This window comes from Podarcis pityusensis (assembly GCF_964106645.2).
Source record: "Podarcis pityusensis genome assembly, chromosome: 4".
NCBI classification, from domain to species: Eukaryota; Metazoa; Chordata; class Lepidosauria; order Squamata; family Lacertidae; genus Podarcis; species Podarcis pityusensis.
Genome location: NC_138027.1, coordinates 63029504 through 63101592, shown reverse-complemented (window position 1 = coordinate 63101592; position 72089 = coordinate 63029504).

Below are 72089 nucleotides of genomic sequence, written 5' to 3'. Positions count from 1 at the left end.
AAAAACAATATGAACACTATTAATCCATAAGCAATTATCACCAATCCATTTGCACCAACTGACCTTGGAGCAAAATATTATCTCCACCTAAAAAGGTAAAAGTAAAGGACCCCTGGAGGGTTAAAGTCCAGTCAAAGGTGACTATGGAATGCAGTGCTCATCTTGCTTTCAGACCGAGCCAGCGTTTGTCCACAGACAACTTTCCGGGTCATGCAGCCAGCATGACTAAGCCGTTTCTGGCACAACGGGACACCGTGACGGAAGCCAGAGTGTTTGGAAATGCTTTTTACCATCCTGCCACAACGGTACCTATTTAACTATTTAACTCACACTGGCATGCTTTCAAACTGCTAGGTTGGCAGAACCTGGGACAGAACAATGAGAGCTCATCCCATCTTGCGGATTCAAACCACTGACCTTCTGATTGACAAGCCCAAGAGGCTCAGTGGTTTAGACCACAGCACTAGCCACGCAACTTGGATCACCATTGATTCAATCACTGATTCTATTTCAGTTTCACTCCCTCTTCTATAGAGACAGTTAATAAATTTTTATTAGTTGGAGTGAAATGGGTTTATATAAGCTGTGGGATCTGTGTGATAGCCAACAACCATTAACAGGTAAAAAATTGGCAGTCAAACTGGACAATAGGTGTATGAACTGGCTTCAACTCCATCAAGTGGAACTTTTTATAAATAGCTCACTGGGACCAAGCAACACATAATCTGACACCTTTGGACAGCCACCTCTACAAATACGTTTTCAATAATGTGCAGAATACTTTCTGATTCTTGGACTTGGAGCAATGTGGACTAAAAAGCCACTTCAATCTGTATCTGATTGAGTTGGGGGGGGGGGAAACACATTGAAAATGGTACGCAGGTGGTATTTGACACCCGCCCCCAAGAATGTATTCAGATCATTGCTCAAGCATCTTCACTGTGCTGGAGGGGTTATGAATGTATTGGGACGGAGTACCATAAATGGTGGATACGTACCACTGTTAATACATTTTGGACTGCAGTCTTACACGAAACAAGCTTGATCACAAAACACTCTGCTCAATGTATGCAACAATTGGCTTTATTTTAAAAAATTAATGGTAGCCAGAAGGACCTTCCACACAAAGAACTGATCACATTATCTGTGGTTGGTTGTGCTCATCTACCAGTTGCTCAGAATTGGATAATTTGCAGTTGTCTGCTTGGAAACAAAAGGTTTGGACTCTGGCTCTCATGGAAAAAACGACTAAACAGTTAAGAGCATTGAAGGAAAGGGGGTTGTTTTTATTGCATGGGGGAGTTGTGTTGTTATATTGAAAAAATATAGAAAAACATTTTTTAAATGGATTGGTTCTATTTCTGTCTGAAGCATGAGGCTAAATTTCAAGCATCAGCAAGAGATGAATAATGAACACAATCTCATTTATAGGAGCAGTTACATGACTTTTGCAAGACCAACAAGCCTCAGAGTGTAATAATATCTGCAGACATAATGTATTAGTGAACACAGTTTGAGATATCATCACAATTAAGTTGAAAATATGATATTCACTCAATGAATTCCAGGGAGAACTAATCAGAGTATATCACTGAGCATAGTATAAGCTCAGTATGATTCACAGAAATAAAAACAAAACCTGGTCCCAAATTATAAGTAGTTTTGGACAACACTGTCCATCCAGGCTTTCTAAATCAGAAATTTAATCTTATATCTGTTGAAACTGAAAGGTATTATTTTAAATATCTGTACTGGTATTTAAGATATGGAGTTATAGATCTATAGTTAAGTATTTAACCTATATTCGTTATTTCACAGCAGTAATACTGATACAGGGTTGCCATATGTCTGGAATTTCCTGGACATATCTGGAATGCGGCAGCTGGAAATTGGCAAAACATCTGGGAAGTTCCCATGTCAGCAGTGTCGACACGTTTGTGTCCGGATTTTCACTTTTTGAAATATAGCAAACCTATACTAATATATAACATATTTATGTTTACATCCTTTAACTGAATATATATTTAAAACAATTGAGTTTGGAAAAGTAAAGTGATTTTTTCAGATCTAGTAGAAAGCAAACAGTCTATGGAGGATCAATGGTCCATTGCAAAGAAATGGTTACTTCTTCAGGAAAGCATAAGTCTCCATTGTGCACCTGATCTTACTATTCTAAAACTTCCTTATTCATCCCTTTTAAACTCTTTAATTATTGGAAGGTGGGTGTTGAAAGAGGATATTCCTCACTACTTTTGAAAGAAGGATGGGGGGAAAGGATAGGAAATAGGGCTCCCCCTTATTTTGCCCCAAAGGATAGTCTATCAGCTGCCCCCTGATGCAGCAGTATCAATGTACCTAAAAGTTGGGCCTTGACCAAATGACCTGATTTGATTCCATGTGCATCTCAACTTTCTTTATGGCCTAAAATAAATGATGTATTTCTCTTTTTTAGAGTAAGTGAATGGTTTCTTGAGCAATAATAATGCCTCTTTTGTCCTAAAGGTGAACAAAATGAGACCCAAGACCAACCATTACAAGGCCTTTCTTTTGTCAGTTATCTAAAATTATATTTCAGTATACCTTGAGCTGTCTAGCAGTGAAAAGTCTCCCAGCCAGAAAAAGTGTTCAAATCATTCTGTTGCAGTTCGGAAGAAGGGAAAAAGCCAAAATCTACGAAATGACAAAGTGCAACTGTTTCATATTGCAAAATGAAAAGAGAGGGCAGCTATTGAGTTTTTATTTTTCATAAATATAGCCTCCAAATAAAAGAAAACTGTCTATATCCATCAATGAAAGTGCTTTTAACATTTGCCCAATAAATAACCTTCATTGTAGGCATCACTGTTAAGGATTTCTGAGATCATTGCACTACTCCATAAATCCCCTAACTTGCTTAGCTGAAACAGTACATCAGAAATCAGTACAGGTGTATTATGTTTCTCTACTTACAATGATTTTTTTTTTCTCTTAGATTGTCAGGAACAAAATAGTATGGCCAGAAAAAATAGTGCTTTCCGATGTAGTATATGTGAAAAAGAACATTTATCAAGCCTATAAACAGATGCGTAGATTCTCCTGAAGTCCTTGGGATCATTTCAGACCTTAATGCACCTGTTTATAGCTTGCTAAGATAGCAGTAACTTCAGAGTATTGTTAGAGCTTTATATAAATCATCTCAGTAAATAACACAATAATCCAGTAAGACCAAGAAAGGGTACAGATGAAACTACATTGAGAATTTAGAATTCAAATATTGCAACAGTTGCAACAACATTGAATATTTTATTATGTGAACTGCTTTGAACCTATTGAAAAGCTGCGTGCGTGTATTAGGTTTGGAGGTGCTTCAATAGTCAGCTTTTCCACTTGCTCAAGTGTATTATCCTATTTGTGAAACATTCCTCACAAATAGCTAATGATTTTCATCACCATTCAAACATTATATTTCTAAAATTCCCTAAGCTGCTTTTTTAATTTCTGAACTAGTGCCATAGTCTATAAAGTTTAACTAATGAGTACTCAGTTTGCACTCATTTGTAAGCTGAACCAGGTCACTGCAAACACCAGCACCATAATTAATGTGAGCATCTTTCCACATAGTTCTGATGATTTTCACCACTTGATCAGAAAATAAAAGAAGTTACTTGGTAAATGTCTGCTTAACTTTATGGACGCAGACAACTATTCTCCATTTGGCTATTAAAGTCTAGGTAGACAGCTAACTGACTAGCTGTGGTGAACAAACATTGTCTCCAGGTGAATAGTTATGTTTTCAAAATCCTGGTTTATTTTTATTTGCTTCAAATGACTGGTATAGGTATGTATGGGAAGACAGGCCTATTGCAAACACCAGATATGAAATGTTTTTCTCATCATTAGAAGCCACAAATATTTATCCTGGCTTTCCAAAACCTTCATCCTTGCAAATTTACTTTGTTGTTGTTGCTGTTTAGTCGTTTAGTCGTGTCCGACTCTTCGTGACCCCATGGACCAGAGCACGCCAGGCACTCCTGTCTTCCACTGCCTCCTGAAGTTTGGTCAAACTCATGTGCAAACATACTTAGCGGGATGTTTTTACTGATGCCTGCAAGTTTTTCTTCTTGAGTTTTTATCATGTGAACTGCTCAGTTTTTCATATGTAAATGAAAGTATAGAACCCCCCACTACATACATATGTACAATTGTGTTCTATTGACTTTTTTGCATGGCTGGGCTATAGAGCATCCTGCATTTAAATTGGCTTGAATGTGCTTCATGCCTATATGAATCTCTCCAAAGAATGGGGTTAGGAAGGAATATTTTCCATTACATCAATGCTAAGAAAAAGTTTTGCCCCCTTTTTCTTTTATTCTGCTGGGATTAATAAGTAATGGGGGGAAATATTTTAATGAATATTTAACTGCAACTCTGTAAAGATAAGAATAACAAGAGAACTAATACTGATAGTTGTCTCCAGATTACTATGTGGATATAAATATGCGGATCTATATATATCATATGGATAAAAATATAAAAAGGGTAAGGCTTATAGTAATATAAGTAATATAAATCTATGAAAAGGATAACTCTTGTAGTAAGCCTCAACACAAATCCCAACTAAAAAATCTCCAGTAAATCTAAAGAGGTCACTGGAGATCTTAATGAGCTGTAGATGAGCATCTCCTTTTCTCTAGACCAAACTGAATTGCACAGATTAATTCAGGTGGGACTTACCTTGTGCCTGCATATTTCATTACTTACAAAAGAATAGCTAAGAGAGCAAACCTACATTCCTGGTTACCCTAATTGACCTTTACATTAGTAGAAAGATGACAGGCTCAAACAATGCGCTGAATTACTAAAGCAGCAGCTGAGGTTCACCTGCTCGCTTCTGTGGTTGTCTGATTTGAGCAAGCTTTCAACTATCAACCTTTCCCTCTTAATGATAAATTAACCATCATTCAGACTGTTTTATATGCATTCATGTGCTATAATCAAATCTAACACAATAATGGTGATGAACTTTGATTAGTTTATAAATTAGTTTCCCTCCTTAACCTCACATATTAGAATGGACTTCCTAAGAAACTAATTTTAATTCTTATAATAGTCATAATAGATGCTTCTTTTTTTTCCTAAATAACCTACCTTTCCTGGGTCTCTGCTGCATTATCTCTTTAGCTGTCCTGATACTGCAACACCATCTATTCTGATAGTTGCAGGAAGTGTAATTAATATGTTTGTCCTTCATTTTCTTTATTGTTAAGAATGTTAAACTTGACGTTTCTAAACAAAGGTCTGTACAGTGACAGCCTGATGCACACCACCCAATTACTTAAAGTATGCTGTATATCATTACGCTTTTCTCAGCCCATCAATCAATTCTATTCATTTCAACAGGCCTTATATTCTTTGAAATCGTAAGAAACTGGGGGGACTACAAAGAAATATGGAAGAATCTGCTTTATTAAGAGTTTGATGTTGTCCAGGAAACATATCCTCTGCTTATTTTAAAAATAACAATGATCACGCATCTTAAATTATTTCCCACATTTTGAGCTCTTTTCATTCATGCGTGTCTATTGCAGGCCAGATTGCTCAGTGCTTGATTAGAAAGCAGCACAAAATCATATACAGCTCTCCCTCAATTCAAGCGAGTGCTTTTTGAAGATTCAAGGATCGAGCCCTTTGTGAGAGCACAGCTCTCATCCAAATGGGGTCCAGTTCTCTCAGGAATATTCCAGGGTCCATGTTTTACTGTTCAGCTTTTCTTTTCTTTTTTTTAATAGTATCTACCTCTATGTAAAGGTGAAAAAATATGCTCTTTTCTTTTTCCTTTTCCTTTTTTAAAGAACAAACTCCAATCATTAATGAGAAAAGAAATGGCATTCAAAATGTACAAAGAGTAGTGCAGGGTTTTGTCATGCATACCTTAGTTATGAGGTACTTTCCTTCCACAAATCATCTCACCTGTGATCTACACTTTGCAGTACTCCTGGGCACCAGTATTTCAATTAAAAACAGGAGAAAATATCATGAGTTGACTTCTGCCTTGGGGCATTTTCAGATCCAAGAGCTCCAGGGACGATTGCAGAACATTAGATGAATATTTTCTGGAAACGAAACAAACAAACCCCTCACCCTAGGCCACCTCAAAATAACAAGCTCCCACACCTATAGAACTTTTTAAAAAACACTGAAGTGCCCTGAGAATAAAACAGAAAACTGGAATCCTCTAGAGGAATCTGTCAATTTTAGTTTCTCTTAATCATTTTTCTATTTTTAAATTCAGTGCACATTTCCAAAGAAATCTGTGATTTTGAAATAAAAATAAACATCCTCATGAAAATTCAACAGCAGTGTGAATTTCTCCCTTTTTGGAGATTTGTAAGCCATTTCCCATAAGATAATGTATTTGTACATATTATTTTCAGTAATGCATGCATTTGTTGCTTGGAGAACTGCCTCACAAAATTCAGAGAAGTGTGAACTTTGAATGATAACTTGAACACATTGGTTCAAGAATTGCATTTGGAAATTGTTCATTAAAATACAAAATAACAACAAGCAAATTTCCTATCCCAAAGGAAAATAACCTTTTAAGAAATTAATGAACGAATACTTCAATTTAGACATTTTGGACTACTAGTGCTTAGATTGTGTTGCTTCTGATTGAATTTTGATTCCCCCCACCCACACTCACAATAAAATGCGTGGCTATGGGTTTTCTTGTCACAAATGTATTTGGATTCCCCGTATCATGAACTATTGCCATCATTTTCCGATGCCTTCTATTTTTTGCCTCCATCTCCATCAATAAATAATATAAAAATCTGCAGTTGGACCTGTGAGCATTCCCCCTGAAATGAGATAGGAATTAGACAGAATTTCCATCACACCCTTGTAAAAATAAAATAAAATAGCACAGTATATGTTTTTGTGAATTGAAATATCCAAGGAACTCAATGCTTGTACCAACCTACTCAGATAAATGGGGTTTTTACTCAGGGGTTTTTTTTTATTAAAAAATGATAATGTCACAGTGTATTATTATGTAAATCATTTATTTTATTATTATTCAATTAAAAGTGAAATAAATGCACTGAACAACTAAATCCATTGTAAAATGCCTGATGCAAAGATCCGTTTTTGTAATGGCACTGTTACTGAATCTTCAAGGACAGTATTTTACTTTTCTCAGTTCTTTTCCTGATAATCCTAGTAACAGTAGCCAGTCACAATCATCTGGAAATACATCTTTTAAAAAGATTTTTAAAATCCCAGACCCATAAGCACATAGCTACATATGTTTTTATTTGTTGTAACCTTGAGCAATAACAGTTCACAAGCTTTTTGTTAACAGGAGCCTGAGAGGCCCAGTGAACAAAAATTTATTTGTTGAGCTTTATTTATAACCAGCCCTTCACCAAACAGTCTCTGGGGTGAGACTATTTAGAACTATTTATGAACAGTATCAATAAGGCTAAATCATCCACAGAATAAGTATTGCAGCAGATTAAAAAAGAAGATGATGACATTTCAGGACATCAAAAGGCCCAAGTGAAAAGATATTCATTCACCTGTTGGCAAAATGCCAACCGGGTTGCTGCACAATTCAGCTCAGAAGGAAGGCAATTCCACAGGCAGAGGGCCATCACAGAAAAGACCCTCTCATAGATTCCCATCCCATGGACTTCACTCCATGGCAGGACCACATGCAGGTCTTGCTAACCTTAATCCACGGGCCCTAAGTTATTCATGGTTTTATATGTTATCCTAAGCTAAGCAGGCTAACCTATAGCTTTCCAGATGCTGTTAGATTCCAACTCCAATGGTTGGGAGTTGAACAATCTGGAGGGCCACAGATTAGCCATCACTGGCAAGTTGACTTTCTCAGGGCAATATTCTAAATCAGTGGTTCCCAATTAGGTGTCCGGGGACCCCTGGGGGTTTGTGGCCCCATCCCTTGCCTCCCCCCCAACTATTTCTTTTGTAATTTTTGCATGGTGATATCACAAATTTTATGGTCTGTTTTAGTGCTGTGTGATTTTGCAATATATTTGACAAAATCTTTTCGGAAATCATATTGCAATAGCGATTTTGACCTGGCAATACGCAGGAATATATCGCTCCTCGCGCAAGGGAAAGCAGGGCAGCTGATTTTAAGGCACCACCAGTATTGCACAATGATCTCAGCTGTTCGTGCTGCTTATGTAAAAAATAGGGGATCCTCAGTGATTAGCTAATTGGGAACCACTCTTCTAAATGATCAAATCCACACTTATTTCTAGGGCACATAGGCTTTGTGAGGAGAATAGGGTGGTCTCTTACACTTCACACAAAAAGAGGGAACATGGTACCAAAAAGGGGAATAAAGCAGGACATCAATTTGCATAAAATATTCACATGTTAATTTATGTGTATAGATGCAAATTTTAAAATTAGCATAGTTTGAACAGAAATACATCTCACTATAGAGGGGTAGACTGTGACTAAATGACCTGTCAGACAATTCAGCCTGATGTCCAATGATGACAATGGGCATCTTCAAGGCCTCTGATCTCCCTTCTTATGCTTCATTCTTTTTAAACCAGTTAAGCTGCACACTGTCCTCTGTAAAGTAGGACATTTGGCAAGCCAAAAGAGTGGTGGTGTTGATTATAGATATGATACATTGCATTTTTAATTTATTATTGAATACCTACTTGTGTATTACTGAGCACAATGAAGTCAATGGAGGCCTCAGATATTGGCAGCTTGTAGCTGATATGGGCTGACACAAGTCATTTTACTCCTTGTGAGCTTTAAAACCACCCAACACAGATGTCTTCCTTGGCAAATGAGCTTTTCTATTAGATCTTGTTTTTACACACACACAGGTTTTCCCACTAAAAAATAATAATGACTTGGTTGTGTAGCACATATGAGATGAAGCAGAACACACACATCATTATACAATAGGAATCTTATGTCGTCTTCCGTTTATGATGAAACAGCGCAATTGAAACAAAATGGATTCTTTGCTTCTTCTGCAGCTCCTGTTTATTATTCCCCCAAAGTAACATCATAGCTGATCTTTATTGCAGAACCTACTCACATGTAGACAATCTCTCTCTTTTTTTAAAAATGATATTTATTGAAAAATTTAGAATTACAAAAGAAAACAAAAAAGAAAGAGAGAAAACAAAGAAAAAACAAACCACAATCAAACAATACAAATTAATAGAAATCAAAATCAAAAAATAGCACAACACGGTCAAAAAACAAAAATATACCACAAACATTTAAAAACAAATCCAACATTCTTAAATCCTTAACTGTCATTACCTTCTTTCTTTGACCTCCTCCTCCCTTTTTTTTGTATCCTAGTTGTTAACTGTCACAGCAAATCCTTTCCATATTTCATAATATTCTGTCATTACATTACCTTAATCTATTTTAATCTTATCTTACTATAAAAAACCTTAAAGCTTAAAACTTAGATCTTATTTTTACCAATTTCTCATAACCATAATAATCTTACATAATTCTTTAAACATTTTTGCTAAAGCCAAATAATATCGTTCCAACATTTTTCTAACATTCATCAATTTTATAAAACAGTCCTAATAAAAAAATAAAAAACAATCCAATCTTCATCCAGCGTCTCTTCCTCCTGGTCTCGGGTTTTGTCAGTCCTTTCTATCCCATCAATCTAGCGCATTAACCTGGTAATCTTATGTCCGAGGCCCTTAAGTCCCTTCCGCGGCTCTTCTTCATATTTATAGCTGTATTTTCCTTTGTCTCCTGCTCCTTTCACTCGTGGGAACTCCAGCTTGACAATGTTTTTGACCCTTCTCGACAAATCAGCCCCTTTTCCATAGTCCACACTAAACTCCATGTGGTATTTAAGAACATGTTTCAAAGTCCCTCCAAAATTAAGAGCCCCCACAACCCCAAGCATCTCACGGCCCATTGCCAGACTTGAAAAGTCCAAACATCCCTGCATAGGGGGGTCTATCCAACCCCCCATTTCCAAACCAAACCAAACTTTATCTTTCCAAATCTGGCTTTTTCCAAGTTCATTTGTCAAATCCAAGAACTCATGTTCCTGCTGGGCCACAGCTCCCTCCATCTCTGGCGCCCAAGATTCAGCAACATCCTCTTCCCTCATCTGTTCTGTCAGGGCACACTCCTGATTTGATTCCTGGGTGGGCTCTATATAATTTCCCACTGCCTGTCCAAAATTTCTGATCGCATCAGTCATCGAGTCAGTCTTCTCATGTAGCTGTTCCAGTAGGGCACTTGTTTTACAGAAAGCACACAGCAGAGCTTCTGAATACATTGTCCTGCAAGGTCAGAGGTCTATTCCCACGATCGTAATCTGTAGCAGCTGCAAGCTCCCCGATTCAGAATTGGTTACAGTTTCACAGGCTCCCTCTAGGGGAAAAACTTCTATTTGTTCTTTTCTTTTAAAGACAAATCTAACAACAAAGTTTCCTTTTTCAGATATTTTGTCAATATTTGTTCCTTTAAAGTGCGAAAGGGAACAATGGAATCACTATGTTTCTCTTCTTTTAGCTATCTGTCAAAAACGTTTGTCTCTGGTCAACGAGCTTCAAAAAATGTCAGTCCTGACACCCCGCTCCAGGATCAAGACGGTGGAAAATTACTTTGCTTTACTCTCACTTCTGCAGGTTTAAACAGTCCAGAAAAAAAAAACCCTCTTCTCCTGCTTCCGAAGGGGGTTCAACAATTTTAAACGATGAAATTTAATCCTTTACAAGCGATTTTCTGAACTCTAGTTTGCCATGTCTTTGCTTTAATCTATCTACAAAGAAACGGAAGGCTGACTTCCTGTTTAGACCTTCCCGTTTCAGTGCCAAATTGAAGTAAACTTTTAAGTCCAATTTTCCTTTCTACTCGCAAATCCTTATTTAGAGTCCAATTGTCCGAAATTTAAGTACTCACGGGTGATTGTTTTAAAAGCCAAATTGTCCCAGGAAAAAGGCAGCGCTCTCCGGCAACGGCTGTGCGGCTTTGCTCCACGGAAGAAGCAATTGACTCTCAGCACCGCGCCACTTCCCCCTCTTCGCTCCGGAGCCCGTTAGTGGGTTCCTTTGCGGGTTGGGGGGGGCGCTAAAGGTGCCCACCGAGTCCCATGGTCACAGGCTTCATCCGCCTGTGATTTTTGAAAGGGTCCCCGCTTCGCCGTAGCGGAAAAGACCCGTTTCCCATGGAGCTGGTCCCTCCAGATCAGAGGAAGTCCGCCATTACCGATGGCGCCACCCCGGAAGTCCCACACGTAGACAATATCTCTATGGTGTTAGGACTTGGAAGGAAGGAACCTGTTTTCCTGGCTTCTCCAACATCATTCCTTCTCCAGGAATGCAATGGAATGGAAAAGAATGCCAGGACTAGCTGCTGTGTCGAGGTTTAAAGCACAGTTTATGCATGCCTCCAGGAACTGGAAGATGTATCTACGAACAAGAATGAGCCAAAAAGCTTCTTCCCAGAGGCTCTTGTATATATGAGTGTTTTGCCACAGCAATGTGCAGCACATATTGTGTTCAAAAGACTATGTCAACGATTCATTTTCCTTATCTTTAAAAGAAAAAGGTAATGTGCAGTAAATCTTTCCTAAATGACACCAGAAATCCTGAAAATATCCCTTACTACTCTGTATAAAAATAGAACAATCTCCTACAGCATATAAAAGGAAGCCAAGGAATCTAAAGTCAAGTAATGGAACCTTTGGGGTTTCATTCCGCTCTGTAAGTACAATTCTGTTTTAACAATGAGCAACCCTTTCTACTCAACAGGAGTAGAAAAACATGATTTGGCTGACTGTTTCTTTCTATAACTTTATCTGAAGCAGCCAATACTGACCACTATCAAAGTCAGGATACTGCGCTAGATGGATTAACGGCCTGACCAAATGTGACAGTTTGCTCTATTCTTATAAGCAGGAGGATTAGTATGTAACTCATGTGCAAAATAATTTGTCAGACTGTCATAGGGGGTTTACATTGCCCCAAAGACGCACGTTGCATGAGTGACTGATATGAATTTTCTACTTACATATGAAGGTTAATGCTTAGGGCAGTCAGTATTTTCGGACACATACAAACACACAATTCCTTCCTGAAATATCAGGATATTGTGTCTTTCCATACTACAATGCACAGACTACCAGTGTCATTTTTCCCCCCAGTGTGGGAAGAAGCATAGGAAAAAAGTGGTTTTGTATAGAAAACTTCCACCATGCATATTGAAGGAATAAATGTTAAGTACCAATAACATATGCAATCTGTCCATTCTTTAGAAAGTGATGTTTTATTAGAGTAAAAAATGAACTCTATAGTGTCTTTTCAGGATGCCTTAATTGTTTCCCATTTTATGTGTTGCATTCATATTTTCAAATCTGCTGTTAAATATTCAGGTTCTGACACAATCCTGTAATTTAATGTTCCACAGTAAATGTACCATTCTTTGAATGACATGAAGTTCCATTCAAGTATTTTGTTGTGAGACAAGGTCACTATGTATTTCACTTGATACATGTGGCTACATTTAGAAATTAGGCAAAAACATGGTCTAGGGGAGAGTCTCAAGGGCCAGATAGAGAAGACTGGAAGACCCCATTCAGTCTTCAGTCCTGAGATTCCCATGCCAGTACCAGTGCCTTAAACTTAGCCTGGTAGCTAAGTGGTAGCCAATGCTGTTATTTCAGCACAGACGTAACATGGTGCTGATATTTTGCCCAAGTGAGCAGTCAAGATGCTGCATTGGGCAGTAGCTGCAGCTTCTGAGCCAACTTCAGGGGCAGCACTGTATGGAGTGCATTGCAGAACGTGGGAAACAACTATGTGTCCTCAGGAGGAGACTTACAAAATGGGGCACCATCACAGAGAAGGTCCAGCACATATCCCCACACAATGAGCCACACCCGTTAGCAGCGTCCTGGAAAGGGCTACTGATCTCCAGGTTTGGCTCAGTAGATCTCAAGAGAGACACTTATTCAGGTATTTGGGTTCTAAGTTGTTTACGGTTTCATAAACCAAAGTTTACACCTTATATTGGGCCCAATAACAAACCAACAGTCAGCACAGACTCCACAGAACTAGTGCTATAACCCTCATTCTTGCAATATAGCCCAGAATGCTTACAGTTGCATTCTGCACCAGTTGTAGCCCCAAATAGAACACATTTCAATCGTCTAAATAGAACTTTAACAGACATGAATTATCACTGTCAAGTTAAAAAAAACAACAAAAAAGGTAAAGGACCCCAGGAAGTCCAGTCAAAGGTGACTATGGGGTTGTGGTGCTCATCTTGCTTTCAGGCTGAGGGACCCTGTGTTTGTCCACAGACAGCTTTCCGGGTCATGTGGCCAGCATGATTAAACTGCTTCTGGCACAAAAGAACACTAACGGAAACCAGAGCGCACAGAAACACTTTTTACCTTTCCGCCGCAGTGGTACCTATTTATCTACTCACACTGGCATGCTTTTGAACTGCTAGGTTGGCAGAAGCTGGGACAGAGCAATGGGACCTCACCCCTTCATGGGGATTCGAACGCTGACCTTCTGATCGGCAAGCCCAAGAGGCTCAGTGGTTTAGACCACAGCGCCACCCACGTCGAGTATCACTGTTCAGAAAAGACTAACTGGTAAACCAGCTGGAACTGGGCATAAAGACTCCTAGTCACTGGAGCTACCAAGGCCTCTGGTAACAATGTTGGATCAAGGTGCCCTTCATCAAAAAAATACATACTTATGCACATCACCCCAATTTCTGAGAGGTGCAATATTCCAGTGATTTCAGGTACTTACCCAGGGTTTATGTTTCATTTGGAATGAGGCACAGTAGATACTCTGGTGTCTTTATAATACATCATTTATTTACACATATATACAACCTGAGCCTACGATGGAGGGGTTCCCAGCATTAGCACCCAAAAAGGCTCATGCTTCTCTCAAAGCCACAGTCTTGGAATGAAGCAGAAATCAGGAATGGCTCTCTCTGGCTACTGCTGTAGCTTTGCTTTTACTTTCTCACTCACGTAACTCAACTCCCAACTCTGGACTTTGACTACCAATGAGTTGAGGGAGGGGGCCACCCATCTGCCCTCTGGCACAGAACCACGTCCTTACCCGAATGACCATATTAAGGGCATTACATCCTCAGGAAGCTAGTCTGGCTTTTCCAGGAATCTGAATCCTGGCTTAGATTGAAACATTTTCTGGATCCATGAGTTGGAAGGAAATTGTCATATAGCTTACCCACACACCCTTCAGGTAAATGCAGTTCCATCTAGAACAGTCTACCCAATTCCCATCCTGGGCATGAGAACCATCCACAAACAGTAGTTCTCTCTTAACAGAATGTAATTATTATGAGTTCTTACATTAAGAAAAAATCTGGTACATCACTGGACATTTAGTTTTTTCCACCCTTACCATGGAAAGAGAAAGCACTTCTATCCGTAACAATCCTTCCCCATTCTTCTCAGCTGCTTCTTTTGAAATAGTACCATATTTACCATCTTTTCAAATGCGCTTCTCACATAAAAAGAGTCTCTTGCAATGTTGCGACTGAAGTCTTTACCCATGAAGCAGATTCTGTCAGTTTCTCTCAGTTTCTTCCCACCCCCAAATCCTAATTTCTATCTTTCATATTTCCACAACGGTGTGTGATTTTTTTAAAAGGTACTCGTGAAAATTCATCAGCAGTTTAGTTTAGTTTAAACTTCTCCTAATATGCAAATCTTTGTATGCAGTTTTGCCATATATATATATATATATATATATATATTTGGAAATAACTTTTCTCTAATGGTATACACATTATTGCCACTAATATTACCACAGTAAATGCATTTTTGCACATGTTACTTTGCTAGATAATAGCACTGAAAAATTCAGAGAAGCATAAATTTCCATGCATGGCTGTGTTTAACTTCAAGTACTTTGAAAAAGTGCAGGTTATGTTTTGAAGGGGAGATTTACATTTAATTTGAAATTGCCTTTATATAGAAAAGTGTTCTAATTGTTTTTATATGTGAAATTGTTTTTAATTGTTTTTATAGATGTATTTGTGCCATTATTTTTATTGCTGATGTATTTATTATGAAATTACTTTGATATATTTTATGGGAAACAATTCATAAATGGGGAAAAATAAGCTACAGAGTATATAAAAATAATGTAAATGCACCTTTTGCACACCAAGTATGCATTACACCAATTATTTTAAAGGTGGTATTATTTTGGGGAAACAAATGTAGCTACTACCAGTGCAGATCTATATAGAGGTGAATGTGGCTGGTACCTATATAGAATGAGCATATGTGTGAGAATTAATCCGTCCTGTGTCCAAGTGTCCTCCTGATCCACATTGCTTTGGGGAAATTGTAAAGCCATCATCTAACTGCTTTACTGCCCCTATTCAGTCAGACAAATTATGAGTCTCACGGTCAAACTGCCAGTTACGTTAATGGTAAGACTAGAAACCACATTAGGATTTTTAAACACTGTAATCCTAGGCATGAGAGACTTTTCTTCAGGACTAGAAATCATTGTGGGATGGCGATATTTAAGCCTTCCATTTCCAGCTGTGCTCTCAGTAAAAAAACAAAAACCCCTACACAGCAAGGAGAGTAAGGGCAGAGGGGACATTTCACTGGCATCAATGAGAGGTTCCTCCCGCTCAACTAATGCTAATTGCCACATGGGGGAAATTTTAGAGATTGCAGCTGGAGAGGGAAAGTTTGAACATGCCCTCCCCATGTGCTGTTTTGCTGATCACAATTACCCTATTAGCATAATGTGTAGTTAGGCCCTCTGATGCCCTAAGGGTCAGAGTGTGAGAGCTTATGAAGAGGCTGTGCTAATTCCTCTATTTCATTGCTGCGTAATGTATTTAAGCTGGAGGTCTGCCAATGCCATAACCCAAATCTTTCCAGGATGTAAAATGCATCTCTCTCACATACACACCACCATACAGAGTAGAGCTTATTTAAAAAGGAATGTGGTCATTTTTAAAATGTAGATTTATTTAACATGTTAAGTGATCTGAGCATTAGAAGTGAGATGCACTATAGATGTAAATTCAAAATGTACAGAATAAAAGGTCAAATATGCATACACAGTGTTCTTTTCTCATGTCTGTTCAAAGGTAGCACATAGCAGGTAGAATTAAAGACCCCTGGGATTGTTATCTCAGATGTAATACTGCAGTTTCAAATTATTAAATTAGAGTGACAAGCTAATAAAATGCTGTTTTTAAAATATTTTACATTTGATAAGATTCTTCCTCAGTTCGCTTGGGAAGAAGAATTTGATCAACTATATGCCTTGTACTATAATTTGTACACTTTTAGATATCATTTTAACTGGGAGTGAGTAATTAGAACTTATTTAGGAATTATACTTCAAGTGGGAGTTAGAATGAGTTTTAATTTAAAAGGAACTTTGCGAGTAAAGTGGTAATTTCCCACAGAGTCCATTTTATCATGTTTTCCTTTATCAGCCAAGCATCTCTGCTTCATTGTGCCTCCTTATAACAAACAGGTCAGGAAGGTGCCCTTATCTCAGACCTCCTGCTTGTCCCATCCCCTGTCAGCCATAGGATGTTGGAGAACCTGCCGCTGCCAGAAATGCAACCTTGCAAACATTTAGGCCTGATCTTCCTTTTCTTTTTCCTTAGCTGTCCTCTCCCTGATGACCTGTTCACACTCCAGCACTGGCTGCAGCCTTTGCCAGATCATAGTCCCAGTCATAATCTTCAACTCAGTCCTATGCTTTATATGCATGTTAGCCATGCACATAAAAATAGGAGTGTATGGGATGTTAGGGGAGGGGTAATATTCTGGTGGAGGACATGTTGTGCTACTTCTGAGGTCATTTGTTAACCTTTGGTCCCCACCTTGCATCCAGTTCCCACCTGTGGCTCCTAGAAGCTATCAACATGCAACAGCGGCCACACTCCAGGAAACTGCTATGACTAGCCAACAAAAACAGGTAAGGTAGCCGGTGGGTCTCAAATCCTTGGTGAGTTAGGGACTTCCCCTGCATGTAAAGTTAGGCACCAGCAAATTGAGCAAACAAGACCAATAGTGGGTCCAGTGATCAAGAAGGCAATTACTGAAAGTGCTGTGGAGGGGAAAATCCATACTCACTGTCTTGCAGGACATCTTCAGAAGAAAAGGCTAAGGAGTCAACCCTACACAAATCTGAAGTGGAGTCCCTAAGACAGTTGGATGGCATCTTGTAAGCCTCCGTCCAGCAACTCCTGCAGCCAAGATGGTGCCAAATTTATTGTTCTGCTTTCCTTTGGACCTTATCAGCGAGGCTGAGAGGGCGGCCTTGCCATTTGGGCAGCCCAGGATTGCCATACACACTGCCCAGGCTTGCACCCTGGAGAGGTCACTTTGGTGCTGCTAACACAGCAAAAGCAATGCGGGAGGCAGCATTTATGCGTTACCAGCCTCTTCAACCATAGCAGGTGTAGTGATTCTCCAGCAGTTTGACTTCATCCCAGAGACACAGTCCGTTGTCTGTCAAGATAGATGCCAACAACAACATAATAGCCATCTCTTGCAGCCTAGTGACCAGTACACTGAATATCTTTGGTTCAATGTGATGACTATTGACAAAACAATGCTCTTCTACCTTTATCATCCATGTATAAAATGCCCATTGCATTTCACTACTCATCTGGATACTTCTGGATATCAGATTTTAGAGAAAAGGCAAGGTGAACACAGGCATAACCTTTTCCTTTTAATAAAGCAAGCAGGGCATGCAATGTGTTATCTGGGCCAATATATTAGCCTTTATTCATTGTATGCCTCATTTTAATCAGAGCTTCCATCAAAAATGAATGGATGACTTGGGTGATCTCCTGTGCACCAAATACTATGGGATACACAAAAAAGCTCACACAATTTCACATTCATTATCCTGAATGACTGCATCTGTTCAAAAGAGACTTATGAAATGAATAGCGAGTTAATCACTGTGGTTATGTCACTTGCTAGCCAAACATTATAAGCCAATTCCACAGCTGGTATACATCAACATAGTTTTACTGAAATCAATAAAGCTGTTCTTTTCTACACCTGTGCAGGATCTGCTCTCATGCAGGGAAGTGCTTTCTCATTGTTAAATGTCTGAATAGTTAATGTTAATAAGAAGAGTCACAAACAGCTGTGGTAGGTAGTTCTGAAAATAGCTGTCAGATGATTAACAGGCCAACATAGCATAAAATGCTGGCACTGCTTTAATGGGGAAGTGCAGACAGAAATGTGACGATACAGAGCTATTCTCTGTGATTATACAGAGAAATCAATTATATGAGGTCAGAGCTAACTGCCTGTTAAACTGTCATGTGCCAGATACATTTGTCCAAATGTCACACTGTTTGATCCCCCAGCACCATCTGAATTTCCTACAAACTAGAAAGTTTTTCTTCCTTCATCTTTCATGACACACACATAAAACAAAAAAAGTCTTGCTTGCCACCAGAGGAGTTGAATTAGTTTGCAACTAAGAACTCAACTTAAGGAGTAAGGAATCTACAGCAACTGCAAAGAAGTCTCTTCAAGCCAGCCTGTTGTGGTAACTTCAGTATTTGTGGCAGATCACCATTAAAGCGGCAGGGTAGGAGACCGTGTCATGGACAAAAAATAAAATGTTAGCTAGGTAGTTAGGTCTTGCCGGTTCAAGATACTTTCTTAGTATTATATCGTATAGGCTCCAGATTAATTTTTGTGCAATCTCCAAAACCCACCGTAGTAGAATAAAGCCATACCTCATGTTACGTTTGCTTCATGTTACATTTTTTCAGGTTGTGTCCTACAAACAGGATCCTAGTACAAGAGCACTCACCTCTCCTGCAATTTTGAACAACTGGCCTTAAGATGGCCTCCATCCACATCAAACACCATATGAAACCAACAACTGAGGTAATCTCTCATACATGATTTTTTAAAAAACAACAACAACAGTTAACTTAGTTTCACTCCATTTGTTACAGTGAAGATAATATTCCATCAGGTGGATTTCTCTCAAATTAGGTACCAATGGATTTCCCCCCAAATAAAAAATAGGCTTTAAAGGAGGGTTTTTCCGCAGGGATGGGAAGACATGGATTTGTTAAACACCTGCTGCAAATCCCATAATTATCAACTCACTTGCTGATGATATCTGCTTTTTTTAAAAAAACTGCACCATAACTGCAAAGAAACACAAACAAATTTTTGTTTGACCTTGAACTACCTCACAAATTTGAGTTTAATTAGACCTTCAGGTTTTCTGCAGCATTTCCTCATTTTTTTTAGATACACAAGTAAGCTGAAAGAAGAAGCAAATAGTATTAAATTGTTTGAAACCAGTGTTGTATTTTTCATTTGTTATATTGATGTTTCTATGGTTTTTCGAGTGAAGAGATAAACAAATTCATTCTGTTACCTGCAGGGTCATATCTACCATTTATTTTGCCTGTGGGCTTCCAAAGTTTGCCTAGAGAAATTGGTGATTATTTGGGCTTACTCAGCAAGATGACAGGGCTTTAAAATAATAATAAAGTGAGAGAAGAGGATGTTGCTGAATTTTGGGCGCCAGAGATGGAGGGAGCTGTGGCCCTGCAGGAACATGAGCTTTTGGACTTGACAAATGAACTTGGAAAAAGCCAGATTTGGAAAGATAAAGTTTGGACTGGTTTGGAAATGGGGGGTTGGATAGACCCCCCCCATGCAGGGATGTTTGGACTTTCCAAGTCTGGTAATGGGCCGTGAGATGTTTGGGGCTGTGGGGGCTCTTAATTTTGGAGGGATTCTGAAACATGTTTTCAAATACCACATGGAGTTTAGTCTGGTCTTTGGAAAAGGGGCTGATTTGTTGAAAAGGGTCAAAAACATTACCAAGATGGAGTTCCCACGAGTGAAAGGAGAATATGAAGAAGAGCCGCGGAAGGGTTAGGGCCTCGGATATAAGGTTACCAGGTTAATGCGCTAGATCAATGGGATAAAAAGGACTGACAAAACCCGGGACCAGGAGGAAAGGACGCTGGATGAAGATTGGATTGTTTTTATTTCTTTTTTTTATTATTAGGATTGTTTTATAAAATTGATGAATGTTAGAAAAATGTTGGAACGAAATTACATGGCTCTAGCAAAAATGTTTAAAGAATTAGGTAAGAATATTATGGTTATGAGAAGTTGGTAAAAATAAGATTTAAGTTTTAAGTTTTAAGGTTTTCTATTAGATAAGATGAAAATAGATTAAGGTAATGTAATGACAGAATATTATGAAATATGGAAAGGATTTGCTGCGATAATTAATAACTAGGATTCAAAAAAAGGGAGGAGGAGGAGGTCAAAGAAAGAAGGTAATGAAAGTTGAGGATTCGACAATGATGGATTTGTTTTTATTTGTTTGTGGTGTATTTTTGTTTTTTGAATCTGCATTGTTTGATGTGGTTTGTTTTCTTTTTGTTTTCTCTTTTTTCTTTTTCTGCTGTGTTTTTTTCTGTAGTTTTAAAATTTTTCAATAAATATCATTTTAAAAAAATAAAATAATAAAATAATAATAAAGTGGTCTATGTTCATAATTAAATATTGGGGTTAGATTTGTATTGACAATATTTCAGTTATAAGCCTTCGGGAACCATCTGTTTTACTTTTAGTTTGTATACACTGTCTAATGATTTAGGTGCAAACAATCATCTACCCAGTCCATGCATTGTAAGAAACAACAAAAACAAGGTTTTGCAATTTCATGGAAATTCATGCTTTGGAGTAGGCATATTATAGCTGGGATACCTCAGTTGTCAGAGCCTGGGATTTTTAATCTCAGGTCATGAGTTTGAGCCTCACATGGGGGGGGGAGATTCCTGCATTCCGGGGGTTGGACTAGATGACCCTCGTGGTCCCTTCCAACTCCACAGTTCTATGATTTTATGATTCTATATGCCACCTGACTCATTTCCTCATGCAGGGAAGTTTCACAGTTCATTATATTGGTCAGCTGTTTGATCTGATTGTAGTGATAGTTAGGCTTGCCATAAAGCAGAGGATAGTAGACACCTCAAGCAGTGGGCTGGAGCCCTGGAGCCTTATAAGCCAGCATAAGCCAGCCTGCTGCTTACAGATGCAATGGAAGATGCTCAACAACTTTTGTGTCTGGATTTTCACTTTTTGAAATATGGCAGCCCTATCATAGTGCTTTACATGTATAGTGTGAATGTGGCCCTTATGAAGCTGTCAAGGTATCAGTAGTTGTCTTGCAAGGTTCTCCTGAACTCTGCCTACAAATGCTTCACATTGCTACTAATGCAGGCTGACTCAGTTAAAATCACTGGGGAGGAACAAAATCTCCACAATATAGGCATTCCCATCTCTTCCCACTGCCCAACCCTGACTCTGTTCTGTTCCTGCATTGATTTGTGACTTTTTCCTTTTTGTTCTTAAAACAATCATTACAAAAGACACATTTATAAAACATATTTAAAGTATACACACACACACACATATATTTGTGTTTCCGCTCAAATACATAAGTACATCTTTTGCTATATTTAAACTGCAAAGAGCTTGCAACATTTGGAGAAGTGTGAAGATCTGGTGGATAACTAAATTCTAACTACACATTAATTTGAAAGATAAAAACCATGCCATTCTGAACAGGAATGAACAAAGAGTTAGGCTACAATCCTAACCTTTCCCCCAGTTGGGCTGTATGGAGTGGCAGGTTCACCAGGTCTGAAAGTGGTTAGGCAGGCTGATGGCTATGCCTGCCTCAACCTCGCACAGCAATCAGGCTTGATGCAAGCTCAAGATCTAAACAGATCTTGGGGCAGTTCAGCCTTACCCCTTCCCTGATTCAGGAATTCCTTGTTTCCAGGCTTTCTGCAGTTGGTGGGCCTCCTGCCTGCTGACACAGTTGGTGAGGAGAGGGGAAAGGTTAATGATGATGGGAAACCAGCTTAGGCCAGGCAACTAAGCACAGGGACAACTGCAGTCATTCCAGCCCCACCCTCTGCCCAGCATAAGATGTGCTTTGCTCTTTAAATTGCTCAAGCAGACCTACCACAAAGGATCATCTTACAAAAACATCATTTGCTACCAGTTCTCCCCTATGCAACTTTACCCTCCGCGCTGGTCATCGGACCGAGACGGCTCTGGTTGCCCTAACAGATGATCTTCGTAGACAGCTGGATCGAGGCGGGTCAAGGCTGCTGATTCTTCTAGATCTGTCAGCACCTTTCGACATGGTCGATCACGAACTCCTGGACCACCGCCTTGCCGACGTGGGGATCCAGGGCACAGTCCTTCAATGGCTGCACTCGTTTCTCTCTGGTCGGGGACAGAGGGCGGCGCTTGGGGGGGAATTGTCATCGCGCCACTCCTTAGTGTGTGGAGTACCTCAGGGTGCGATACTCTCCCCGATGCTTTTCAACATCTTTATGCGCCCTCGCCCAGCTTGTCCGGAGTTTTGGGCTGGGCTGCCATCAGTATGCTGATGACACCCAACTCTATCTGTTGAAGGATGGCCATCCTGACTCGGCCCCAGACACACTGACCAGATGTTTGGAAGTTGTGGCTGGATGGTTACGTGGGAGCCGGTTGAAGCTAAATCCTTCGAAGACAGAGGTCCTGTGGCTGGGACGGGACGATATGGGATTGGGGGGGCAACTCCCATCTCTTGTGGGGGCGCAATTAGTGCCAGCACTGTCCGTTAAGAGTTTGGGTGTAATCTTTGACACCTCCCTTTCCATGGAGGCGCAGATTGCAGCTATAACAAAGGCGGCATTTTTCCATCTCCGCCAAGCTAAGCAGTTGGCTCCTTACCTCTCTTGCCCTGACCTAGCCACTGTGATCCACGCGACGGTTACCTCCAGACTGGATTATTGTAACTCTACATGGGGCTGCCCTTGAGACTGACCCAGAAACTCCAGCAGGTGTAGAATGCTGCAGCGAGACTCCTTACGGGGTCCTCGCTGCGAGATCACATTCACCCGGTGCTATACCAGCTGCACTGGCTCCCGGTGGAGTACAGGATCAGGTTTAAGGTGCTGGCTTTAACCTTTAAAGCCCTATACGGCCTAGGACCCTCATACCTACGGGACCGCCTCTCTTGGTATGTCCCACAGAGAAACTTACAGTCTTCAAATAAAAACATCTTGAAGGTCCCAGGCCACAGAGAGGTTAGGCTGGCCTCAACTAGAGCCAGGGCTTTTTCGGCTGTGGCTCCGATCTGGTGGAACACTCTGTCACAAGAGACTAGGGCCCTGCGGGACTTGACATCTTTCCTCAGGGCCTGCAAGACAGAGTTGTTCCACCAGGCCTTTGGCCAGGGCACAGCCTGACTCCCTCCTTCGGCAATCTTCGCGGAGCTCTGGCCCAATGGTTGCCATTGGTTTGATTTGAATTAATTTTATAATGAATGATTTTAGAGTGTTGTGTTCTGTTGTACTGTAGTACTGTTTTATTGTTGTTAGCCGCCATGAGCCCGGCTTCGGCTGGGGAGGGCGGGATATAAATAAAATTTATTATTATTATTATTATTATTATTATTATTATTATTATTAATTTCCACAATTGGGAGGCATTGTGGCTGGCACTAGAAAGCTATCATTTGACATCCTAGGATCTGGGAGGCTTGCATGTGGGGGAAAAGTGTAAATAAATCAGATAATTTAAAAGTAGCTATAAACCAGTGATTTTCTCAATAATAATATTCATCTGTATCCAATGTTCTTTTCCTTTGTGATAGATTCACCATAAATTGAACAATGTACCTGTTCCTTTCTAACATTTCAAACACTTTGGGCCATAATTGTTATTCATCTAATATAATTTGTTGGGTGTCACATACCATCTAGTCATCATCAGTTTCTCTATCAGATTTTACATAAAGAGAGAAAATTATTAGCATGTTTCAAAATGTATTCCCAAGTGCCAAAAGTAATTACTTCTCCAATATCTTGTGCCCATTATATCATGTAGAATTTAACCTATTCAGAATCACATTCAACTGATGGAGTGACTCCCCTATGAGGAAAGGTTATAGCATTTGAGGCTTTTTAGCTTAGAAAAAAAAGTTGAGTGTGAAGACATAATAGAAATATATAGAATTATACATAGTCTGGAGGAAGTAGAAAAAGAAAGTTTTTCTCTTTTAAAAACCCTAGAAAATGGGGTCATCCAATGAAGCTGAATGGTGAGAGATTCAGGACAGGCAAAAAGAATGACTATTAGCTAAAATATGGCATTCCTGAAGACGAAGGCTATCGATGGTCATTAAGACTGATAGGGCAGAAGGTAGGGAGGAGGCCAACAGTAGGTGGTGCCAGAGCCCAAAGAGAGGCAGATCCAACTAATTCAGGCTTTGCTCCCATTCTCCTCCTTACTGAATTCTATAGTAGAACACCGGAATGGAGGAAGAGGAGCAATCTGGCCGCCAGTGCCACACCCTGGACTGGATTTAAGTAAGAAGGCAGGCAGCTGGCTAAGGGCAGGCTGCAGCTGGTGGGCCAATGCTCCATTCACCCTAACAGAGCAGCCTCCACTGCTCATTCCCCCTCTTTTTGGTCTCCATCAGCCCCATTCAACGGGGACCAAGGAGTCACCTTGTCCTGCGCAGACTCTGAGGAAGGCCCATTCTGTCTCCACCAGTACTGAGCAGCATTCAGCCAGTTGTTCCCTGTGGAGTTGACAGCCCATTTGTACCAATCATACTCTTGTACCCTAGTAAGCTTCATGACACTTTGTTTTTCCATTTTCCCTCCTACTGAAATAGGTGGCATGAGGGTGCAGGCCTGAAGCTACTGTAAGTATGCTTCTCTCTGTCCTGCCCTTGTCCTGTGCACAACTCCATCCCTTGTTCACTAATTGTTATCATAACTTCTGGTGGTGGTGCTGCTGGCCTATTTTTTGTGGTGTTATTTTAGCCAGCATGTCAAAAGCATAGCAGGACTACCACCAAATCCTATTGCCCCTCAGCTGTGCATCATTGGTACAGGATTTTATCCTAAATGTACAGGATTTTATTATTTGAATGTGACACTAAACAAGTTGAATTCTAAATAAAAAAAAATGAGCACAAGGCATATATAAAACCATGTGTCTTTTTTTTCCTCTAGCAAGCAATCCTCTTTTTGGATTTTTGCAAAAAATTGTTTAAGGCTGCAATCCTAACTCCACCACTGAAATCAATAGTGCTTCCTTCTAAACGGACATGGTTTGGATTGTGCTATAAGTCTCGGATAATTCAGTTATGTATTTGCTGTAAATACATGGAGGAATTAAGTGACCATTCTAACACTAAATTCATTTAACGTGAATTCAGGATGGTTGTTCAACAGTTTCATGTATTTAGCTTGTATGAATTTCAGTCAAAGCTTACAAGATTGAAAATTCTCCTGTGGGTTGAAATTGCTGTCATAAATGAATACTGCGGGGGTGGGGTGGGAATTTACAGATATGCCCATTTAGCTGTGTATCAGGTAGTCTTTATCATCATGCGATTAATGGGACTTCAGCTGCTTTTATACACACACACACACACACACACACACACACACACAAACATATATATCTGTGGCTTTCACCATCCTTAGGAGCTATTCAGGTATCTTCTTTTGTCTATCACAGTATTCAGCTGAGAATATTCTCCAAAATAAAACACTTTCTTATTGCTGTCCTATATTAATTCCAAACCCTTTCTAGTAGTTTCAGAAGATTTGTGTTTTTAGGTTAAACAAACCCTGAAGGCATGGTAGTTGTTTGATGTAGTTTCCTTGTTTATAAGTAAGTTTGATTTTTTAATGTCACTTTAAATATAGTAGTGATTCACAGTGCAGGGACACAACAATATCTAAGGTATTCTATAAGTACATGATTTACTGCTTGCAAGTCTAATAAACATCTCTACATGTCGGGACTTAGGCAGGCCTTGAAAGAGAGAGCCAATAAATTTGAAGTCCCTTTGGTAGAGGAGAAAACAAAGTTCAACACAATTATGGTGATCTTAGACATTGATTCAAGGAGCAAGTCAGATCTCCCACATGGCTCTTATAGAGTCATTGGCCAGGTAACTGTAGCAAAGAAGATTCATTTGTCTGTGCATTATTATAAAAGCCATTCCTGTTGTTTAATTGCTCCCTTAGTACACTTGTTCTCACAGGACACTCTGAACTTGTTATCATAATTATCACTGAGCACTTAGGTCAGTGTTTCCCAAACTTGGGTCTCTAGCTGGTGTTTTTTTACTACAACTCCCATCATCCCCAGATAGCAGTTTTAAAAGACCTAGAGGAGACCATGCAGTGGATAAGTGGCCAGTAAAAGAGCAAAATGAAAAACAGAACATCCCATCCATCCCCCTTAGATTCACTTGTATTGGAACCTCTGGGAGATATGGTCTCTAATCGTGCCACTTTTAGAGCAAGAAGGGGAGATTCAGCTCAGTTCTTAAGAGCTGAGCTGCCCAACTATGGCTGTCACTGAGTCACAGTCAGAGGCTGGTATGCTTCTGAATACCAGTTGCTGGGAATCACAAGTCGGGACAGTGGGCTGCAGAGCTCATGTCCCACTTGTGGGCTTCCTACAGGCATCTGGTTGACCATTACGAGTACAAGACGATGGGAGACGGGCCTTTGGCCTGAACCAGCTGTAGGGCTGCTCTTCTTATTAGCTGTTTGCAAATTAAGTCCTTTCAGGAAGCACCATCAGTTTCTGGACATGTGAATAAGCATTTCCACAACTGGGCAGGGGAAATTATTCCTATGATGTGAGAGAAAAGAGACTCTGCTCAGATGTTTTTCCTCTTGACACATGGTGCCTCTATTTATATAATCTTGCCATACACCTCCCCCCAAGATGAGGCTATGACTTGATTTTTCAGAAATGGATTGCTAGTAAGAGCATTAGTTGTTAAGTGCAATTGGTCTATTTCCAAAGTAAACAGACAACAGTATTGATCAACTAATGTGTTTCTTTATAGAAGATTTCCTTCAACCGTCAAGAATAACCACACTGGAACAGATGTGATTTCTAGATTTATGGAGGCTTGTCAAAAAGTATTTCAAAGTGCAGTGAAATAGGGGAACACCAAAAAGCTGTTAAGAAGTGTTAAAAGTCTTCCTGTGGCACCACATGTACTGCACAGTTCACTATCAGATCTGTTTATCAAAACGTCATCAATCTGCTAGAAAATGAAGTAGGGGCAAATAAAGTAATACTGTATACGCATAGATTACTTCCCGGTCATGAAAGGCATGACTTGGAAATGAACTACCAGGTGTATGCAGTGCGTCTGTTAAACCTAGTCTAACATCCACCTTCACAAAAGATAATTGAGGTAGACCAGGCATGTCCAAAGTCCGTTTCGGGGGCCTAATCCAGCCTGCCGGTCGATTTAATCTGGCCCCCATGGCAGTATATGTCCTGGGGTAAAATCCTTAAAAAAGCTCAACTTCAAACCCCCCCCCCAAAAAAAGCTCAAGAACTTTGGTCGGCCCTCACGCATGTTCACTTCATCAAATCTGAAAAAAGGCACGCCTGAACTAGACGAACTCTTGTTGATGACAAATGCCTGCCCAATGCATTATACAAGCCACCTCTTCTGTGATTTAGGAGTTTAGGTGATATGTAGATTCTACAGCTAAACACAGAACTCTGATTCAGAATGTTATTGGGCCTCCAGTTCTTATTGGAGTGAGTTAGAATCTGATTGTGGTTGACAATTATACTCAGGAATATCTGAATGGAATCTTAGTTTAGCATGAAGTGATTCCTCCATTGCAGGGAGTTGGATTAGATGGCCCTTCTGGCTATACCATTCTATAACTGATTTATATTTCTCTGAATATGTAGCATCCACAGTGTGCTGTTCATTTCTTCACAAATAAACATGGTTTCAAAACAGCCCAATAGCTTCATATTTCTCCTCTATGGTTTTTCATTCAATCACACACACACACACACACACACACACACACACTACTAAAAAAAAAAGGAACTGTGTTGTGTCAAAAAGTTCTCCATCTTTTCCAACCACTATGCATCAAATAATGAAAAAAACTGGATTCAAAAATTATCAAAGGGGATAGAGAATGTTGGTGAAATCTTCATGTGTGAGTGCAGGGGTTATGTTTTGCTTACATTTATTTTGATATGGCTGAGGCATGTTTGAGAGTGCCCTTTATTTAACTCAACAAATCATCTCACCAGTGGTCTGCATTCTGCAGCCTTCCTGGGTGCCTGCAGGTTAGTTAAAGCTCATGGGAAGACACTGAGGTAATTCCACCCATGAGGCTTTTTTCAGATCAGGAACCATAGGCAGCCAGAGGGACTGCAGAGTGGTGAACAAGTGTCAAACTGAAAGGGTGAAAACATGTCATTCTTGCCCACGTTGGAAACACAGAATAATCTCAAAACCCCACACCCACACAAAGATCTAAAAAAGAAAAAGATCCCAAATGCCCTGAGAATGAAGCAGAAAAATGGAAGCTTCTTTCACAGAGGAAGAAAATGTTCAAGAAAATAGGGGTCAGATTTTGGCACAGTAGTAGGGGAAACCTTATGGCTTTGAATCAGGCAACCTGATTCTTGGCTTATGAGAAACTGAATGTATTTCTTTTCAGGTACCAGGAAGTTATAAACAAATAGAGGCTCTTCTAGTTGTCTGAAGTTAATTTTCTTTGCATTTTTCCCTGGTCTGTATCTGGTAGAATCTATTTCAGAAGGCTACCCCAGAGACGAAAGGAACAAACAAACATGATTTCTAAAAATACAACTTTCTAACAGAGCACTGTGGTGACTATCTCTCACCTGGATAACTAGAGAACAGACTTCCTTCTCCTCCCCTTATTCTCCTCCCACTTCAGCATTGTGTGAGGTCAGAAGTTTTGCCAGGCCCCGGAGCATTTCTCATTTCAAAGAGCATCACATCTGTCTCAGTCAAGCTGGGTTTGTTCAGCTGCTTTTCATCCACATAATTATCTCATCCAGGTTTTGGGACATAAGAATAATCACAGTGCCTGCCTCTGTTTGGTGAGAACAAGATGTATAGCTGAGTATTGCCAAAGCACTGTTGTCACTGAACCAGATAGCATCTTCCTATTTCCATATCGTCTTATAGCATATGTAGAAGATGAGCCCAGGCTGTGATCATCTAGGGAAAGGAAGCAGCTGTACCCTTGACTGAGAGAAATGAGATGAAGCAGTTTATTTTGACACTCCCCTGACTGTTGCAGGAATCACATGTGTAACAGCATCCCAATATGATCACAAAGCTTTTCTATTTGAAAGAAGCATTTTTGTTTCCAAGCAACAGTAGATATAGGTAGTTTGAATTCACCTTTGTCAGACCTTTACTGTGCTAATGTCTGGTAACTTTCCCATATGATTCCTGAACTCCAATTTATGATTTTTAGTAAATAATTATTAGTACCACCTACATGTAAATTTGTAACATCACCGCTACAAATTCTTACCTAATATGGTTTTATTTACATAATTCAATCTCATCCCATTTGTGGTTTCTGAAGTGTGAGGGGAAAATACATGTTTTCTTTCTCTGTCTTCCTTGTGTTTGATGGTGGATGGGATATTGATTTTGACTTATGACAGGAGAAAATACGCTGTCCCAACTACAAATCTCATTATCTCCAACCATTGTCTAGAGTAGCAGCAGTTCCTGGGGCTAGAGAAACAAATGTATGAAGGGCACCAGGTTTTAGTTAACTAAATATTTTAGTTACGTGTGCACTAAAAAGATGTTTTAAAGTTTTTTAAAAAAATAAAAAATCAGCATAAGCAGTAGTTTGGGGATGGTTTATTATTGTTCTTAATGCAGCAGCCTGAGTTCATTTTTTAGTTCAGATGTCGAAAGCAGTTCTAAAGGTCTTCAAATTTTATATTGTGGGCACCAAACTAGGGCAAGCAATCTTCATCTCACTCTCTGCTGACGATATTAGTGAGAGAGTTAGAAAGTTGAAAGTATACATTGTTCTTTAATAATGAGGAAAAGATCAAGGAGACAAACTAGCCATTTTGGACAACATATCAACCCCCCCCCCATACATTGTGTTTATTTAAGGCAGGCATGACCAAACTTGGCCCTCCAGCTGTTTTGGGACTACAACTCCCATCATCCCTAGCTAACAGGACCAGTGGTCAGGGATGATGGGAATTGTAGTCCCAAAAAGAGCTGGAGAGCCAAGTTTGGCCATAGCTGGTTTAAGCTGATGTTGTGAACACAAAAATGCTATATTACTACATCTCCTGTGGGCTGTAGAAAGATTTTCCTCAAATGAGTTACTGTTACTTGCATTGTCAAGGTATTGATAATTCCAATGTTCAACTGCATGAATTTAATAGCTCTGCAATTGTTTCTTTCCATGTTATAAGGTGCTTATCACAATCACCAATGCTAATTTAGTCAAGTATAGAACTGCAAAGTAGTCATCCAATAATATATTAACACTTCTGTTGCATCTACGTGAATAGATGCAAATCATAAATGGCAGTAATCAGTTTTCTCTTTAATAGTACTTTAATATTGGCACTCTTAACAGGACACTGTCGTGGAGAACACCGCTATAAGGTTAATTATTTACAGCAGATAATAACTTCTTTGTATGTATAATTGCCTTGATGCTTTTAAAGTGGTCTTAAGCAGAGAAGCATGTTGAGCAAAAAAAGAGTACCGGGGGTGGGGGTGGGTAAAGGTTTGCTGCTTATTTTAAAATGAGAATTGGATAACTGGTTTGCATCCCAATAAGCAAATTAAGAGGCAGACACATAAGCTGGGGTTGAACTGGGTCACTTTTATATAAACCACATATTATAATCAGCAGAGGAATGACTATGGGCTGGGAGCTAACTTCACTGTATAACTATAGCCATAGGGCGTGCTGCCCTTGCTTAAAGAATTAGGGCATGGCTTCTTAGCCTGCCCTGATTCCCGGGCCACACCCGGAAGGTGAATAGGGAGGCCTTCCTTGTCACCACCCCCTGGGACAGCAGAACCCCAGGTGGATGAGGAAGTTTGGCCTCAAAGGAGGCCCTTATCTCATTCTCTGAACTGCGGAGTCTGAGAAGTGAGCCTCAGGGCTGACCCATCACTTGAAAGGTGCCTGAAGGGCATCACCAGACAAAACCAAACTATTTCGTTTCCCGCACCTAACTGCCAAAAGTGACCAAATCCAGAAGATTAACCTATTTAAACAACACAGCAGTCCATCTAGCACTCTGCCCCGCTATTCAGTATGAAGTAGGCAAAAAACCAATCTGCAGATCCAAAATGGGGATTGGAAAAATTCCTACATGGCTCCCTAGTGGCGACGCCGAAGCACACTGGGAGACAGGGAGGGCAGGCGCTGCTGCAAACGGAGAGGCTGGGGAGAAGTCAGCTTGTCCCTTAAATGGGGATCAAGCCCTGCCCCACTCCTCAGACCACCTTAGGACTGCACCAATCAGTGTAAAGGATTTTCCCGCTCTGCCTCTCCTGCAAATGCACCCAGCCTTCTAGGCACCATCTAAGCCTTTTGGCTGAACGTTCTTAGGTTGCCTTCTCAACAACATGTTGCACACAAAAATCAAAGCCATTTAGGCTGCAATCCTCTATGCACCTGGGACTAAGTAATTTACCATATTGGCCTGAATATAAACTGCACTCCCCCCCCCCCAAATTCCGACCGTGAAAAGTTAGTGCTGCTTAAATTCGCGACCTTACAAAAATTGGCTTTTGTGATATCATTGCTGAAACAGACACACAGTAGAACAGAACAAAGGTTTTTTGCCAATTTGTGAGCTTAAGACTGTTGTGCATTTAATTCTAATGTCATTCATTGCTTTCACTTGTGGGTCCTCTCTAGTACCCATATGATTTTCTTCTACATTTCCCATTTACGGGTGTGAATGCCTGCGGAATTTTAAGGGTGCAGCTTGTATTTGGGCCAATACGGTAATTATTTACCTAACACATTTATAACCTGTTCAGAGGCATGAACTACACGTTTCATTAGGGTGTGCACCTATGGATTTAAAAATATAAATAAAAGAAGGAGGGAGAGTTGGGAGAAGGACAAGACAAAGAAAGACCACAACAAGAGAGGTCAAGAAGCCAAAAGAGGAGATTTTTCCTGCAGACAAAAAGACCCAAGCCAAACTGACCAAAGAGGCAGGGCAGATATGGAGGGCTGAGGGCACAAAACAGATTTCCCACAGATCTCTCTCCACAAAAGGTAGTGAGCAAAGTTCACAGAGCCATGGAACAGAGACAGACAGAGGCAGAAGAAAAAGGCTGCAATGGATCTGCAGCTTCTGCCTGTATCTGTTCCTGGAAGTAACCTCCTTCCTTGTTATTTAGTTTTATTATTTATTGAATTTCTATACTGCCCTTCATCAGAAGATCACAGGGTGATTTAGAATATAAAACGAATACGTAAATATTTTCAATTGCAAAAATATGAAGAACACTTGGACATTGAGAATTTGTATTGAAGTGGTTAATTGAATTTTAAAATAGCCTCTTACCTTGCTTCAAGACCTTACTAATGCTGAAAACAGCTTTACCTCAGAAGGCTTCCAATTTAACTGCATATCTATAAAAGTTTGCACAAATTCCTTTTGCCAAAACAATGTTAATTTTTATGAGGATTTGTACTTCATACAGCTGTCAGGGGTTCAGGAGCAGAGGCACAGGAAAGGGAGGAAATAGAGAGCGAGGGGGAGGAGTCCGAAGGAAATGTTAGCGATGACAGCGGTCCGAGGTCTCTGAGTCTTTCCAGCGAATCGGAAGATTCACAGAAAGGGGCTCCCATGGTCAGAGCAAGGGGGGTGCCGAGGGGGACACCCCAGGAAGAAGGGGCCAGAGGGGACTCAGAGAGCAGCAGTTGGAAATCAGGACCAGCGTCCACACCAGAGTGCAGTAGGGGGGAGGAGTCCCAGGCATCGGGATCAGGCGGCGCACTGCCAGTGGGAGGACATGAGTCAGGATTGGCCACGCCTCCATCGGGGAGCGAGGAAACGGTCGAGAGGAAGGTTGAAGGCTGGGCGCGCGCGCCAAGTTCAAATGTACAGGAGGGCGGCGCAGTTGGCAGCCCGGATAGGGAGCCAGGTCCCAAAGCCCGCCGAAAAGAGGGGGAGGAGTCAGGGGGGTCAACGTCAGCGTCAGAAGAATCCAGGAAGGAAGGGACCCCGGGGGGTAGCAGGACCCAGAGGAGAAAGGAGAGACGTAAGAGGTGGAGTAAGGCTAGAATCTTAAACTGGTGTACAGGGGGCGGAGACTCAGATGGAGCTTCGCCGATCTAACCCCTAGACGTAGAGCTGGGGCGCTGCGGCTTGAAAATGGAAACTGTACTTCAATAAAGACTTTTGTACATTACTGCCGGCTAGCGTTGGTCCTCTGTGAGCTGGGACCTGGAGCCAGCTCTGACAGTAAGCTCCATCCCAAAAAGTTTTGCACCAAAAACCTCGTAACGTGAGTGGACGCAGCGAGGGAAGAAGATTGGTGCTTCGCGAGCTCACAAAAGTCAGGCAAGATGACTACAGAACAGCAACTAGCAGCCCTGCAAGATGCAGTGACACAACTCAACGCGGAGGTACTCGCATCCAGGAAAAGGGAAGAGGAAGCGGCTGCCGCCTGCAGGGATCTCCAAGCCAGGTTGGAAGTGCTTGCTAAGCAGGGGCAACCGGGACCCAAATCAGAGGGGATTGGGCTGGGGAAAAGAGGAGGCAGCCTGGTATCTCATTTCGATGGGAATTTGCAGCAGTACCCTAACTTCCGAGCAGACGTGCTGTTTGCGCTGGAACTGCTGGATAAAGACTTTAGAGATGAGCAAGAGAAGGTGGGGTTTATCTTGTCCCATTTGCATGGGGAAGCTAAAGCGTGGCTGCGCAATCTGTGGAGAGATAAGGATCCGGCGCTCCAAAATGCGGATGCATTCATTAAAGCGATGGATTCGTGTTTTTTATCAAATATAGACATTGACATCGCCAGAAAAGACATACATGGGCTCAAACAAGGCAGAGCCAGTGTAAGGCAGTACCATTCCCGCTTTTTTGCGTTAGTCCATGCGCTGGGATGGGAGAAGGATTCTGCCCCAGCCAGAGACCTTTTTTGGGAAGGCTTGAATGCAAATGTGAAAGATGAGATTGCAAGGGGGGAGAGACCAAAGAGCACTCAGGAGGTTGTCCGGCGGGCGCTGCAAATTGGGGTGCGTCTGGAAGAACGTCCATGGAACAGAGAAGAAGGACGTTGGGGACGTACGCCAGTGAGAGCACCTCCCCTCTTTCCCAAGGATGCAGCGCGTGCGCAATCCACACCTCCGCAGGGAGGGGGAGAGGAACCGATGGAGATTGGAAGCGCCAGGGCTCAGTCAGCAACCAGAGCCCTAACACCGGGAGCAGTCAAAGCGAAGCCTCCTAGAGGGAACAGGAAGTGCTACATCTGCGACAGTGCTCAGCACATGGCGAAAGAGTGTCCCCAGAGGCTCCACAAGCACACTGCAGCCTCAGCAACAGTAACAGACGCAACTCAGCAGAGAGAACCACAGCAGGGAAACGACAGAGTCTGGTTGGAGGAAGAGGCACTGGGGCCCAGCCAGACAAGTCAATGAAGCCGTCCCCAGAGATTTTGCAGCCCACAGACCCCCTCCCGCCCAAACCAGTGGTGCAGCTCACAGCATCGCTCCAACTACCCAATGGACTCACTATGGAAGTGCCGATTACCATTGACTCTGGTAGTAACGCAGACTTCATAGGACTGGATTTCATTCAAGAGCACAACATAGCACTCCTGCCAGCCACGCTGCCTCTGAAGGTTGTCACGGTGGATGGCAGGGAATTGCTGGGGGGGCAGGTGGTGCAGCAAACGCCTCCGATGGTGATGCAAATTGGGAATCACCGAGAAGTCATCAGCTTCAATGTCACCCAACTGTCGGACACGCCTATAGTATTAGGCATGAGTTGGCTGCACAGGCACAGCCCAGCATTGGCGTGGTACCAGCGACAACTGACCTTCGGCTCCTCATACTGTGCGGAACATTGCATTCTGCCTAGCCCGGAAGGGGAAGAGGATGACCCGCAGCTACAATTAGGCACGCTGCAAGCAGTGCCACTCAAGTACGCAGCGTTTTTGGAGGTTTTCTGCGAGAAGGAAGCGGACAAGCTGCCTCCCCACAGGTCCTATGACTGCAAGATTGACCTCCTGCCAGGGGCGACGCTGCCAACCGGGAAACTGTATTCCATGTCTGAAGACGAGCTGCAGGAACTCAGGGAGTTCATAGACCTCAACTTGAAGCGCGGTTTCATCCAGGAGTCGAAGGCAGTGGGGGGCAGTCCTGTATTCTTTGTGAAGAAGAAGGACACGCCCCAAAAAAGGCTTGTGGTGGACTATAGAATTTTGAACTCGAAAACCAAGCCCACAGCCTTTCCCATGCCCAAGATAGATGACCTGCTCGCAACGGTGAGGAAAGGACGCGTTTTCACAAAGTTGGATCTGCGAGGGGCGTACAACCTGATTCGCATACGGGAGGGCGACGAATGGAAGACTGCCATGTTCACGCCCCTGGGCACCTATGAATACAGAGTTATGCCCTTTGGATTACAAAATGGCTCCCACTGTTTTCAAGCCTTCATGCATCACGTATTGGCGGGTCTCCTCTACAAGAAATGCGTCTGCTTCCTGGACGACATCCTGATATTTTCAGAATCAGAGGAGACCCACGAGGGAGACGTCAAGGAAGTTCTGCAGAGACTGCAGGAGCACAGGCTGTACGCCAAGCTGGAGAAGTGCCAGTTCGACATGAAGGAGGTAGATTTCCTGGGCTACAAGTTGTCGGACAAGGGGCTCGCCATGGACAGCGCCAAGGTTCGCTCAGTGTTGGACTGGAAGAGCCCGCGCAATCGGAAGGAGGTCCAGCGGTTTGTCGGTTTCGCCAACTTTTACCGCAAGTTCATCAAGGGGTTCCCGATGCAGACGGCGGCCATTACCGACACGCTCAGTTCCAAGAAGAAGAAGTTCATCTGGACGGAGCAAGCGGAGCAGTCCTTTCAGAAACTCAAGCGTCTCTTCTCGTCCGAAGAGCAGCTACTGCATGTGAATCCCAGCAGACCGATGAGGGTTGAAACGGACGCCTCAGACAGAGCCGTGGGGGCAGTACTGTTGCAGCAAGACCCGCATGGGGACTGGAGACCGTGTGCCTTCTACTCCAGGAAGCTCAGCAAGTCAGAGCAGAACTACGCCATCTGGGACAGGGAGTTGCTGGCCATTCATGCAGCATTCAAGGCGTGGCGGCACTTCCTCATTGGAGCCAAACACACAGTGCAGGTCCGCACGGACCATAAAAACCTGGAGTACTGGCGCACGGCAAGGTTCCTGAACCAGAGGCACATACGATGGGCGGAGTTCTTTGCGGATTTCGACTTCAGGATAGAGTACATCCCAGGCGACAACAACATCATGGCGGATGCACTGTCCAGAAAGCCGCAATACCTCGAGGAGGCGGCACCAGCAGCGGCCAAGCACATTTTCGCACCGAAAGCGTGGGCGTGCGCTTCAGCAACCGTGGACCTGGATGCTGTACGTCGAGCACTGCAGAAGGACCCCTTCGCACAAGCCAAGATGGAGGAGGTGCAAAGGGGCACGGCGGAGGACGACGAGTTCCAGATACGCGACGGATTGCTCATCCGCAGAGGGGCCCTCTACGTACCGGGAGACGACCTCCGCGCGAAAGTACTGCAGCAGTTGCACGACGCACCCACCGCCGGGCACTTTGGCAAAGAGAAGACGGTAGAATTAGTAGCCAGAGATTTTTGGTGGCCCAAGATGCGGGGGGAAGTCGCAGATTACGTCTCGAGGTGCGACACCTGCCAAAGGGCCAAGTCAGTGCACAAACCGCCGGCGGGACTGCTCGAACCGCTGCAGACACCGCTCGAACCGTGGGAGAGGGTGGCCCTGGACTTTGTCACGGATCTACCCAGCTTGAGGGGCAAGACGGCAGTGCTAGTGGTGGTGGACATGTTCACCAAAATGGCCCACTTCATTCCGTGCGCGAAGGTGGCCACGGCGGAACAGACCGCCAAACTGTTCATAGACCACGTGTTCAGGGTTCACGGTCTGCCACGGTCTATCCTGTCCGACCGGGGGCGACAGTTCATCTCGAACTTCTGGCAGAAGCTGATGGGTTTCCTGAACGTCAAGATCAACCTAGCGTCGGCGAGACACCCGCAGACGAACGGACAAGCGGAGCGAGTCAACGCCATCATGCAGCAGTACCTGCGATGCTACGCAAATCAGCAGCCGGCAACATGGGTGGACTACCTGCCGCTCGCTGAGTTCGCCTACAACAACACGAAGCACGTGTCCACGGGGGTGACACCGTTCTTCGCCAACAACGGGAGGCATCCCAGAACCTTCCCGGGATTAGCGAGAGCAGGGGAGGGGGAGCCACAGGCAGCGGAAGCCTTAGCATCAGAGTTGCAGGAGGTTCACGAACAGCTTCGGAGGCAGTTAGAACTAGCAAAGCACGCATACAAACTGCAGGCTGACAAGCACAGAAGGGTTGGGGAAGACATACAGGTGGGAGACTGGGTTTGGTTAGCAGCCCAGGCAGTGCCGGCCAGATCGTTAGCGAAGAAGAAGCTAGGGCATAAGCAGCTAGGACCCTACCAAGTCGAGGCACAGGTCAATCCAGTGGCCTTCCGGTTGACACTGCCGGAGGGATCCAGAATGCACCCAGTTTTCCATAGATCAGTGCTCACGCCCTACAAAGCACCTCATAGATTTCAGGAGCCAGGCACGGCACCAGACCCGTTCAGGGAAACGCCCACAAGGGGGGGGGGCGCCAAGGCGGGAACCCGTCAACGAAGTCACAGAGATTTTAGACTCGAGATGGGGGGAAGAGGGAGTAGAATATCTTCTCGCCAGAGAAGGTACCCCGGCCAGCGCCAACAGTTGGGTGCCAGACTATGCCTTGGACGAACCTCTTCTCAAGGACGAGTTTCATGCCCTTTTCCCACACAGGCCCATGCCAGCCGAGTATTTCGACGACTGGCTTTTCACACCCACATTTTCAGCTAGCACATTCCAGGGGTTCACCTCGGACGAGGAACCGGCACTAGAAACACGTTCCCCGGAGGGATCACCCTCGGGGTCTGCCTCAGACCGTTCCTATTGGTGGGACAATCGACCAGAGGAGCAGTGGCGCAGGAAGTGGCTGGGGGGTCCTTGGCAGGCAACGTCCCCGGAGGAGACCGGGGGAGAGACGGACATGGACGTGTTGGGGGAGGACCTTGGGTTCGAGCACGGCGGCAAAGAGATGGAAGCAGAGGAAATTGAGGTCGGCGAGAGCACGGAGGACGAGCCGGACTTATCCGGCTGGATGCACGCCACGGGGGACGAACTGTATCCGGCACTCACCCCCACAACGACGGAGCACCCAGTACCCACACCTGAAGGAGGGGAGGGGGGAAGGGGGGGCTTCGAGGGGGGGATGGATGTCAGGGGTTCAGGAGCAGAGGCACAGGAAAGGGAGGAAATAGAGAGCGAGGGGGAGGAGTCCGAAGGAAATGTTAGCGATGACAGCGGTCCGAGGTCTCTGAGTCTTTCCAGCGAATCGGAAGATTCACAGAAAGGGGCTCCCATGGTCAGAGCAAGGGGGGTGCCGAGGGGGACACCCCAGGAAGAAGGGGCCAGAGGGGACTCAGAGAGCAGCAGTTGGAAATCAGGACCAGCGTCCACACCAGAGTGCAGTAGGGGGGAGGAGTCCCAGGCATCGGGATCAGGCGGCGCACTGCCAGTGGGAGGACATGAGTCAGGATTGGCCACGCCTCCATCGGGGAGCGAGGAAACGGTCGAGAGGAAGGTTGAAGGCTGGGCGCGCGCGCCAAGTTCAAATGTACAGGAGGGCGGCGCAGTTGGCAGCCCGGATAGGGAGCCAGGTCCCAAAGCCCGCCGAAAAGAGGGGGAGGAGTCAGGGGGGTCAACGTCAGCGTCAGAAGAATCCAGGAAGGAAGGGACCCCGGGGGGTAGCAGGACCCAGAGGAGAAAGGAGAGACGTAAGAGGTGGAGTAAGGCTAGAATCTTAAACTGGTGTACAGGGGGCGGAGACTCAGATGGAGCTTCGCCGATCTAACCCCTAGACGTAGAGCTGGGGCGCTGCGGCTTGAAAATGGAAACTGTACTTCAATAAAGACTTTTGTACATTACTGCCGGCTAGCGTTGGTCCTCTGTGAGCTGGGACCTGGAGCCAGCTCTGACAACAGCGTTGTGTTTAGTTGTAAGCATGAAAACCAGAGGAGGTGATATGCCAAGAATTATGTCCATTTAGTAATGTTACAGGCAAATAATACAGTGCTAGAGATATATGTACACAGACCAAAATGGTCTAAACCACTGAGCCTCTTGCAGTGGCGGAGCTTCATGCTCTGGCACTGGGGGGCGGAGAGCATGTGGGGCGGGGCTGGCACGTGTCCTGGGGGCAGGGCACGCCACCTGCAGGGGCGTGACACCCAGCGCGGGTGGGGGGCAGCCGCGATGGCACCCTACTGGGATCGCACTGCTGGGGGTGGTGCGCTCCCCCTGCACACCTCTTCCTCTGTCAGTGGCCTCCTGGGCTTGCCAATCAGAAGGTCGGCGGTTTGAATCCCCATGACAGGGTGAGCTCCCGTTGCTCTGTCCCAGCTCCTGCCAACCTAGCAGTTTGAAAGCACACCACTGCAAGTAGATCATTGCAAGTAGATCCCACCACCGCTGTGGTAGGAAGGTAAATGGCATATCCATGCACTCTGGTTTCCATCAGTGTTCCATTGCGCCAAAAGCGGTTTAGTCATGCTGGCCACATGACCCGGAAAGCTGTCTGTGGACAAACACCGCTCCCTTGGCCTGAAAGCAAGATGAGCGTCGCAACCCCAAGTCACCTTTGACTGGACTTAACCATCTAGATGTAGGTTGATATGAAGGAGCCCTAGTTCAATCTGGCTAAGGTGCAGATGCAATGAGCCATGCTTGCTCTTGCACCTCAAGTGAAGAGCCATACTAAATATGTCTGCTCTTAAATGGGAGGCACGAAGAATAGGAGAACAAAGGGAAGTAGGAAGTGAGATTAGCAAACTTCAAAGTATCAGTCTCAACACTGAAGGAAGATCAACACAGGTCAGTGCAAGGAGGACAGTTTAGGAAGTTTGGAGGTTTCTCTCTTTCTCTACCCCTTCTCATGCAGATACAGCCCACAGTACAAACTGAATTACACCCCGACACTTCAGAGCCCATCTGTGTCTACTCAGAAGGGACGCGGGTGGCACTGTGATCTAAACCACTGAGCCTCTTGGGCTTACCAATCAGAAGGTAGGCGGTTCTAATCCACAGGATGGGGTGAGCTCTCATTGCTCTGTCTCAGCTTCTGCCAACCTAGCAGTTTGAAAGAATTCCAGTGCAGGTAGATTAAAATGGTACCGCCGCGGTGGGAAGGTAAACAGCATTTCTGGGTGCTCTGGCTTCCATCATGGTGTTCCATTGCTCCAGTAGCAGTTTAGTTCTGCTGGCCACATGACCTGAAAAGTTGTCTGTGGTCAAACGGCAGCTCCCTCGCCCTGAAGTGAGATGAGCGCCGCACCCCATAGTCACCTTTGGTTGGACTTAAGCATCCAGGAGTCCTTTACCTTTTACCTTTCCTCAGAAGTAAATTATATTGAGTTGTGTGGGACATACTCCTAGATAATACCATATAGGGTTGCAATCTGAGCATGCTACTGTTTTCACACATACATAGAAATAACCCTCATGGGACACACAATGCAAATTAGTTCTGTGCTGTAAGAGTGGAACCAGGTAACTCTCACATCTGTACGTTTCCCCCCTTCTCTGACCTCAAAGTTTTGAAGTTTCTTCACACAAAGGTTTGCCTAATACTTTACCTTCTTAGTTTGTAAACATTAGTGAGTTAGAAAACTGCTTGTACAGAAATGTGTCCAGATTCATTGCAGAAACAGGACACATCCCAAAATCAAATATGTAAATAGTAGAATCCTTTCCCAAAGTGAAAAGGTTATAATGGTGCTTTCCATTTCATAGCTGCTTTGGTAGCTTCATGTTAGACATTATCATACACACACACACACACACACACACACACACACACACATAAAGACAGACTAGGACTGTAACTCAAATAAGACATTATAATTGGTTAATCATATGAGTATTATTCAATTAGTCTGTTGAATTAAATTTGAATGCATTTGCATATACAATTAGTCAATTTGGTTAAATTTTAATACATTTGCATAGGGCAAGGAGGATGTTTTCTTTGTTTTTAGATCATACACAATGGAGAAGGCAGGAACCCACTGCCTTACCTTCCTTTCTTCCTGAGACCCATCCTTCAAGAAACACAGGATCAATGGCTCTTTTAGCAGAGGCATCTATTCTGCATGGTACAGGGTGATGCTTTGCAAGTGGCTTCTCTACAAAGAAGCCGCTTGCAAAGGAGCACTGTGCTGGATTGGCACCTGCACGGAACAGCTGGGCAGGCACTGATCCTGTGCAGTCAGGGTTCTCATTTGCAATTGACTTCCCTGCAGAGAGGCTGATTTCAAAGGACCACCAAGCAAGATCAACCCGCCCCCCGCTCTCAGTCAGAGAGACAATTTCTGCTGCACCATTTAGAGGAATATGAATCGGCAATTGATATTTATTGTGGACATGCATGTTTACCTATATTTATAAGTTTATCTGGATACCAATGGTCTTCAGTTATACTGTCGGCATTCCAAGTAAGTTGAATTCCTCCGAGGTAATCTGAAATGGTATTCAGTGATGATGAAGTGGCATCTTTGCTATTAAAGGTTTAATGGCATTTACCTAGCAACCTCTTAGCAGCAGATATCTGTGATTATGTTCACTGTATTCTAATTTATACAATTAAAGGAAACCCATTTTCTCATTCCCACCTTTTTTCAGTTCCAGCGCACGATTATGAAAAGAATGGCAACTGCGCAAATATTACAAATGAGCAGCGCATACCATTAACATATTAACAAACAGGCAGCTGAAGCAGCCCTGTACCAACTGCCGGAGACGTGAGCAGCTCGCTTGAGACAGAAACCTTTTGAATTTAATCATTTAGGGCCAAACTGAAGGCTTTATGAAGCATGCCTGTGTTGCTGCCCTGGATCTCTTTGTGAGGAAGGGTGGGATAGAAATTTAATAAATAAATGGTGAAATGTATGTAATATGGAATGCAGTGTATGTGCTGAAAAAAGCAGCCCATATCAGGCTTCTCCCTAATGTCATTATGCTATGCATCCCCCCAAGCCATCGTTTTCACACAATGGGCTGCTTTTGACAAAACAACCCTTGTTAGAGAAAGAGGGAAGTTGTGTTGTACACTATGGAGAGCTTAACATGGGGCTAGTTCTGAAGGGCAGAAACCCCAAACCAAATAAATAAAAAATTCACTGCCTTTTCAGAGATATGTCTCCCTCCTCACTCCACCCTTAATATTAGGGTCCCATCTGCACTGTTGTTGGGGTCCGTATACATTCTTAGCCTCATTATAATGCATCAAGTGTCTGATGATTCAGTTATAACATTCTGAAATTTAAATCCTGGATGTCACTTGAAATCTGTTTCATAAAAACAAGTATTTCATTCCCAGTTCTTTCAAATTTTCCCACAGGTAAATGTGTCTCTGATAATTATTTTTCCATGTGGTCTCATAGGCAAATCACTTCATTTCCCTTCAGCTGAAACACAAAATAAATTAAATGTAATGATTTTGTGCTTCGTGCTGCAGCATTGCAACTAAATAGAAACTGTTGTTATAAATTATTGGGGCAGAGGGGTAGAGGTTGTGCGTAAATCTATATTTTAGAGCATTAAAGTGGGAAATATGACTGTGCCCTCTTACCAAAATTGAGAATAAATATGCAGCAATGTTGCGTTCAGCATCTGTGTTTGCATTCTTTTGTATTAGCAAGCTGGAGACAGATGGCAATGGATTCATCTGTCAGTTCCTTGCTCCATTGAAGATTGCACCATATGTATTACTCAGGGTTTCTTCTCCTTCCAGAGTTTTTTTACCCTCAGAATATCATTCATTATATGCTGCTGTATTGTGCTGTAGTACTTTGTGTATCCAATATGCAAAGCTAGAACACACTGGAATAGATGTGGATCAAGTTAACCTATTATACTCCTCTACTGACAATGGTCATCTTGGTTTCAACAGAGTATCAAGAGACAAGGCATCTGGTGGTTCTAGGCCAGGCATAGGCAAACTCAGCCCTCCAGATGTTTTGGAATTGCAACTCCCATCATCCCTGACCACTGCTCCTGTCAGCTAGGGATGATGGGAGTTGTAGTCCCAAAACAATCTGGAGGGCTGAGTTTGCCTATGCCTGTTATAGGCTCTTTTTAAGACATGTCTCTTCTTCGGCTATGTTATTGCTATAACTCTAGCCATAAATGTTTGACAATTCAGTACAGGTAAAAAAGGTAAAGGTAAAGGACCGCAGGACGGTTAAGTCCAGTCAAAGGCAACTATGGGATTGGGGCGCTCATCTCGCTTTCAGACCGAGGGAGCTGGCCTTTGTCCACAGACAGCTTTCAGGGTCAGGTGGCCAGCATGACTAAACCGCTTCTAGCACATTGGAACACCGTGACAGAAACCAGAGCACACACAAACACCGTTTACCTTCCTGCTACAGCGGTACCTATTTATCTACTTGCACTGGCGTGCTTTCGCACTGCTAGGTTGGCGGGAGCTGGGATAGAGCAATGAGAGCTCACCCTGTCACAGGGATTCAAACTGCTGAACTTCTGATCAGCAAGCCCAAGAGCCTCAGTGGTTTAGACCACAGCGCCACCCACATCCCCTCAATACAACTGAGGGTTACATTCTCTGTTTGCGAAAGAGCATGTCTGGTGACTGGATCCCTATGTCCTGTTAAATTAATTGAGAAATCCAGAAAACTAAGTACAAACACATTATCTGTACACTTTTGGGTTGATTGAATATAATTTTACAATATGAAATATATAAGAGTCTCTGCAAAGTAATTAAACTGTGATCATATTATTGGTTTTCTTTACTGAAGCAGTGGGGAACTTGTGACCAGTCAGAGATGCTGCTGGACACCATTTCCCATCAACCCTGGCCAACATAGAAAATGGCCACGATGATGGGACTTGTATTCCAGCATCCGGAGGGCAACATGTTCTCCACTCCTGCAATATTCTTTAGTTGTTGTGGTTACTGATTTTTAAAAAGCTTAAACACACATACATACAACAGCAGGGGAGAATCTTATTACACAATTAAGTATATTCAGTGCTATTTTTTGTTAGAAAAAGAGGTGCCGGAACTCTCCATGAACACCTCCCTTGTTCTCTTATAATGACAATGGTGCCCACCTGTCACGGTCCAGTTCACAGGCGATCGAAGTCCTGGTAGCGGACGTCAGGACCGGGAGCCAGATGGCGGGGTGGGAGCAGGAACAGGGGTCCAGAAGCCAGGGGTCCGAGGATCAAGAAGCAAGGAGCCAAGAAGTCAAGGGTCCGAGGATTAAGAAGCAGGGAGTCAAGAAGCCAAGGAGCAGGAAGCAAGAAGCCAAACGCAGCAAGGCAGGGAGCGTGTTGCTGTGGCAAAGAGCTGAAGGGAAATGCTGACCTTATATCCCTTCCCAGCTCTTGCCACCAGGTGCTGTGAATTACCAATCAGCCTCACCTGTGAGGCTGCACCTTGCCTCTTCATAACAAACTTAGGAAGGCCCCAGTCCTGCAAAGTACTGTTGGTCACAGGGCCTGGCTCCTGCACGCACACTTGACACCACCTGAAAGGTGCTCCAGAGTTCCAGCTGAAAAAAAGCCCTGAGTATATTCTACTTCAGGGGTCAGCAACCTTTTTCAGCCATGGGCCAGTCCGCTGTCCCTTAGACCATGTGGTGGGCCAGACTATATTTTTTTTGGGGGGGGGGAATGAACGAATTCCTGTGCTCCACAAATAACCCAGAGATGCATTTTAAATAAAAACATACATTCCACGGGCCGGATTGAGAAGGTGATTGGGCCACATCAGGCCCCCAGGCCTTAGGTTGCCTACCCCTGTTCTACTTCTTTGTTTACTGTTGTATTTTAATGTATTTGATGACAGTTTGATTTAAAATTGTTGTAAATCTCCCTCAATAGTGTATAAATATATAATATGTAATGTTTCTTGCAAACTGGTTTTGCTTCATATAGCGTGTAAAATTTAAGGAGCATTATAAAGTGGCACTTTTATGTAGAATGGCTTCTTTATTTGGCATGAATCTGATGTCCAAAATAAGTGTGTACACAGTATTTTTGGAGAGCACTGAATGTGAGAAAGAAAATGCCTTCTGGTATCTAAAAACTAACTTTCTGAGTAGGCTGTGTGGTGAAATGCCTTTGTTATAGCAAAAGGATTTAAAATGCCAGAAGAGCAGAACATTGGTTCATATGGACTTTTCTTCTTCCATATGAATTGCCAAAGTGGAAGCAGACCGTTGTAATTCTTTGCACAGCTCCCACACATACACCTACACAGATGATCACTTGACTTTCAAACTAACAATAGATGTGTTTGTAAAGCTATCACCATCTGCAGAATGAAACTGCATTTTTGATGCAGAAGCATTCTTTGGCAAGGAAGGAAGCATTGAAAAATAATAATTATTCTCCACCTGAAACAAAACCTCAGTAAGTGAAGAGTATGCCTTAATGGTGGTTGATTCCCCCTGGGGGCAAGAGCTGTACACTACTATGTTGGTTGATGCTTACGTTGTCATAAAAGATTCATTCTAAAAAAATATTCTTATGAAAAAGGTTTCAAAAGCAGGCTTTGAGGCACATTGTGATTCAAAGATATGAAAATATTACTTGAACAGATTAATTATATTGTCGTGCCAGAGTGTTCTACAATTCATTTAATAACCAATTAATGGCTTCATAATCAATAAATTATAGAAATGAAATTAAGTGAAGATGTTTATCATTCACTGCTCTTCATGGGATCTGACAGTCTTCTAGGTGCTGATTCCACAACCTCCTGCTCTTTCATTTGTTTGTTGGACTTCTCAAAAGAATGCTAAATTTATTTATTGCATAGGATAGACACTGTCCTTATGCAATGTGTTCAACAAATTGGCTACCAGAAATGTGATTGCTGGCATATGATGATTCTTGAAACAATCATATTTAGATGAAAGCATCTATTGGACAGTGGCCATAGAATCAAGATCATCAAGTGAAACCAATAAATATTTGTATATCACCTAGAGAACGAGACTAATAATTAATAGATGCAAATGAAGAACAACAACAACATACTCTCATCCTACCCCACCCTCTTCCATGCAATACATGCATGCATACACACAACCACCATTTAACTTTAAATGGCTGTTTCAAAGGTGAGTCTTCCCTCATAGCTGTTCACATGCATTTGTAACCCATTCAGAATTCCTATTTTCAAACAGAGGTGAGGTAAAAAATAAAGTAAATGACAACACAATCCTACTTGCATTTACTCCCAAGTAGGTAAAAGGTAAAGGTAAAGGAGCCCTGACAGTTAAGTCCAGTCAAAGGCGACTATGGGGTTGCGGCTCTCATCTCGTTTTCAGGCTGAGGGAGCCAGTGTTTGTCTACAGGCAGCTTTCCGGGTCATGTGGTCAGCATGACTAAACCGCTTATGGCGCAATGGAACACTGTGACGGAAACCAGAGCGCACGGAAACACCGTTTACTTTCCCACCACAGCGGTACCTATTTATCTACTTGCACTGGTGTGCTTTTGAACTGCTAGGTTGTCAGGAGATGGGACAGAGCAACGGAGCTCGTCCTGTTGCGGGAATTCAAAGTGGCGACCTTCTGATTGGCAAGCCCAAGAGGCTCAATGGTTTAGACCACAGTGCCACCCGTGTCACTGTCAAAGGGGCTTCCTGTCACCTCTCCAGTTTCTCTTCCTTGGCTCCATCCTCTAAATGCAGAGAGAGAGAAGGCAAAGTTCCTAGCTTATTCTATTACCACTGCTTGATCCTGTCAGGGTAGGCTGGCAGGCAGGCAGGCAGTATCAGGTGATGCTTCTAGTGCCTCCAAAAGAAGTAGGGATGGAAATACAATGTGATATCCTGGCAGCCATCACCCCAAACAAGTTTATTGAATAGTGCCAACTGGCAGTAGCAGGGTGAGAAATGAGAACAGTGATACTGTTGCTACCAGCTTCTCCTCTTAGCTCTTGGTCTTTACTTACTTACTTACTTACTTATTTACTTACTTAAATAGAGTCGCACTGGTATTAGTCATGGTGGGCCATCTCAAACTCTAACACTTGTCTGCCCATGTCATGTGCTTGTTTTGGGCCTGAAAAGATGTATATTGATACCTGTGTCTGCATTTTATACCCATCTACTTCCTGTGAAACAGCTATTTTTTTGCTTAATAACATAACAGGTGCATATAATGATTTGAAATAGAATAAAAAATCTTATTACCAAGCTTCTTTGATTTGACATTTGGACAGTCCTTTTGCATTTCATGTAAAAGTTTCTTGGGTGAAAATCAATGTTCATAAATAATATCTTAATAATGCCAGTAGACAGTATCCCTCTTGTGGTATATTAAAAATAAATTTGCTAAATTGCAAAATATGTCTCTGGTTCTCAACTAGCCAATTCAGTTTCCAATTATGTGTCCAAGCACCGACATCAAGGACAAATTTTCCAGAAGAGCAGGGACTTTTCATAACATTAAAACTATATTTCTCTCCCTCCCCTTGTATTGTTATCCATTAGAAATAATCAGTGCAATTTAATAAAGATGATGCCAGTTTACTGAAAGCTCTGTGTTATTGAAGTAGTGAGCAGAAAGCAAATGCCTAAATCGAGTGAGGAAATAAAAGAATTTATATTTTTGGCTCCCACCGTTTGCTCAAAAAATGCTTAATAAAGAAGATGAAGCCATTATGTATATATTACAGAAGGAACGTTGTATCCCTTTTGTGGTAGTCTTTTATTCACCATCACCTTTCTATTAGGAAAGTTGTCCTTTTGGTAGCCAATTCACAACGATTTGAGAAAACCATCACCATCCTCTATTCATTCCTTTCTGCCAGGCTCCAAAGCTACACAAATTACCTGTAAAAGCTACCTGAAAACCACCTATCATGGTTCCTGGAACTACATTGTTGTGAATTCAATTGCTGAATCACCTGTACTTATCTTAGGGAAACTGTTGCCTTTAAACACACAATGACTGGTGAGACCTATTACTTGAAATAGAATGTCACCTGTCTATCAATGCAAAGTATGCTATAGAATACAACTGCCCTGGGTGTCGCATGAAATATGGGAGAACAATTACAGAATGCCCCATACTCATTTCACGAGGCCATGTTATTGACCATAAAACACATATACAGCACAACCAAGAGTTTCTCTCCAGAAGATCTAAGCGGTCAGGCAAGGTAAGGCATTCCTGAAGGTAATCTAGTCCCCAAGTTGCCAATAGCATTATTTAATCTTTCCCTCAGTTTAACTCTGTTCTGTAAATCTCTCAGCTATGTACACACAAACATATTCCTAGCCTAACCCCCTAGAAATCTAAGGTGGAAGTTCTATATACAAAAATAAATAAATGCTTATACTGCATATAATCACCATATAGCTGATATATTAAAGCCTCAACTCAAATTCCACTGTTGAATTAACCTTAGATGCCAAACACCAGTGTAAATAAAAATATACTGCAGTGATTTTGAAAGCCAAATTGACCTTTAAAATGAAACTATTTCCAAATGTATTTTTAAACAAGGTGAAAAGCCAATTCCCAAAGGGTCTGTGTCCTCTTGGTCCTTCTCGTTGCTGTTACTGACAGTTCACCAGTCATCTTCAAGCACACAGAGAGTTACCAGAGTTAGGATAAAGTGTTTCTGAGGATTGGGATAGGAGGGGAGGCAAGCAAAATGGCAGTAGTGGGTCAACCAGAAAAGAAGACCCAATGAGAACATCTTGCCCAAGGGCCCCTGAAACACTGCAAGGAGTGGGAAGAAAGAACTGTGAAAGCAATGAGCTTTTAGAAATTTTAGACATTTGTATGGGAGGGTCATTGAGAAGTAACAAAGTATAGGCTGGATACTTACTGACAGCATTTTTAAAGGTGTAGGATGGGGACAGGGAATCTGTGGACCTTCAGATACTGTTGAACTCCCATCAGTCCCAAGCTAGTATGGCCCACAATTAGGAATGATAGGCACCGAAGTCTAACACCATCTGGTGGGCCACAAGCTCCCTGTCTTGTATTGTACTTACTGATCCAGGATCCCTGCATTGTACTTACTGTAATCATGAAGTAGAGGTTATAGTTGCAGCACTGTGTAACCCTCTTTAATAGCATCAGGTTCCTGCACTCTGCAAGATGAATATCTAGGCTGCAGCTTCCGCTCTCTAAACCCAAATACAAACCCCCTTCTGTGAACTCTGTGCAATAGGTTTTGTTTTATTATTAAAATATGTGATGAATCAACTAATAATAAAACGGCCACATAGCTCTATTGCTGCAAAACAATTCGTAAAATAGAATCCAGAGTCATTATTATACAGATGGGCTATGTGACATCATGCCAATGCAATTTAAAATTGCAATGAGCCATCCTCTTGGGTGCATGACAATCGCCTACAAGCATTAAAGTATGTATCAAAACATCCTCCTTCATTGCTACTACAGCATTCTCCAACTGCCCATATTTTGTTTTGGTTTTTTTGTAGATTTTCTGTTTATTTATTTATATATTTATAGACTGCACTTTCATAGCTGAAGGCAATGTACAAGATAAAAAGCATAAAGCTACAATGAGATCGATAAACACTGATGGTGCATATCTATTGGGGCGGTTTATAAAAAAAAAACTTTTTTTTAAAAAAAATGCCCACTCCAAAGATCTTACCTTACTACACTAGGGGTTATATAGTTATATCTGAAATTAATATCTTGAAGTTAATATCTTGACCCTGCTCTACTGAATTGAAATTTCAGCCTTCACGACACAGGAAAACGGCCAAGTAAACAGTTATTTTTGTGGAGGAGGGTCAAGATATTACCTGATATGCATGAAATTTCAGATATAGCTATATAATCCCTAATGCAGTAAGATATGACCTTTGGAGCAGGCATTTTTTTAAAAAAAGCTTTTTTATGAACCACCCTACTGAAAACCCAATGCTTTTCAGTGGAGCAGGGTCAAGATATTAACTGATATACATGAAATTTTAGATATAGCTATATGGAGCAGGCATTTTTTTTTTAAAAAAGTTTTTTTATGAACCGCCCTAATATCTATAGAACTGCTCCAATGATAATCAATTCCAATTAAGATCCAAAGGGCGGGACAATCCCCTGCCTCTTTAACCTGCAGGATTCAACCTCCTCTTTAACCTGCACTTATACTATGGTACAAACTGAATGCCACCTGGGAAGGGGCTACATAAGTGGGTGCCATCACTGAGAATGCCCTGTCCCACATCACTACTCTGCTAACCGTCCCAGCAGATGTGACTGCGAGCAGGGCGTCATAATGCACAGGTTGGATGGTACTTGGGTAAGAACTCCTTTAAGTGCCTGGGTCCCAAGTTGTTCAAACATGACATTGCATGCTCCTGTACAAAAGACAGATCCCTACCATCTAAACAGGCAGTAACACAAACCATCTATATACAAAGATGAATTGTGACATTCGCTGAAAAGAATTTGTGGTTAGCAATCATAGCATGCCATGTCTGTTACCCCTCACCCAGAAAACCTATTGCAATTAGATTTATTTAGATAAGTGAAAGGATTTCACTTTCCGTGGCAAAAGATTAGAATCATGGGCAATCCTTTTTACAGCAGATTTGTCATAAATGAGGGTGGCAGGGAGTCATATGTACTTGAGATCCCAAAATCAGTCTAGCGACAGCAATCTATTTTAATAAAATCCATAAGGTGCTTCTAGGAAGATTTGTCTTCTCATAATACTTTTCTTTCTTTCAGTAAAAATCTCTCTCTTCTTGTATTTAGTGAAACATAGAGATTATGTAGCATGCCTCAAATGTCAAATGCCTGTCTATTGTCATTGTAAAGCACCTCTCTAATCACATAGATCAGATCTCTGACAGTTCTCTACCTCTAGTTCTCTGAGTGCCCTCTAGCTCCTCCTTTTAATGGCTGTGCTTCTCTAGCTAAGATTCACCTGCCATTTCAGATAGAAATAAACCCATTTTGTAAGGTCTTACAGCTTGGCTACTTGTAATCATATTGCTCTGAACCTTGATGTACCACATCCACTTAAAAAACTAAGATAATGTCTGGTATCTGTTAAGCTCTTTGGAGACGTGGAATTAGAAAACTGTAATAACAGTTTTCCAAGATTTAGCTGATTCTTTTCCAATAATGCTATAATTTTTAAAAGGAACTCATTTTACAGCAACACTAAGCCCCATTTCTGTTTCTAAGAGTTGGGAAGAAGAAATATGCCAAGTTATTTATACATTCAAGTGAATAGGTCACAGTGTACCATCAGCATCGTTATAAAACCAACCTTTCTCATGCTGTGTTATGTGACTATGCATAGGAATTTACAGTGCTTCCTGCCTTAATTATAGAAATACCACAAATAGTCTGAACAACTGAAATGTGGTGCAGTAAATGATGTCTTTAATTAAGCAATATATGTACAGTAGTTAAGTTTCACCAGTATTGATTTTAGCTGCGGTGGCACTGTAAACATTTCCGTGTACTGGGGAGCCGCAGTCCTTGGTTGGGAGCTTTCCTTAAGCTCATATGAAAGCTGACTTTTAAATTAGGCATGTGCAAATAAGTAACTTAAATGAAATTGCAGAGGTGGGAGTCACTTCAAGACATTTCGCCATCTAAAGCGGAGCCTGAATGCTTCCCTCTGCTCCACCACTTTGAGACAGTACAGTGGTACCTCGGGTTAAGAACTTAATTCGTTCTGGAGGTCCATTCTTAACCTGAAACTGTTCTTAACCTGAGGTACCACTTTAGCTAATGGGGCCTCCTGCTGCTGTTCTCATCCTGAAGCAAAGTTCTTAACCTGAGGTACTATTTCCGGGTTAGCGGAGTCTGTAACCTGAAGTGTCTGTAACCTGAGGTACCACTGTACTTTAGAAAGTCCTGCTTCACCATTAAAAAAAAACACAATTTCTGCTTTCACCCATCCCTTCTGCGTGGCAGAGCTGACTCAGAGTGGGAAACTGAGCCAGAACGTTGGCTCAAAACAGTAAAATACAGCACCCTTCTCCTCTGCGCTTGTCTGGTTACGATGGCTTCCTGCTACTTCCTTCCCACACTGGGTGGGACAGATCCTCCCCCATCCACAAGCCACAGGTAGGGAAGCAATAATCTGTGCAATCATGGAAACTGATTTAAAATCTCATCCAGACTTTGGCAGACTTTATGATGACACAGAAGGAGACCTATTATAAATTGAAGTGGAATATAAAACAGGAAGGGGGCAGTAGATCCAAGATCATTCTCCATGGAAATTGCCGTGTTTACCCATTTGAATGTGTTTGCTTTGTTAGGGTCAGTTGCTTTTATCTTCTGCATGGGGATTTTATTTATGCTGCGAATTTACAGGCAAGTTCTCTGCAGGCATTGCATAAACACTTTGCAGCGCAAGCCTCTATGTATCTACTCAGAAGCAAGTCCCATTGAATTCAATGATACTTACTTCCCAGTAAGTGACTACAGTCTTGCAGTCTATCATTTAGCATAAACTTGTACCCCAAGGGATTGACTTCAGACAACTCTTCACCTATTTTCTTCAGCAGTGTTGCTTTAGGTACTTCAAATGTGCCCTAATCCTGTGCCAGGCTATATAAATATCTTCCTAGTGGCACAGTTTAATTTGACTTTTCCATTTGTCATATTATTCTTGTACAGTTTCAGTTAGAATTGGAATTGCCTTGAGGAATGTTCAGGTCCTTAAAGCTCTGCCCCCCACAAAAAAAGTATGGATTTATATAATAAAGGACATGTTGTTCACCAATTTAAAAAATGCATTATATGTGTTTTCTGCTCTCATTGTTCAATTTTGAAACATTCTGGTCTCTTTTTATATGCCTATTTCTGTTATATGTCTCCTCTGCACCTTACAAGTGTATTACATAGTTTAGCTATTCTGTAAGCAAGTGAGCTACTCTCATTTACATGTTAATTAAGTTCTTTAAAAATGGAAGCTGTCCGTTTTGCATATGAATGTGCTAATGAACCATCTATCCTGGAAGGTGTAGTATGTTCCTTACTAACAATAGGAACAGCATGGCACAACAATTGAAATGCAGGCCAAAATTGTTTTCAGCTGTCCAGAAAACCCTCACAGAAAGAATCTATAAGCCATCAGCCAGAAAATGTGCATTAATTAAAATGTTCATTACAACAAAAGCAAAGCAAAGTCTTAATGCAAACATAATGTCAAGAATTCAGAAAATTGGAATTTCTGTTTTCTTTTTAATGAGTGATTAAATTGAGAATCCATCAGTACCTGTGCTCCCCTTTAGGTATGACTTTTAATCAACAATGTTAGATTACATGCCTGCTTTGGGTTTAAGGTATGTGTCCCCAAAAGCTCCTGTTCTGCTTACAAGCTTGTATCCCACTAAGTATTATATAGAGTAGGTACACAGACTCATGCAGGTCTATGGTGTTGCCCAACTGACTAAAGGCTTATGTCAACAAATTGGAGAGGCGCAATGTTCAGTGATTCCTCCTTGTACTTCTCCCCTAAGTCTGCTCTGGAGGATTTCGAGGTATTTCTGAGAATTGTTTAACTCCCTAAGTCACCATTCCATTGAGCATAACCCATTGGACATACCCCATTGATTCCAAGGGGTCTACTCGGAGCATGACTTAGTTGAAATGAATTCAGACCCAGATTCAACTAACTTGGCAAGCCAGCAGAAGCCAGTGCAAAGATTCCTGTTAGCATGAAAATGGGGATTTCCCCACCCTCCTCTTCCCATAGCTCTCCCAAATCCACTCTGGAGAGTCAGGAGAAGTCCCAGAATATGCAGGAAAGGGGGGGGGGGTATTTCATCTGGCAAGCTCAGAAGAGCACAAGGTTGAATTCTTCCTATGCAGTTCATTTAACATTGACAATTCCAGCTTGTATCATTTCTTCAAAAAAATAAAAAAAATGTTTTTATTTGCACCGTTACTTTACAAAAAGTTGGAAAAGAAGTATTACACTGGAGCTTCCATTACAGATGCCATACAGCCACACACACCTACAGAATTACTGCTTGCGTCTAACATTCGCAGGGCTGTCTCTCACCAGTTCCACTTGGTCCAAAGGCTACCCTTCTTCCTATCTGTTGAGGGCATGGTCATTGTCATTATGTCTGTTGCTTCAAGATAAGATAGGCAGATAGATAGATAGATAGATAGATAGATAGATAAATGGCATCACGAAAAGGTCTTACCTGATAGTTCATGTTGGGTATTTTAGACATGCACTGAACAACCAAGAGGAAAATATTTGCAAATGTAGTCATCACATCCACTTTTAGGTTGCCATAATGCATGTCGCTAACAAATTCCCACAACAGTTCTGAGATAAAGACAATGCAATCAGTTAAATCAATACCGGTTGGGTACCAGGCATTATGGCCAGATGCATTATTTATAAGCATTCGAATCTCATCATCTTGGTGCTCCAGGGTTGTATGTGTAGTCACCTTGACATTACTGCCTAAAAAGAGGTTATGACAAAAGAACAAGTTGGCATCAGTTGTGCCATTCAGTCAGATAACTTGTGTATTAGATGTGGTGAGTGGAATGCCAAGATAAATCTCAATAGAATTTGCTTTGTGGGGGGATTTTGACTTTAGCCCATCTGCTTCAGAATGTATGCTAGTGAGGAAATGTTATTAGATAATCCGAGAGAAGTTGCCTTGTATGTGGTGTTCTCTTGTTTTGATGAAGTGGCAGATTGCTTCTAGAGAAACAGGGAAAGCTTTTGAATAGTAATGGCTTCAATCATGGAAAACTGATAGTGAGGACATTTGGCAAATCTCAAGAATACAAACAAAGCAGTCTTTAAGGAGAAACAATAAAGAGACATTCTGTTTCGATTAAATGGAAATGATGGATGTCAGTACAGTCTTGGGTTTTATCCATTTACGTGCTTAAGTTCAGCATACTGAAGTTCAGTAAAGGTAAAGGTTTATTTTAGAAGTCGAGAGTAGTTCTGTGACAAACATTTCTTCCACTTCTTTTACCATTCTTGATCAATTAATGAAAAACATGGCATTCAAAATTATCAAAGGGATGAGAAAATTGAATTGACATTCTCATGATTTTTATTTTTATTTTTCAGTAATTGGGAGGTTTTGTTTTTTCTCTCACTATGCATATTTCTGGTGGTCTATAGCTTCCATTTTTGCAGCATGTTATACATGGGGCTGCTTCTGAAGATGCCTAGGAAACTGCAGCTGGTGCAGATGTCATCAGTGAAATCCTGGAGAATTCACCACTTTCTGGGTGCGACAATCATTTGAGAGAGGATTCTGCATTTTCTTCTCTCTTTTTCTCCCTGTTTTTGTTTTTATTTAGATTAGTTTCCTTTATCTTATTGTATTATGAAAAAGCTTTAATAGTGTGTTGATCCAGTGAAGGAATATGCCCTCTCTGTTCTGCCTTGGTCAGACCACACTTGGAGTACTGTGTTCAGTTCTGGGCATCACAATTTAAGAAGGATATTGACAAGCTGAAATGTGTTCAGAGGAGGGTAACCAAAACGATCAACAGTCTGGAAACCAAGCTTTATAAGGAACAGTTGAGGGAATTTGGTATGTTTAGCCTGGTAAAGAGGAGACTAAGATGATAGTCATCTTCAAATATCTAAGGGAGGATGGAGCAAGCTTGTTTTGTTCCGCTCCGGAAGCTAGGACCTGAACCAATGGCTTCAAGTTATGTGAAAGGAGATTCTGATTAAACATCATGAAGACATGTCTGAAAGTAAGATCTGTTTGACAGTGGAACAGACTCCCATGAGAGGTGGTAGACTTTCATTCCTTCTGTGGAGGTGTTTAAGCAAAGGCTGAATGGTCATCCGTAATGTATGATATAATTAAGATTCTTGCATTGCAGGGGTAGGATCCCTTCCTACTCTACAGTTCTCTGATGCCTGGGTGCTGGCACTTCCTGAACCCCACTGTGCCTTTGCCCAGGCTTTCCTGTCAATGCAAGAAACTGGGAAGGCTGTCTGCTGTGCTCATGACAGTCCCCCTCCCCAAGTGAAGTCCTTTTGCTTTTAAAAAATCACTCTGGACACACACCAGTGAACCAGTTTCCATGGCTTCCTGTGCTTCAATTAAATATGTACTGAGCCAACTTCTCCCATGGGGCTTTTTTGGCTCAGAAAGTGTGGGCAGCCAGGGAGGCTGCAAAGCATTGGGAAGAAGAAACATACAAATGATTTCAGCCTTCTAGCAACAATAAGGTAAGCTCAGTTCCAAGACCACTGAAATTCTAAAAGAAGAAGAAGTAGAAGTAAAGTTTCCTGCAAGGGTGGCAGTAAAACTAATGCCTTTTAACAGCAAAGGAAACTTTCGAGACATTTGAGGACAGGTTTCAACTTGAGAGACCTTGCAGCTGATGTGCCTGAATTCCATATTCAGAACCAAAAGTTCTGGATGTGGAAGAAACAGCACTCAAGCCAATATTATGGTGACAGGGGCATTTAACTGAATACTTTGGAATATTCGCCTACATTTTATGGTCATACTTCTTACTTCTTGTATAACACTGGGAGGATTAGGACTGAGTACCCAGGGATACTTGCCTATATCTTATAGCCACATATCTTACTTTCTGAGGAACTCTTGAAATTTGTAGTGTACTTCTCTTTAAACAGAAGCACACCCCACACCTTCCACACTCACCTATATGAAGTCACCTCTGCAACCAAGAGCTGCTCATGCAAAGGTTTTTTTCATTTGTATGAAGCACCTGCAACCTTGCTGGTAGCTCCACATGCTACTGAAGGAGTTTGCACAAGGTAGCCAGATGTATGAATGTAAACCTCTTCTTGATGTATTTCCCTTCTCTCCTTTTCTTATGGGGCAGGTGGATGGATAAATAAAGGAGCGATCACACGCTGACTTCTTTTGAGTAGCATGAGGAATAAATAGTAGGCTAACTACACTGTTTCCATGCCCCAAACCTACCATTTCATCTGATTAATGTGAGCATTTGTTGCATATGTATTAATTCCTTTCAGAATTTCAGGTGGGTTGATAATGCAGACTAATTAAAGGATAACACAAGAGAGCTGATTGAAAGATGTCTCTTCTTCTTTTTGTTCTAAATGATATTCCATTTAAGAGGCAATGCTGCTGAGCAGTTTTCAAAAGAAGATCATCTCCTTAAAGCATTGTCTTCTCTGATATGAGGGTGTGGGAAGCGACCTTTTCTCTCTCTAGAAAGCATTGAAATGCTTATTTAATGCAGCAACATACCCCAAATCTACTGAAAAACAGTTTAGAGTGCCTTTTTCCAAATTACACCTTCTCTTTGTTTTTTGGGTAGATGTGGAGGAGTATACATTTTAAATGCATTTCAACTGTTTCTCATCAGGATTTCCCCCCCTCTTCCTTTATTTGCTTCTCTTTGATTTCCTCTTCCTATCTTTTGACTGCTTATGTGTTCAGCAGAAGAATGGGGAATAGCTGAGACTTTGCAAAATCACCATATGAACATATATGATTAATGGCCAATCCAAAGACTGCCAAGCTAGAAAGCATTTGTGTAACCCATTGCAGCAGAACTTCACAAGCCATGAGGTTGATGTTCATATTTAGGGCAGGTAATAATGTGTGCACTTGCACTGTACTCTTTATTACTTATTACATTTCATATTGCACTCCTAAGCATGTTCATTCAGAAGTTCAATGGGAGTGATTGCCTCCTGAATTGGTTTAGGGCAGTGACGGCCAAAGTTGGCCCTCCAGCTGTTTTGGGACTACAAGTCCCTTCATCCCTGACCACTGGTCCTGTTAGCTAGGGATGATGGGAGTTGTAGTCCCAAAACAGCTGGAGGGCCAAGTTTGGCCATCACTGGTTTAGGGTTTTAGCCACAGGATTCAGTCTGTTTAGGGTGCAATGCACAATGTGCTCCTATCCTGTTGCCTGTCTCCATTGCCCTTGGTCACTCTCTCTGCTGCCCTTGATACCCTGCAGTACAATATCTAAGGATGAAATATTCAAATTATTTGGGTTAAAGGATTGTCATAGCACTCAATAAACATATGCCCAGGGAAACTGCATTGGCTGTCTTGTGTGTTGTTGTTGTTTTTAATTTGCCTCAGATTTGTGATCCTCATACTGCTTTGCTCATTGAAAGCCCATTCACCCTTCTAAGAGTTGTTCTTCAAGATGTTAGATTCCAGCTCCCACCCAACCCCAGGCTGCATGACCAATGAACAGGGATGTCAGGAGTTGTAGTCCCAACAACATGGGGAGGGGCACAGGTTAGCACCACCGTCCTAAGGAATAGCTAGTACAAAAATTAAGCAGTAAGAGAAACATCAGTGACTAGGTGTACAAGCATATGTGCATATATCTTACGGTAAACAGAATAAAATACAAGGGATCTTAATTTCGGTTGTAATCCTGTACATACCTACCTACCTGGTAGCAAATTCCATTGCTATCACAGAGGTTTACTTCAGAATTGGCAAGTATAAAAGTGCACTGTCTGTGTGCAAGCATATACACCAAATAGCTCTCCAGTACAGTGTTTTCCAGTCCCTTTCTTTTCTTTTTCTTTTTCAATTTACAAAGAAAATAAGTTTTTTTAAAAAATCATGACATCTCTAAGGCTGTATATATATGAAATCTTTAAAACCCATCCAACTTTTTCCTCCCTCATAGAATTCTGGGCCCTGTAGTTTACCCTTCACAGAGTTAAAATTCCCAGCAACGCCCCCCCCCCAAATTATAGTGCCCAGAATTCTTTGAGGAAATAAACTCTTTGAACCTGGTCTGTTATTATCTGAATTTGCTAGTTAGAATGGGAGCTGTTGTTTTTCACATTTAGCTTCTCGGTGAATGGGAGAATCTCAAAGAATTTCTGAAAATGTAACTGAGATTTCAAGAGGATATATTTCTTGCCAGAGAGTAAGTTCCATTGCATGAAATTCGACTTACTAATGAGTAGCCTTGCAGAGGGTAGCACCTTGAGAAAGTGGCTTGGATATTTTCCCCAATGTGTCTCCAAATTACCCACGCTGATGCATTTCCACTTGCTGTCTTGCTTGCATTTTTCTTCTTCTTTTTTTGGCAAAGGATACTTTCAAACATTTCAGCCTATCAGTGACAATTATCTCCGGAAGAGGACATGTGATTTATATTCGGGGGGTGGATATTTGACCCATCATTGTCAATTACTTTGTGGCTGCTGCATCTACCACGTTCTCATAAGACTCCAGAAGTCTCGTTGTGGAAATGTGTATGACTGGCAGCTAGTACATAGGAATGTGGGAAGTTACCTCACATCAATCAGGGCAGACTATTTTTCTTCCTTGCTGAGCAGCAGAGTCTGCAGCAGTGAGCTTTCTTGTCAACTGCTATCTGATCTTTTTAACTGCAGAGACCACGACTGAACTTGGTACCTTCTACATGCAAAGTGTGTGTGTCCTGTCACTGGACTATGATGCCTTGCAAAGCTTGATTTAGTAAACTCCCCCCCTTTCTCTTTGATGTCTGTCGTGGGTGAGATTTGCTTTTTCCAAGACCAATCCTGGATTTAGAATCCCATCATACTGATGGCCAGTGCTGGATTTATGTATAAGGTAAACAAACTATAGCTTGGGGTCCCACTCTCTTGGCCCCCCAAAAAAATAATTAAAGGGGGGAAAACTGGATGTACATTTCCAAAATATACGATAAAAAACAAATAAAATAAAACTTACATACAGCAATAGTGTTGTGTGTTGTGTAGGCTCCCATGATGTAAGTAATGCCCCCCCCCAATCATTTTAAGTTAGAGCTTAATAATTATTTCACAGTTATTATGCTTCTTCTTAATTCTTCTTAATTCTTCTTAATTTTACTATTAATATACTTCTTAATTGTATTTCAGTTCAACAATCATATTCAACACAAAAAACAGCAACAATTTGTTGTTGACAAAAGACAGCTGGATATATAAAGGGCCCCATTACCTTCAGTAGCTTATGGTCTCATCAAACCTAAATACGGCCCTTCTGATGGCACTTCTGAATGCCCCTGTGACCCCTAACTTATTCCTGGCCACCTCTTAACCTTTCACTTATCTAACCTGTCCTGGCTGCTGCAAAAAGTGAGTGGCAGCATAGTGCAAGATTTGTAGAACTGAGAGACAGAACATTTCCAGTCTGGAAAGGCTGAGTTCAGATATATTGTTGGGAAGTGTGGAAAGGTGAGTTGACAAGGGGAAATTCATGCATGTGAATGTACAGCATGGAGATCCATACATTATTTCTAGTATAGGAATCAGTATCTACTTTCTAATGCCTAAATCACAAGGCAACAACCAACTAATTTTGCATCAGTGGCTGGAAACCTGTGGATCTCCAGATGTTGGGGTATAAATCCCTTCATCCCTGACCATTGGACATGTTGGCTGGGATTCATGAAAGTTAGAATCCAAGGGCCACAAGTTTTTCCACCACTGATGCACATGCACAACGTAACTGGAAGACATAATTATCCACAGCACCTTACCCATTACCACTGTCTACATTTTACTTTCTTGGGCTCCATGATCACTGCAGATGGTGACAGCAGTCACGAAATTAAAAGATGCCTGCTTCTTGGGAGAAAAGCAATGATAAACCTAGACAACATCTTAAAAAGCAGCGACATCACCTTGCCGACAAAGGTCTGTATAGTTAAAGCTATGATTTTCCCAGTAGTGATGTATGGAAGTGAGAGCTGGACCATAAAGAAGGCTGATCGCCGAAGAATTGATGCTTTTGAATTATGGTGCTGGAGGAGACTCTTGAGAGTCCCATGGACTGCAAGAAGATCAAACGTATCCATTCTTATGGAAATCAGCCCGGAGTGCTCACTGGAAGGACAGATCGTGAAGCTGAGGCTCCAATACTTTGGCCACCTCATGAGAAGAAAAGACTCCCTGGAAAAGAGCCTGATGTTGGTAAAGATGAAGGGCACAAGGAGAAGGGGACGACAGAGGACGAGATGGTTGGGCAGTGTTCTCGAAGCTACCAGCATGAGTTTGACCAAACTGCAGGAGGCAGTGGAAGACAGGAGTGCCTGGTGTGCTCTGGTCCATGGGGTCACGAAGAGTTGGACATGACTAAACAACTAAACAACAACAACATTTCCACTATGGCTTTCAGTTTTCCAGAGGCTTTGTGAATTGGTGGATATTTGGTTCCTCTGAGAAAAGTTTTGAGTAATTAATTTATATCTAGATAGCTCAGTAGGTAGTGCATGAGACTAGAGCATGAGACGCTTGATCTCAGGGTTGTGGGTTTGAGCTCCACATTGGGCAAAAGATTCCTGCATTGCAGGGGTTGGTCTAGATGACCCTCGTGGTCCCTTCCAACTCTACAAGTCTATGATTCTATTAACTGCCTTTGAAAATGAAGGAGTAACACAACACAATAATCTCCGTGATAACTATTGAATCTGTCATCTCTCCTTCTCCTGGGATGTGCATCAGTCAAATACCGAGGCAAATAGGGAATATTTGGGTTAACAAATAAGATAAGTCTATTCACAAGTCCTCCTGATAAACTTAATTCTCCCACTATTATGAATATTGTCTGTTTCATTTTGTTTAACAGCAAGGAAGAGAAGTAGGTAAAAAACATTCATAATATTAAAATAATCCCCGCAAACAACAGGAGATGTTTAAACAAAATCTGGAGTGCCTTTCAATCTTCTGCTAATTTGTAACATTTCAAGTACTATTTTTCTCTCAAATACATAAGAAAATAAAAGAAGGCTATTTTAATGTAAGAAAAATGGGGCAGGGAAACTTCCATATCCTCCTATGAACTGGAAATACAAGAAAATTCCAGGAATCTGCAGTTTTATGCACACTTGTCTGGGGATAAGGTTCATTGAACTCAATGGGACTTACTTATGAGTAATGTATCATTAATAACTGGCTTGACTTAAATATCCTGTCCAATATTACCCAATAGACTTTGTCCACATGAGCAGACCCATATATATTTTACACCTAAAATGTTAATTTTTTTATCTTAAACCGCACAAGGATGTTCTTTCAGACACTGTAATTAGAAAACTAAAATGGTCTCAGAAGCAAAGGAAAGGTCAGTGGAAAACAATACTGCAGCTGCTTTCAAGATTTGAGGTTTGTCACATTGACTGTATGGGGGAAAAAGGTGTTGGTGTTTTCCTTTTAAAGCAAAATGCCAGATTTTGACTATTTAAGGTTGCAAAACCTATGTGAGAGTAAACCCTATTAAACTCAAAGAAGCTTGCTTCTGATAAGATGTGGAAAGGATTGTACTGTTAGTCAGCTAAAGGAAGAAGTGGTGCAATGGAACTCGGTGAACCACAAGACAGATGGCAACCACAAAGGAAATTATTACCATATACTGAAGCCTCGTCTGGATAGTACAAATTGATCAAATATACGCTGCAAAAGCACTCTCAGGGACAGCAATGCTACAGGGGAAATGGCATAACTCAAAGAAATCTGCTTTCCAACAGATGACATTATTAGCAAAAGATGGGAGAGGTCCCTATCAGGATAATTCATCTGAAAGTAGCCCTGATGTTGAAATGAATAGATCAAATCTCAATTGTTGTAAAAGCCCTTTTGAAAAGCTTTATAGACTGCCTCAGAGTAACAAATTATCTTGGCAATCTGTAGAAACACACCCTTTCCAATCAGAGATATGCATGAGGTAGACCTGCGGAGCGAGAGCCTCCGTTCTTAGTACTTGGAATCAAATTGTCAAGTCAATTAACCTGAATTTGGAAAGATTATTTCCTTAAAAGGATTGGAGGGGGGCGTTACTGATAAAACTTAATTAACTTGTATGAACTAATTTGGCTCTGACTTGACTGACATTTCTTTGCCCTTGGTGTGCAGATACTTTTAAGGTTATAAACTCTCAGTTTGCATCATTCAGGTACTCAGATTCATTTCATATTAACAGTGGCATATCTGGAGGGCTGGGGAGACAAACAGGGCTATGAACTATGCATTGAACAAATAAACAAAAAAAAATTGCCTTAATTCTTCTTCGCATTCTGCCAATGAAGAAGAACTCTTTGTCTTCATATATTGTATATGTACAAAAATATTGTAAACAAGTAGAAACATTTGCAGACTTTGCCTAAACACTTGCAAGTAGTTAAAATAAGATAAAGTTTATGGAAGGAAATTTGAACTGAAACAATAAAAACTGATGGTATGTAATTAGGATAAAATAATAAGCATAAGAAAAAAGAGGTTCAAGTATAATTATGCAGAATATATATATATATTTAATGAACCAGGAAAGGAAATGGAGGGAAGTCAGGAGGTTAAAGAGAACCTCTGAAAAGAGGTTTTTTTATTATTTTATTTTAGTTTTTATACTTCATGTTGGATATTATGTATTTCTCATTCTTCTTTTTTGATGGAAAATAATTGTTGAAGTTGAAATTGTAAAACCAATAAAATTTATTTACAAAAGAAGAAGAAGAACTCTTTGTCTTACTCCAAATGAGAGCGAACAGTTTGGCATTCATCAATATGGAACCCATGTGCTTCTGATGAAAGAGGTGGGCCGTGGGTAGCAAAAGTGTAAACACCTGGGGACATTTTAGTCTTTAGGTTATTCATATTATATTCTATTTTGTAAGCATGCAAGTACTATTAGTTCCAGAACCTCTATCATAGCCAAACATATTATGCATACATTGTTGGCCCATCGCTAAACTAGTGAAAGTGAATATACATGACCATATATCTATATCGGGGTCAGCAAACTTTTTCAGCAGGAGTCCAGTCCACTGTCCCTCAGACCTTGTGGGGGGCCAGACTATATTTTGGGGGAAAAAATGAACAAATTCCTATGCCCCACAAATAACCCAGAGACACATTTTAAATAAAAGCACATATTCTACTCATGTAAAAACACCAGGCAGGCCCCACAAATAACCTAGAGATGCATTTTAAATAAAAGCACACATTCTACTCATGTAAAAACACACTGATTCTTGGACCGTCTGTGGGCCGGATTTAGAAGGCGATTGGGCCGGATCTGGCCTTAGTTTGCCTACCCATGGTCTATATCCATCTCCTTAGCTATAACTTTTATTTGGTTTTTAAACCACAGCATCTGTCACAAAATAAACAAGTAAAGTGAATATAGGAAGATTAAGTCTGAGACATTCTGTAAGCAAGGCAGTAAGCATTTTCGCTCACCCACCAAGTCTTTGCTGCAACCTGCCTTATGCCTGTGCCCAAATAGCTATGTCAGCCGAACTGTTTCCTGTACCTTCCTTATTCTGATTGGACATCTTTGTGACTACATCAAATAGATGCCTCTCCAACTTTATACCTACATTGTTTCCCTTCCATCTGCCAGAGTTCTAAATGATGTGGGAAACTCACATAGATAGACAAGACTCAGGTTCCAAAGTTATCCTTTGGCGTGTGAGGGTCTGGAAGGATCCATATGACATTGGCTAAATGCATGGTTCCGTAACCTCTTTGTGTGAGTAGTGCTCGGAAGGCCATATCAAGGCACCTAGAGGACAGTTGACCACCACACACATTGGTACTCTGAGGAGAGCTCTATGCATCCTACAAGAAATCTGAGCTGAAGAGCATCATATATAATTAAAGCAACAAAAAGCAACAAGAATAACAACAGAAAACATTTCTTCTAATGCAGTCAGAACAAGACAATTAGCAGCTAAATTAAAAGCATGCTAAAAGAGAAAGCATAAATTTTATTTAAAAGCACAGTAAAGCAGCAAATGCCCTATTGGGTGTTTTCAGTTGTTAGCCGTATTGGGTATCTTGAGATATAAAGACAGGTTCCAAATGTCTGAAAATAAATACAAATAAAATTGGGAATGTCCAGTCAAAAAAGATAGCCCCAAAATAAACCCACACAGTCAGCATAATCTGTAATCTTCCGCAACCTTCTATAACTGGAAATTTGAAAGGGCTGGCTTTTTCGGAGCAAACAAGAAATATGAAATACACACACACACACACACACACACACACACACACACACGTAGGTTTTCTTTTGATTGACAAGTGAGACAGATTCTTGTCAAATTGAAATACGTCTGCTTCTCCAGATGGATGTGGGAAAAAGAAAGAAGGAAGAAGGGGGAGTGGAAGAAGGCGTTCCAAGGACAAATGTAGGAAGCAGTGTGGGAAGCTGCTTTTATTTTTATCCAACACACAAAAGTACATGAATGTGCACTGAGCTGGGGGGAGATTAAATTATGTTCGGAAATGTATGAATCTGGAGGGCCACACCAAAGGGTCTCCCCCCCCCCAATATATTCAGCTGGCTTTCTGAACACATACATTCATCATTAGTTGCCAGACATCACAACTAAATTTATATATGGTTATGTTGGCTGATGGGTGACATCTTTTGGGTAGGAAAAGGCTTTTACAGAGTATGCTAATTAGCTATAGGAGGTTGTCTTTCCATCAGCAATACAATTTGTATGCTAAGGCAAACAGGCATGTTGAACTTCAGGCACTTGGTGAAGGCTTTAATTCAGCAGGCATTTTAAGTAAGCTTTACTGATTTTATAGTTAATTTTAACTGATTTTATCTTCTGTATCTCTTTTGCAACCTCTTTGTACAACACTTCAGAATGACAGTTAAGTGGTATAGAAAGGGTTGATATGAACAAAATGAACAATAATGAAATACTATTTAAGGTAGAAATGCTTTAGATACTGTATACCACCATTCAGATGGAAATTCTGTAAAAGAAACCACGAAGAGTTTGGTTTTTGTTATTGCTTTATTATATTGGAAAGCAAATGTTCTTGGAATATGAGCCAATTTGGTTCCATGTCCTATGAGCAAAGGCCCTTAGATTCTCTTGTTACAGGCAGTGAAACAAAGCATGTCAGAGTCAGAACGAATATAGAATTATAATATTTACAGCTGGAGTCAATTGGTTCATTGTTTTATATGAAGGAAGAATGGAACTGATGAAGAGAAAAATATCCCCATAGTTGACAAAATTGCTCGTGAGATAGATTATTTTAACAATTCTTCTGAGCGCAATGGTGCTATAGAGCATTAAACATTTTTAAAGTGTTTCAAGGTCCAGTGTGGTATAAAATATTCAACATCCTTCCAATTCGCCAAAAATATTCCACTAAAATTAGAGTTCTATATATCTCTAAAATAATTGGCAAGATCAGCTTTTTAGTGGAAAGCAAAAGGGCTAGGAGATTTAATAATGCCATCATTGATCTTTGCATATGTGAGTAATCCTCCTTGGAAATGAGGCTGTTAATGCAGAAATGAATTCCTTTTCCTGGGTATATGTAGATTAATGACAAAATGCTTTCTCACAAAGAATTTCCTGTAACACAGAAACTAATCCATTTAATATAAAAGGATTAATAATAAGTTGAGAACTGGTTCGAGATTAATTTGGCTACATTTGACTGTTAAGTAATCACCAACCTGCCAATGATGCTTTTATTTTTTCTGTACAGTATGTGTAGGTACAAAGTTATCTTTTTGTCACTGTGTCAAAACTGCTTGCATGGGAATTTTTAATTGTGTAGTGTAGTCATTTCTATCATTATTTACTCCCTCTTTAAGTTATTTTGACGGTAATTATTTTTAGTTATTTCATGGTTGCGTGACCATTTTGGGTCTTATTTTATATCCTACTCTGCTGTCTAATTGAACTTCTAATGTATTTTAATAAACAATAAATGACTGCTAAGATTATGAGAGTTCTCCCACTACTAAGCATTTTTGTCAGGTGATCTGTATTGCATTACATGTTTTTTTTTTTTTAATGCAATCTAGAACTATTTTTTTTAACATCAGTTTTTATGTTACCATGGAGGAAAAAAACAAAAAATAACCCTTTGCCCTAAGAAAATTATTTCCATGTAGGTCAGGGATGGGAAACCTGAAGCTCTCCAGATATTCTAGGATCCAAGTCTCAACGGTCCCAGCCAGTATGGCCAATAGTCAGGTATGGCGGGAGTTGTAGTTCAGCAGCATCTGGAGGACCTAAATATGTCTACCTCTTATGCAGGTGGACTCCACAGTGTTGCACCAACACACAGGGCTGTTTCCACCTTTGGTAAGCTGCCCTTTAGTGTATTAGTGGGTCCTGTGGCAGGCTTGGCAGGTACCAGTGCCAATGAAGGACAGCAACAGTTCTTCGGTGGCTGGGCCTAGGAGTCGCTGTTTTAATTCCTCAAAATGCCCCTATAGCATTATTCCAGGTCATTCTGGGACATTAAAATAGTAGCACCCAGACCCCTTATGTGTCCTGGAGTGAGGTTACACTGGATGCATTTTGGTGAATTAACATGGCATGTTCCAGACTCGGAGCCTGATCACAGGACAACATTGTTTCAATGGTGGTGGCTCAGAGGTGGGCCCTGTCAGGAGCTCATTCTACACTCGAGTAGGACCCTGGCAGAGAAACATGCCCGATTGGCATGTTCTCCCCCTCCTGGTCGATTGTTCGGGAGCTTCAAAAGCTTTCTTCAGTCCGAACATCACAGCAACCAATGCCAACAGACATCGGCACACTTAGGGATCCGCAGAGTCTTCGCAGTTTGTGTAACAGAGCTCAGCAACTCAGCTTTTTGGCTAATCTACTTTATTTACATATAAACACACACGGAGCACTGCAACATGGCTCCCTCTCTTTCTAGCATCAGACAGCAAAGAGAAAAAAACCAAAGGACAATAGTCCCATTTCACGGAACACAGTAACACAAACATCCTGTCTCCGTCACTTCCCACTCTGTGGAGTCAAAACATACACCGTCAGGTGATAGACAAAAATCCCATGACTGCAGTCATGGAGCAGGAATTCTAGCAGGCCCTGCCAGGACTGCATGGTTCAGGTAGATGTCTAAAACTGTCAAATATTGATGCTAGGTCTGCTGGCTAGCAGCTCTACCAGGTCTTTATCCCCTGTCTTTATTCCCAACTTCTGCCACACCGCCCTGGTTGCCTTCCTCTACTTACTAGGCATTGGTTACCTCTTCCCTTCCTTTCCCAACCCCACAGAAAGAAAGAAAGAAAGAAAGAAAGAAAGAAAGAAAGAAAGAAAGCCCCATTTGTTTCTTCCTCTTCCTTCCTGGTTACCAGATAGAAAGAGAATAAAGTCATCCCATGTGAGCGCAGAGGCACTCCTGGAAATGAATATGTGTGTGCAACTGTCCAGAGTTTCACACAGCAACGTACACACACTGTTAAAAAAAGACTTAAAAAAGGAAAATAGACAAAATGAAATGCTGTTCCCATACTATTATCATTTAGGGGCCTCCTGGGGTGTGGGGTTTCAGGCCTGGGCCCCATAGCCCAACTCTAGTGGCACCACTGCCGCTGGCACTTGTGGGAAAAATATCGTTTGGGCCAGGACAATTACAATGTTCTACTGTATGACTGTAGACATCCAATGCAAATGTTGAATGAGAAATGTCAGATTCAAAATTGGATTGTGAAAGGTTTACATTAGAGCTTTGTATGTAAAAGCTTTAAATGGCCTTAAGGAGGAAAGATGGCTTAAAAATAAACTATTCCACACAAAAAGTTGTTGACATCTCTCATGAGTTTTGATCTTGGTAAGCTTCAAATATGAAACTTCATGAGCCATCAGTTATCAAATTGGAATTGTCATTGCATGTCATCTGTCAGAATACCAACAGATCCTAGAAATGCCATCATATAATCAGTGAAAATTCAGTGATTGTGTGTGCACCCAGAGGATGTTCAGATGGAAAATACCTCAAATCAAAATTTGGAGATGACTTTTAGAGGAGAACTTGAGGGAAATGGTTTTGAGGGGAACTGTCCATCCCACATGGGAAAAATAGTTTCAGCTCCTGTTGAGTTGAAATGAATGCACTTATCATGGTATTGATCCAGAGATGTCCTTCTGTTCACCATTAACCTTCAAGTGCTTTCAAAATCATGACCACTAAGTCCTTCTCCCCATTCTGTTCTGGAAGGACCTTCTCATTTTTAGGCATAGCGAAGTTTACAGGTAAGAGAGAAAATGTGCAAAAAATAAAATAAAAAATCCTCTCCTTCTTGTGAGGCCCTTTCCATGAGCCAAACGCTACTTACGTGATTTCTGGATCCAACCCACTGATTGTGCTTAAATTCAAAACCTCAAAGCTGAACATTGCTTTGTTTATCCATTGAAGTGAATGTAGAGTCCTCTGTGTGCCAGCAGATCAAAGTATATGCAAGAGGCAATTTCCTGCTAGCATCAAGCTGATCTTTCTGTAGATATTATTTAATTTTATTATTCTGGTGGCATTAGGCAATCTGAGATGATATATGCATCTCACCACTGCATTCTGAAGGACTGCTTTGTTAGTTTCTTTGTTCAATTTTTATGGAGGCCGTAGATTAGTTCCTGCTGAAGTAAAATATGAAATATGAAAAGAAGCATGAGAAGCATTTCTAAACACTACAAATTTGATGAAATTATATACATGATTGATTCTTCTGCCAAGGTCTTTGTGGCATTTGTTCTAATATTTCCTCAAAAACATTTAATTGCCGTCTTTTATGTATTTGTGTGCGTGTAAAAATAATAGGATGTGTTGTTGCCAACATTTCCTTTTTGAATCTCACCTCTAAACTATATACCTGCTTTGCTTTCCAATTTGGTAAGTGGTCTGTTTTGTAAATGAAAGATTCACAGTTTATGACGTATTTTCATTCTGCAGTGTAAATATCTAAGTGGGAAATGTTCTTTTTTAAAAAAACAAAAACAAAAAACCCCTAAATTAATAATCTGCCTTTATCATGGAAATAGGTAGCTTATTAGAAGCAGATACTCAATAGAAAATACAATTTCTGTGCTTGGATTCTGTAAATAAACCTGTCTCTCTATTTTTAAAGGAAGACCAAAACAAGACCAAGGGAGACTGACAAAATAAAGTGTCTTACCATAGAGATGGAAACCAAATAGTCTCTCTCATAGCATCAAATGACCTGCGACATCTGTCTGACAAACATCATGGGCTGCGATGTCTAGATCTACAACAGGAAGAGGAATCACCTGAAATTGGGTGCTGGATTCTTCTGCCAGCCAAGCACAAGATTTCTCCGCCAAATATTTAGTTTTTCTTCTTTTGCTATTGTTTCCCAGAAAGAGAGAAGAGATGATTTATGAAAGCCATGAACAAAGTTTGAAGATGTATTACATGAAGCAAAAATCCAAATGAGAAAAGACCAAATAGCGATATAGCCTGGGGTTGCTTAGTAGAACTGAGCTGAATTTGAGCTTTAATATTCCGAAATAGTTGTGAAGCAGAAGCAAAGGTGAGATAAACTAAGCCCCACTGGATAATAAAGTAGTTTAGGAGATAGAAGAGTTAGGAAACATTAAGGTTATAATCATAAATAATGAAGGAGATTAAGGAAAAATATAATTATAGCATATGATTCCCCTACAGAGTGTACTGGATCAGAAAAGAGTCCGCACATTGCATTCAAATGCAACAGGTTCGAAAGTACACAACGTGATAACATGAATGGAGGTTTAGGAAGGCATGATGCCCTGGAGAGACACATTATTTCAGACTGGAGGCCTTTTCCCAGTCTCAGATGCTTAAATTAATTGAATTATGCCAGATTAAATGATTTAATGGGCTATACTGCAGTGGTAGAGAACCTTCTTTGCATGCAGAAGGTATCGTGTTCTATCCCTGATATCAGCAGCTATTGCTGGCAAAGATTCCTGTCTGAAACCCTGTAGAGTTACTGCTAGTTAGCATAGACAATGCTTCCCTTGATGGACCCAAGCATCTGACTCCATATAAGGCACTTTTCTGTGGGCCTTTATCTTGTCAAAGGATGGATGCATGAACTAATTATCAAAGAAGTGGTTCAGGTAATGTTTAAGAACCAGATATGAGTTGGAAACACTGGCGGAGGAATGGGAGTGTGGAGAGGGCGGACCACCCCCGGCACCACTATTCTGCTAGGGTGCCATCGAGGCGGCCCCCCTGGACACGCACTGCACACACCCCCACGCGCCGGGTGCCATGTCCCCATAGGCGGCGCGTCACGCCCCCAGAATGCACGTCATGCCTCCACAGGCAATGTGTCACACCCCCAGGATGCACGCCACGCCCCCGAGGCGCCAGTCACACCCCTGCCTGCTCTCCGCCCCCAGTAGCGGAGCATGCAGCTTCGCCACAGGTTAGAAATATACAGTTATGTATTCATTGGAGTCAATAGCAGTTGGCAATAATCCTGATACCCTGGCCACAACATGCTGAGTTCCCTGCTGCCTCATCCCTTCCCTTTTCCCTCTCAGTAGCTGGCAGAAAAATGCAGTGTTGGGAAACCAGGAGGGTAACACAGGCTCACCTCTGTTACCCCATCAGTCACCACTGACTGGTCCTGCTTTGAAGAATATTTTTCCATCCCTGCTACAGTGTGGTAGGACGTGTGGATCCAGAATTGGTCTCCACAGTCACTTACGGACTCATGGTTAAAACCGTGTTTATGGAAGACAATCTTACTCGGCTATGAGTGATCACCAAAGAAGAACAAGAAGACAGTGGTAATAATACTGCTATTGTTAGGATATTTGTTAACCAATGTCATTAATAAGCCATAAGCAAATAATCTATTGGTATCACAAATCATCATGATCACAAAAGTATACGAATATCCTTTGACTAACAAAGAAAGGATTTAAAATGCAGTCCAATGCATGTTTACATGGAAATAAATGCCTGAGTTCAATGGACTTTGCTCTCCATTAAATGTGTTTCAGGCTACAGCCTTACAGTTAAAAAAAACACCCAGCCACAAAATGTCAGCATGATCAATGATAACTAATT